We start from the raw sequence: 60,948 nt of genomic DNA on the forward strand, positions 1-60,948 counted from the left end.
CAGGAGTAACTAAAAGTGAGAAACATTAGTGCAAACTATGTATATACTACAGATCCAACAATCTTGCAGTACAAAGCTTTGCAAGTACCTGGCCATGAGAATGAAGAAATAGTTTGTCTTTTTCCTGCCAGAACCTCGGATCTGTAGGACATGTAAGTGTGCTACCGAAGAGAGAATGCAAACCAGATCCTGATACAGGTAAGCACCTATGCTACGAGCTAGATTGATCAAATCGTCGCATGAAGCTTTTTTTGTCTAGTATCGCACCATCTTCTAACCTGCAACATAAATACAGATGTGCTAATTCACCCAAACGTAGGAAAGCATGGTTACAGAAAAGATTATCATTTGAGCTGAAAACCTGCATTTCTCCCATAACATGATACATTGATAGCTGTACCTCACAATCTAGAAAGTTATTTTCTCAACTGATGTACGCTCTGAATTGCATCCTCATTGTCACTTGAATTCAATACTTTGTGCACTTGACGTAAAGGAAAGAGTCCTTACAAATGTACTCATTGCTGGATGCAAGTGAGATTGTGTAGAGCTGCTTACGGAAACTGGCAAATCTCTTTGCTTTGGCCGGAAGATCATGAGAATCACATCCTTCATTGCATGAAAATGGCAACCAGATGGGTTGGTACACAATCAGATCTTGGAAAAGCCACAAGATACTTGCCATCATCAGTAAACTTGCGAAACAAATAATCTGGCCAATCTATGCCTGCCAGTGCCAAGCTGTCAACGATGGAAAAGGGAAGTACAACAAAATACCACTTAGATCTTCTTAAGTTGCAAAAGAAAAGTTGTAGACATTCGCTTCCATCACAACAAAGTTTCAACATGAAGAGTATGCAATAACACCAAACACACATTGTGATCCACGAACATATACATTAACAAGTGTGAATCAAATAGAATGATATGAACCTACATTCCTGAACTTTAACTTCAGACAGTTACATTCCCAATCTTAGGTGATAATATTTTCTATCTAAGAGTATCGCCACAACATCCAATATGCAGATTTTGTGTATGTTTCGCCTATCCTAAATTTAATGAGCTTCAACAAAAGCACAATCCACAGTTTGCTAATTAAATCCTGTCCTCGGAGAAACATGAAATGTTCTGAATCTTTTTCACCATCATAGCCAAATCTCAGTCTTCAATCTTTCATTGATCACTGACAAGGTAAGTTCATGGCCAGAGGGTTTCATGAGAAACCACACAAAAAAGTGTGTTTTCTAACTCCTTCGATACACATCACACTGAAATATGTTCACGAAAAAAGAGTTGGATCTCTGTCATGTTTACCTTCATTCAGTCCAGATCAAGAAAACCCTTTTTTTGCAAAATAATTACTGATTGATGCCAACCTAGCACAATAAGGTAGACTTGATGAATATAAATGTTATTGAGATATCAATACATAACTTGAGTTAAATAGGTGTACCTGCTACATGATTCGGAGGGACAAAGGGTGCCTTTGTAGGTCAATCATGACCATAATCATTTTGTCCAGCAATCCGGTATACAGAAGATGGTGTGAATCCATGAAGAACTGCCTTCAACACATGAACGGACAATGGAAGTATGGAGCATCACCAGTAGTCACCACAGGAGCATGTTCCCTCCTTAAAATGATGAAAGCGGTTGATGTCCCTCACAATGATTTCTTGTTTTGCTATTTTGGATATCACCTTAAATATGGCATGGCAATCCAAGCAGGAACGCAAATTCTTCATTATCCGAATCGGATGTCCAGGAGGTGTCATCACAAGCCCATATGCTAAAGCCAATCTCTCACTATGTACCCACAGCATGCGAGCCTTTTGTTCCTCATCTACATAATGCAACACTACATTAGTATCAGGAACATAACCTTCCCTAGTGGCTTTCAGGTTTAGCCATTCTAGCATAGCATGTATCACTCGCATATCAGGATGGTCTTCTGACCCCACTGAAAAGGCATGAACTTCACCCTTGATCTCAACCCAACTAAGACCAGTCTCCTTCCTTACACCTATATTCCTCATTGATTTCCTCAAAAGAGCAACTTCATCCAAACTTCCAGCAGCAGAATACATATTTGATAGCAAGACATAAGTCGTCTCGTCATGTGGTTCAATCTCAAGTACCTTCTCTGCAGAAAATCTCCCCAGATGCACATTTTTATGAACTATACAGGAGCTAAGCAATGCACGCCAAACCATAGCAGATGGTGCTGAAGGGATATCCGTAATAAAGTTTAGAGCATCATGCAGACGGCCAGCACGTCCTAGAAGCCTAACAATGCAAGTGTAATGCTCCGTGGACGGTTTGATGCCATGATCAAGCTTCATAGAATCAAACAGGGAGAGTCCTTGACTCACTAAACCCGTGCTGCCGTAGACAGACAGGAGAGCAACAAACGTGATATCATTAGCTCTAATACTGCTCTGATTCATCCTGTCAAAAAGTTCTCGGGCATCTGCAGCATGTCCATGTACAGCATATCCTGAGATTATGGCATTCCATGAAATTAAATCGGGTTCTTTCAGAGTTTCAAATATCCTCCGAGCATCCCTGATGTATCCACACTTTGCATATGAGTCAATAAGTGAATTGCTTACAACGGTGTCACTGTTGAATGTAGATTTCTCGATCAAACAGTGAACCTGACCAACATGATTGATGGATGCTGTGCTCGCACAAGCCCGGAGCATGCTTGAGTATGTAACTTGAGTCGAAGGAACCCAATCAGCACGCATCTCACGAAATACACACAAAGCATCTTCTCCAAAACCAGACTGGCTGTAACCAACAATGATTGTGTTCCAGCTCACCTCGTTGGCATCTCGCAATAACGAGAAGATCTTGAGTGAGCTCTCCATATCGCTGCACTTGGCATAGAGATCCATCAGTGCATTTCCAACGAATAACTCGGACTCGTGACCAATCTTTATAGCATTGTTATGAATTTGCTGGCCTAGATCCAAGAGGGGCATATTAGCACAAGCTTGCAGAACACTAGATAGACTATATTCGTTGGGCACCACAGAAGACCTCATCATTCTGATGAACAGCTCGAAGGCCTGCTCGTTCTGATTGCTCTGCGCGTACAGGGATATCATAAAACTCCAAAGTATCACATCATCATAGGGAACCATCTCGAAAGCTAAGCGGGCATCCTCAATGTTCCCACATTTGGCATACATATCATGCAACGCACCGGAAACATGAGGATCGGCATCATAAAGTGTTTTTACTGAACAGGCGTGGATACCCTTGCCTAACACAACCGACGACAAGCAAACGGCAGCCTTGAGCACACTGGTGAGCGCAAAAGGGTTCAGCTTAGGAACCGCCATCCTCATCTCCCGGAAAATCTGAAGCGTGTTCTTTGGGCAGTTATTCTCGGTATAGCAAGAGACCATAGCAGTCCAAGCAACAGCATCCTTACCGACGATCCCATCAAACAGGCGCCTTGCATCCCCGACAACCCCGCACATGGAGTAGGCATCGATCAGCGCCGACCCGACAAAGGCGTTCCGGTCGTGGCCCAGCTTGCACGCGCAGGCGTGCACGCCCCAGGCGAGCCCCAGGGCGTCCATGGCGACAACCAGCTTGAGCACCGTGGTGAGCACGAACTGGTTCACCTCGTGCCCCTCCAGCCGGAGCCTCCGGAACAGCGCCACCGCCGCGTCGAACTCCCCACGCAGCGCGTAGCCCTGGACCAGCGTGACGAAAGACACCATGTTCCGCTCCGGCAATGCGTCGAACACCCTGTGCGCGCTGGCGAATGGCCCGACCTTGGCGTACATGTTGAGCAGGACGTTGGCGCAGAAGAGGTCGAGCCGCGCCAGGCCGCCGCTCCGCACGACGTGCCCGTGCACTGCGCGGCCGCCGCGGGCGTCGCCGCGCGCGATGCAGGCTTGAAGGAGCTTGGCGCACGCGTGCGAGTCGACCCCGGGCCCGGGCCCCGGGAGGGTGAGCGAGGTGAGCTCGTCCTCGAGCCACTGCAGCGCCGCGTTGGCCGCGAGGTCGCGCCGGGGCGGGAGTGTGCCGTGGGAGAAGGCCGGCAGTAGGCGGCGGCTCAGTCGTCGGATCATCGGGCGGCAGCAGCAACGCGCGGAGCTGTTTTTTGTCGGCTAAGCGGGTGTGCTTCCATCAGACTGTCACTGTATCGGGCTTTGATGTTACTCCATTTGGGCTTGATGTTACAGTCATTAACATAATGGAGTACTTAACATAAAAGTGTTATCCTCATAAAAAAAACTTAACATAAAGTGAAAGAGAATCAGATGAAGTTTGCCCAAATGGAGTACACTAATGAAATTGAAATGACCCACCCGACATGTGCATCGAAGCCAAGTAAAGTGTAGAGTAGCAATGTTGGAACTTATAAATGCCAACAAGGAAATACTAAGATTTTTTTTTTTTTTTTAGAATACCAAGATTGATGTTGAAACTTCCAGTTATGCTGACGCCAAGGGATTCAAAAGAAGTGTTCTAAAGAGGAATGTCCGTAATCTTGAGGACACTTATAGCCATGTAACATTTTGTAATACATTAATATAAAAAGAATACATATAGCTTCTGCAACAACGTAATACACTAATGGCAATATAGATGCACACAACCAAAAAAAGGAAAAATAAAACTAACAAACAAAAGTCCCGCTACAACATCCTAACCATAGCAACAACAATACATCTATCATCAAGACAACACTTCTCAAAAAACGACGCCTTCAAGAAGGGAACAGTGCAGCGTCGTTGTCGCCCGATCAAACATCTTAGGTTTTCACCCTAAAGATAGTCCCCGCTCTCAAAACAATGCGTTCAACAAAGGTTATTGCCAGACACAACCAATTAAGGTCAGACATTGGGTTTTCACCCTAAAAGGTAAGATTCTGAACTTCACATGTGTTGTCGCCCTCACTTTCATACCACTGCTAGCCCGGAACACCAAGCAAGTCCCTCAACATTGCGGAGACTTGAACCTCCCTTAGCTAGTCCTCCAATCCGGTCTTCAGGATATTGTCTTCTGACTTCACCATGGACCAAAATGTCACTTGATGTTAACACAGAACAGAGCTTCGCGCTGCTCCCTCCAGAACCAAACGGCCAAAATAAAAATATGGGTGCACACGACCGAATACCAACCGATCGAGCAAACTCTAAGCAATAGAAGCACTGTTACATTCGCCGGCGGGGCCTTCCGAAACTCAACACTTCGGCCAGATCAAGAAGGGCAGGCCTCGAGAAGGTCACCATCTTCGCACAAGATAAACCCTAGGACCGCCACCTTTATTCTACGAAACGGACGAGCGGACCCCCTCGCCGTCATTCGCTAGCCAGCGCCAACGAATGAGGAATCGGTGGACGTATCCGAGACCCACGCGACCCAGATCTCAGATCGGGCCTATCACGCCACGCGGTCTTCGACGCCGGTACCACAACATCCACGCCTCGCAAGGCCGCTGCCCCGTCCTCGCGCCGTCATCTGAAAACCGATGATGGGTCTAGGCGGGAAATAGACCCGCAACCATTACCACTACCCATCGCCGTAGCAGGCCATGGAGGAAGCAGTCACCGCCGTAGATCCAGGGACCTCCGCCCCGAACATAGTACGCACCTACCCCGCATCCTCCGCCCCAGCCGCCACCACGGAACTGCCCCCCCCCCCGAGCACCTTTGGCGCCGATGGCAGCGGCGGAGGGAGAGGTGCAAGAAGGGGCGGCGGATGGCGGCGCTAGGGTTTCGCCCTGGCATCGCACCGGGGGATGACGCGAGGACCTAGTCGAGTACTCCACTCAGATAAAGATACCTCAACTGTTGCAAAGCAGCCAAAGAGGGACCCATCTCATCTCTCAGCAAGCTCATGCTGTTGATGTTGAACTTCTGCGTATTGCGGAGGTCGAGCTTGACAACATGGCATGTTTTGCTGCTGCACCGGACACGCTCCCACTGACAGCAGTCTTCACCGTAACATTTTATACACACAAAACTTGCTTGATCACCCTCAACGTCACCGACAACCTCAATGAGGAGCGTTGGTGATGTGAGGACACTTGCAGACATCTAACACTATATATTGATCATACGCATTTACTCCCAACTATCGTACATTCAAGAAACCTCCTAGATATGTATGTTATACAAGTACATTCCAAAGCTCCATGCCAAGATATTTAAGGATACCATAATGAAAGTGAACACATAAAATACATTGTAACGCATCTAAATAATATAATTTAGTTCGTTAAATTTATAATGCCTCTTTATTATGTTTCCTAAATATTTGAAAAATTCACTTCAAGAGATGATTTTATTATCCATTTCTCGGAAGAGAAAATCCCAAAAGGAACTAACATGGCTTGTGTTTCAAAGTAATATTTCAATTTTGTGTGTCATAATTCGAACGTATATCACTAAAACTTGAAATATAGAGGCACCAGTTATGTGGATAGCTAAATATAATAGAGGATATACTACTTACGATCTTTTTGATGGTGAAATAAGTTATAAATAAGTAGAAGTATTTAGTATAAATAAGAGAGTGGTTATATATGATTGTTTTTAACTCACCCTCAACTTGCCTCCTAACTAGATTAACATAAATGTTATACATATCTTGCTAAATCTACATGTATATTACATCCATTTAATGTTTAGAAATTAAAGCATAATGGTAAGGTTGAGTTTCGATTGCATCCAATGGCAGCCATACCAAGTAATTGGCTCGCCCATTGACATGGGGATGACTTATTGGGTCCACGCCTTTGTTGCTTTAATCAAGTTGCTTAGCCACAAATAAAACATGCACCAGTACGTGCATGTGCTGCTAGTAGTATGCATAGTAGTATGAACTGATTGAAGTCTAGAAGCTGCCGGCCATGAAGGAAATCACAGCATGCAACACGCTGCAAGGAGATAAACGTGCATGGTAGGTGAGCTTGACATTTTAGTTTGCATAGTCAAATATTCACACATAGAAGGCTTGTAAGTGAGCTGGTATGTGCAGCTCACTAGTAGTATAAATAGGGCACCTTTGTACTAGTTTTAAGCACACCAAGTAGTAAGAAACAAGTGAAAAAAAGCAGCAGCACTTGAGCTGCACCAAAATACTACTCGTGTCACTCCATTCCATTGGAGTTTGAGTGCGTGTGTTCCAAGTGATCAACATGTGAGTAGCACAGCTCTTAGTAGTAGGAGCTAACAGCCTTTGGTGTCCCTAACATGGATCCAACAAGGAGCCTGCAAAGCCCATGAAGAAACAAAATCTAGTGCCTTGTTTGGGCTGGTGCTTCAGCTTATACTGCTTCTGGGTCTTCAAAAGCAGTAGTTCAGCAAAACACCTAACTAATGCGGATGGGCTTCCACAAGCGCTTGTCTATTTTGTACCCAAAAACAACAAGCCGCTAGAAGCACCTCAAGAGGTACTTCTCACAATTTCCCGCAGCTTTCCAATTTGAAACCGAAAGGGTATAAAACTTCACCACTGTTGTTTACAATATTTACAGAGTATTGCTACCAACAAGTAGTTGTGTACCAGTTCTTCTCTCTCTCTCCTCTTACCCAGTTTTCTAATTTTCCCCAGATTACACGGGATGAGAGAGCCAAACGGATAAGGTTTCCGTCCACCTGCGTGCGGCCGCTGCTGACCTCCCTGGACATGTCACCATCGGAAACTCGGCCTCCTTGCTTTCTCACCTACAAACTTGGCCACGTGCAGGCCGGCGCTCGCGCCACCCGCGACCATGCGCCGGCCAGAGTTCTCGGCAGCCCACGGCTTTGCCGGACGGAGCTCGCGTCAACGCCCGCTGCCTGCCTGATTCTCCTGCCCCTAGTCTCCTCTTCCCCGGCCATCTTCCACCCGTGAAGCAGCTGTTGTCCAATCCATTACGACCCATTCTTTGTGTTCTTTTCTAGTTCATCTAATGGTTATTGCTGTTACAGCATGTCTAACAGGCCCCGTATAACCCGTCCACCCCGTAAAATTCCGGCGGGATACGGGGCCGGAGCGATTTTGGGCGTCTAGCAGGCCCCGTATTCGGGCCGGCCCGTTTCGGCGGAATACGGGCCCCAGAAAATCGGCCCCGTCGCCCCGTACTTATAGTGGGCGTAGGTGCCAGTGAGGGGTTAACCCCTCACTCGCAACCCTAGCTCCGCCGTGCGCTGCCGCCTCCTCCTCCTGCTCCGGCGAGCAATTAGTCGCTCCCCCGCGCCGCATTCCACCCCAAAGCCTGCATGGACTCCCGCCGCCGCAGTAGCGCCTCGCCGGCGAGCGGATCGAAGCGATCCCGCTCGCCAGACACCGTGGAGGAAGCGTGGCGGCTGCAATGCAAAAGATCCACCGCCGGCAGCCGTCGCGCGGCCTGCAAGTACGACGGCGCCGCGTACGTCCCTGAGAAGCTCATCGACTTCGCGCGGGGCGGCCGCTGGTACTACGAGGACCCGCCGCTCAAGCCGATGAGCGGCCCGAAGTTCTCGGCGTGGCTCGCCGAGTGGGAGCGCCAGCGCCGGGTGAGCGAGGCGTGGAGGGCCACCATCGGGAGCACCAGCGGCGGAGGTGCCCCGCTCGCCGGGGAGGAGGAGGAGGAAGACGAGGACGCCGCCTTCGAGAAGGCGATCCAAGACTCCCTCAAGGACGCCGCCGAGAAGGACAAGGCGGAGGAGGAAGAAAGGGCGGCGGCCATCGCCGCCGTGCAGGAGGCGGAGGCGCGGGAGGCGCAGGCGCAGGCACAGGCGGCGACCATCGTCTACCTCTCCGACTAGAAGTCGCGATCCATGATCGCGCATTTTGTATGTAGGTACGTCGATTCCTATGTATGATCGACGAACTATGATGAATGAAAGTTTCCCGGGGTTTTAAATTTACAAATATACGGGGTCAAATACGGGTTCTGCTAGACGGAGCGGTGTCTGATCGACCATTTTTTTTATACGGAGCGAAATTCTAGCGTTATACGGGGCAGAAAAGTAAGGGGCCTGTTAGACATGTTCTTAGATCCTACTAGTACTAAAATATGTTGTAGTTGAGTATTAGTGTCCACGTAAAGTGTAGAGCAAAGAGGTTCTCGGCCTTTTTAAGTTGAATCAAGTTGTTACTAATGATCCATCTGTAAAAGTCGTTACAGATTATCTCCTAATGTAGTGGGTGTCACGGTGCACATCACTTAAAAAAAGATTTCATTAATTAACATTTTATGGTAATATTAACTTCATAACAAAAAGACAGTGGTAAACATATTATTTCAGTTAATCTATGGTATAATTAGATAAAATATATTAAATCGGGAGTCATGCATCAACCTCAGAAGATGGGGGTATTTCAGACTTTGGGCACTAGCTATAGCTCTACCAGCCGTTGTAAAAGCAGGTTGCCAAACAACACTTTTGTATTTCATCACTGACCAGTTTCAGCCGCTTCTCAAATCCTACTAGCGCCAGCTGCTTATCATTCAGCTGCAACCTAAACAAACAGGACTCTAGAAGCATCTTAGGCCCTGGCGTGAGGAACAAGTCGAAGCCGATTAAGTAGCCGACATTGGTATAGTCTCATTTGTAACCGACCCGGTTTGGACTCTGCGATCCGGCCTCTTATATAAAGGTCGGGAGGAGCCACAGGGAGGGCACGCTTTACATTGATACAGAACATATCGGTGTAACCCTACATATCAAGCAACCCACCAGAAACATGAGGATCGGCATCATAAGAGCATCTCCACTCGTCCCCCCGACGAGGCCCCCGAGCGACGTTTTTCCCATCCGGACGGCGAAATTCGGCCCAGTCGCGCCCCCGGTTCCTCGTTTTCGTCCGGATTTGGCCCTTCATCCATCCGGCGAGCCCACGCCATCCCCGGCCCCCCGGGGACCTATCGGGGACTCCGGACGAGTGAAAAGCGGGGAAGGACCCGATCTGTCGGTGACTCGACGCACGAACCCCACCGCCATGTCGCTCAAAATCCCCCACCCCTCGTATCTCTCTCGCCGCCGGCACCACCCCGCCGGCTTGTTGCCCAGATTCCGCCGCCCCTCCTTCCCCACCTGCCTATATTCCGCCGTCTTTGGACGACGGCCTATCTGGCTGCTCTTCCGCCGGCCTGTTTTCCGACTTTGGCCTGCTCCTCGTCGCTCGCGGCTCGGGTTGCCTCGACCATGCCCGTCAGGTGTTCGTCCATTTGCCTCGCCGGCCATGGACTCGGACGAAGAGGAGGAGCAGATGTTCGTCGAGCTTATGCAAGAAGAGATGGCAGCAGCCGCCCAAGACGACGAGCACATGATGATCCTCGGTTGCTTGGCAAGCATGTATGCCGGACTGGCAACTGGTCGACGTGGTGGGTCGGCACCAGGTCGCCGGAAGTGCAAGCCGAGACAGCGAATGGAGGGCTACTGCATGTTGTACGTTGACTACTTCGCCGACAATCCATTGCACGGTGAGAGTGTTTTCTGGCGTCGTTTCAGGATGAGCAGAAAGCTATTTCTGCAAATTGTGTATGCCATCCGAGACTTTGATCCCTACTTCAGATGCAAGACGGATTGCACTGGTTTGGTTGGATTTTCGTCACTGCAGAAGTGCACAGTGGCTATGAGGATGCTGGCGTATGGAGCTCCCGGTGATGGTGCAGATGACTATCTTCGGATGGCGGAGTCCACCGCCCTTGATTGTTTCTACCGGTTCTGCAGGGCCGTCATAGCAGTGTTCGGGGACTATTACTTGAGATCACCCACTGTCGAAGACACTCAGAGGATCCTTGCAACAAATGAAGCAAGGGGTTTTCCAGGGATGCTTGGAAGCATTGACTGCATGCATTGGCAATGGAAGAACTGTCCGTTTGCGTGGCAGGGAATGTACAAGGGTCACAAAAAAGGTTGCACTGTGATACTTGAAGCAGTGGCTACCCATGATCTCTGGATTTGGCACTCTTTCTTTGGTATGCCTGGATCCAACAATGACATCAACGTCCTAAATCAAGCCCCCGGTCTTTTCCAAGCTTGTTGAGGGTCATGCTCCCCCGGTGGACTATGTGATCAATGGTCGGCACTACAACAAAGGATACTACCTTGCAGACGGTATCTATCCAAAGTGGGCAAACATTTGTGAAGACTATCTCGAACCCTAGCACCCCCAAACTTTGCGAGTTTGTCAAGAAACAAGAAGCTTGCCGAAAAGACGTCGAGCGTGCATTTGGTGTCCTCCAGCAGAGATTTGCTGTCGTCTGGTTCCCCGCTATGACTTGGTCCAAAGATCAGATGTGGGAGGTGATGAACTGCTGTGTGTGCCTACACAATATGATTATTGAAAATGAGCGAAAGCATCCAGTTCCTCTAGCTGAGCAAGAAGCACCATATGAGAGAGAGGGTCCTCTTGCACAGCCTAATCACCAGGTGCCTCCATCATGGGCCGCCTTCATTGCTATGCGCCAGGAGATTCGAGGCTCTACAATGCATCAGCTGCTGCAAGATGATCTGGTGGAGCACATATGGAGGCTCCGAGGCAACGCCAACGCTGATGCCAACTAGTCTGTCTTAATTTGTTTGAAAAATTGTGAAATTGTGTGCTTCATTTGTTTCAGCACTTGTTAAACATTGTACTGATTATCGCCGAATTTGTTTCAGCAATTTTCGTACTCTTGGTCGCCGAACTTGTTAAAATTTTATGTTAAATTTGTTTGAAATATGTCAAATGGTCGAGGTTGGGGGTTTCCTGCCGGGGGGACGGCTGGAACTTCGGCGCTCCCCAGCCCAAATCTTCCTCTAATCCGGACGAAAATTTCGCCGGATTTGGGCGTGGGAAGCGCCAACGAGTGGGGATGCTCTAAAGTGTTTTCACTGAACAGGCGTGGATACCCTTGCCTAAAGCAACCGACGACAAGCAAACCGCAGCCTTAGAGCACACTGGTCAGCGCAAAAGGATTCAGCTTAGCAACCAGCGCCACCGCCGGAGCACCGTGGTGAGCACGAACTGGTTCACCTCGTGCCCCTCCAGCCGGAGCCTCCGGAATAGCGCCACCGCCTCCTCGAACTCCCCACGCAGCGCGTAGCCCTGGACCAGCGTGACGAAAGATACCATGTTCCGCTCCGGCAATGCGTCGAACACCGTGTGCGCGCTGGCGAAGGGCCCGACCTTGGCGTACATGTTGAGCAGGACGTTGGCGCAGAAGAGGTCAAGCCGCGCCAGGCCGCCGCTCCGCACGACGTGCCCGTGCACGGCGCGGCCGCCGCGGGCGTCGCCGCACGCGATGCAGGCCTGAAGGAGCCTGCCGCACGCGTGCGAGTCGACCCCGGGGCCGAGGCCGGGGAGGGCGAGCGAGGTGAGCTCGTCCTCGAGCCACTGCAGCGCCGCGTTGGCGGCGAGGTCGCGGCGGGGCGGGAGTGTGTGGTGGGAGAAGGCCGGCAGTAGGCGGCGGCTCAGTCGTCGGATCATCAGGCGGCAGCAACAGCGCGCGGAGTTGATTTTTGTCGGTTAAGCGGGATGCTTCGATCAGACCGTGACTGTATGGGCTTTGATGTTAGAGCCTCTAGCAGAGCATGAACTTCGCGGAACCGAAAACTACGAATTCGATCTCCCGAACTCGAGAAGAAAGTTCGATTTAGTTACGGCGTAGAACAGAACCCGTACAAAACGAAAACGCGGAAATCGAACGTCGCGGGAAAATGAAATTTCTGATTCAACTCGATTTGATCCGATCAAACTCAGTTCATTCATAATTTACAAAAATCTTAGCAAAATACAAGGTTCCTCGACCTACATTCGCTAATAACGGGCCTAATTTAGACTAGATTAGTCCCCGGATGGACTATACTGTCACCAGGGAGCTAAGGCGTCGCCGGCGGAGGGTTTTCGGTCGCCGGCCATTCCCAGGCGACGATGACCGCCGCCACCTCGAAGGCCGCCGCCTTGGAGGTGCTCCCGCAAGCTAGAGGCGGCCCGGTGGCAGTGTCATCGTCGTCGCCGCGCGGGGGCTGCGCCGGCAGCGGGGGCGCCTCCGCTTCTCCTTCCGCAGCGTCCTCCGCGCGTGCTTGCAGGTACGCCATCATCTCCGGCCACTTTCGGCCGGCCCGCTTCCACACGCCGTCGGAGCGCCTCCGCCTGGCCCGCTCCAGCGACGCCCTTACACCCGAAAGACGTCGAGTTGACCTTCCACCGCCCGATCGGCCACCTCCCCTACCCACGCATCTTGCACGCGCCATTCCGTACGAAGGGGTGCTGGCCGAAGCGGCGGAGCGGCGTCGGAGACGCCGGAATCTGTCGTCGGAGCGGAGGCAGGCGGCGGCGGCGGGAGAGGAGCGGCGGAGGGGAGTAGGGTTTACGAACCGAACTCCCCTCCGTGAACCCTTTTAATAGGGGCCGTGCGGGGAGTTTCTCGGGCCCCTGAACTTCGTTTTCGGGCCAGCCCACGTATTCAGTCTCTTATCTGCGCGCGTTTCAGCCCGAACCCGTAAATCCGCCGGAAAAGTTCAGTTCCGGCGGGATTTACGGGCTTGGTTAGAGATGCTCTTACACCATTTGGGCTTGATGTTACTTAACATAAGGGTAATACTGATAATCCTTCGAGGATATTTTCCTCCAAGCCTCCGACTCCAGCACGTGACACGTGTCCCCCAGGACCACCCCACGAACAGAGCAAACGATGGAAAAAAGTACCCACACCCCTGAAAACTGTCAGCGCTACTCGATGCTCTGCTTCGAAGCCATGGTGCAAGCCCTCGCTGGCAGTATGAAGCAGCACCGATCACTGCTACTTCGGCATGTAGCTCGCGCATCCCCAAGCTTAGTTCCTGCTCGTCCCGAGTAGGTAAACGATAACAAAGATAATTTCTGGAGTGACATGCCATCATAATCTTGATCATACTATTGTAAGCACATGTAATGAATGCAGCGATCAAAGCAATGGTAAATGACATGAGTAAACAAATGAATCATATAGCAAAGACTTTTCATGAATAGTACTTTCAAGACAAGCATCAATAAGTCTTGCATAAGAGTTAACTCATAAAGCAATAATTCAATGTAAAGGTATTGAAGTAACACAAAGGAAGATTAAGTTTCAGCGGTTGCTTTCAACTTGTAACATGTATATCTCATGGATAATTGCCAATGCAAAGTAATATAACAAGTGCAATATGCAAGTATGTAGGAATCAATGCACAGTTCACACAAGTGTTTACTTCTTGAGATGGAGAGAAATAGGTGAACTGACTCAACATAAAAGTAAAAGAATGGCCCTTCGCAGAGGGAAGCATCGATTGCTATATTTGTGCTAGAGCTTTGATTTTGAAAACATCAAGAGAGTATAAAAGTAAAGTTTTGAAAGGTGTTTGCTGTTGTCAACGAATGGTAGTGGGCACTCTAACCCCCTTGCCAGACAAACCTTCAAAGAGCGGCTCCAATTTTATTTTTATTTTTGTGTGGCACTCCTTCCAACCTTTCTTTCACAAACCATGGCTAACCGAATCCTCGGGTGCCTGCCAACAATCTCATACCATGAAGGAGTGCCTTTTTTGTTTTAGTTTTATTATGATGACACTCCTCCCCACCTTTGCTTTCTCAAGCCATGGCTAACCGAATCCATCGGGTGCCGTCCAATCAATCACATACCATGGAGGAGTGTCTATTTTTGTTAATTAATTTGGGACTGAGAATCCCATTGCCAGCTCTTTTTGCAAAATTATTGGATAAGAGGATGAAGCCACTAGTCCATTGGTGAAAGTTGCCCAACAAGATTGAAAGATAAACACCACATACTTCCTCATGAGCTATAAAACATTGACACAAATCAGAAGTGATAAATTTTGAATTGTTTAAAGGTAGCACTCAAGCAATTTACTTTGGAATGGCGGAGAAATACCATGTAGTAGGTAGGTATGGTGGACACAAATGGCATAGTGGTTGGCTCAAGGATTTTGGATGCATGAGAAGTATTCCCTCTCGATACAAGGTTTAGGCTAGCAAGGTTTATTTGAAACAAATACAAGTATGAAGCGGTGCAGCAAAACTTACATAAAAGACATATTGTAAACATTATAAGACTATACATTGTCTTCCTTGTTGTTCAAACACTTCACTAGAAAATATCTAGACCTTAGAGAGACCAATCATGCAAACCAAATTTTAGCAAGCTCTATGTATTTCTTCACTAATAGGTGCAAAGCATATGATGCAAGAGCTTAAACATGAGCACAACCATTGCCAGGTATCAAATTATTCAAGACACCATACCAATTACCACATGTAGCATTTCCCGTTTCCAACCATATAACAATTAACGAAGCAGTTTCAACCTTCGCCATGAAAATTAAAAGCTAAGAACACATGTGTTCATACGAACCAGCGGAGCGTGTCTCTCTCCCACACAAGCATTTATTCAAACAAAAACAAAAACAAAAGCACACAGACGCTCCAAGTAAAGTACATAAGATGTGACCGAATAAAAATATAGTTTCAAGAGAAGGAACCTAATAATTTGTCGATGAAGAAGGGGATGCCTTGGGCATCCCCAAGCTTAGACGCTTGAGTCTTCTTGAAATATGCAGGGATGAACCACCGGGGCATCCCCAAGCTTAGAGCTTTCACTCTTCTTGATCATATTGTATCATCCTCCTCTCTTGACCCTTGAAAACTTCCTCCACACCAAACTCAAAACAACTCATTAGAGGGTTAGTGCATAATCAAAAATTCACATGTTCAGATGTGACACAATCATTCTCAACACTTCTGGACATTGCACAAAGCTACTGAAAGTCAATGGAATCGAAAAATCCATCAAGCATAGCAAAACAGGCAATGCGAAATAAAAGGCAGAATCTGTCAAAACAGAACAGTTCGTAAATACGAATTTTATTGAGGCACCAGACTTGCTCAAATGAAAATGCTTAAATTGAATGAAAGTTGCGTACATATCTGAGGATCACTCACGTAAATTGGCATAATTTCTGAGTTACCTACAGAGGATTAGGCCCAGATTCATGACAGCAAAGAAATCTGTTTCTGCGCAGTAATCCAAATCTAGTATGAACCTTACTATCAAAGACTTTACTTGGAACAACAATGCAACAAAACTAAGATAAGGAGAGGTTGCTACAGTAGTAACAACTTCCAAAACACAAATATAAAACAAAATTACTGTAGTAAAATAAACACATGGGTTATCTCCCAAGAAGTTCTTTCTTTATAGCCATTAAGATGGGCTCAGCAGTTTTAATGATGCACTCGCAAGAAATAGTATTTGAAGCAAAAAAGAGAGCATCAAGAGGCAAATTCAAAACACATTTAAGTCTAATCCACTTCCTATGCAAAGGAATCTTGTACACAAATGAATTCATGACGAACAAAGTGACAAGCATAAGAGGATAAAACATGAGTAACTTCAAGATTCTCAACATAAAGAGGGGAAACTTAATATTATTAAGATGCATATAACCATGTTTCCCTCTCTCATAATAACTTTCAGTAGCATCATTGATGAAATCCACAATATACCCATCACTTAAAACATTCTTATCATGGTTCATATGCATAGAAGTATCATTAATTTTGGCATAAGAAGAGTTCTTCTCATTAATAGTAATTGAAGCAAGATTATTATCAAGAATTTGAACATGGTAAACAAGTTTCATATTAAGGGAATTGTTTTTGGTAATCCAATCATGACTATGACAAGTTTCATAAGGATAGTTACAACATATATCATAGCATTCTTTATAATAATCATCAAAGGTCGGAGGCACAGTGTCATCATAAGAAATAGAATAGTTATCTTTCACAGTCGGTTTATCTGTGACCATACCATCATTGTTATTAGAAGGAGATGTATCAAACACATAATGATCAGTAGCAAAAGGATTTTCAAACACCTCTTCCCCAAGCTTAGAGCTTTCTATATCATTATGGGAGGAAGCATGGATAGCACTGATACTATGGCAATTATTATCATCATCATTTTCAGAATTAGTTTCCCAGAGATTTGCAATATCAAAAGTAGTGTGCTCATTCAAATCATGATCACTAATGTATGTAAAGGGCATAGGAATATCATTGTATTCAGATTAATTATCATAATAATTATTAGGAGCAACATACTTACGGTTACCTAGCGTTATCTCATTCACGCGGGGATATGCCGTTACCTCTTTCTCTTTATTCTCCTTCTTCTTCTTCTTCTTCTTCTTCTTCGTTCCCTTCTTCTTCTTCTTCTTCTCTTCCTTCTCCTCGTTCCCTTCTTTAGGAGGAAGAGGCTTGAAGGGTGGCTTGTCCGCATAACCTGATTTACTTTCAGAAACAATAGAAGAAACTTGGGAGGATTCCTCCTTTTCATTAATTAGTTCAAAACACACAGCGGTCCTATCATATTTTTGCAAGGTGTCATCTTCTAAAATATTTTGTATGTAAGTATTTGTATGGCTATTATCAACGCAATAAGAAAAACACCCATGCAGGACGTCATCAATATCAAGATCACTCATATGTAACAAAGAGATTTTTCTTGAGAGCTCTTCACACCACAAAAATAAAGTAAGTTCATCATGCTGATTAGGAGTAATTTCATCATCACAATACCAATTTGTAGCACTCATGGGGTTCAAATTATCATTTAAGGAGCATTGAAAATTAAAATGACCCACTCCATGGCAAAGTTCACAAATAAAAGGATAGAGGGCACACACTTTTTTACCAAGATCATCTAGAGCCCTAAACCACTTTCTAGTTTTTTCATTAATATGATGGATACAATATTCATCTTTGATTTGATTAATTCCACAAGGTCTATGCATTCCACAAAAATTAACATGCTTATAGGAAATAGCATTCTTAGGAGTTTGAGCATGCTTATTGCAATCATTAACAACAATTTCATTCTTCATGCAAGCCTCTTTAAAAGGTTCATGATACTTATCAAAATTCTTCTTAGGCAATTCAAAATGAGAAGCAAAGGCTTTATAAAGGTTTGCAGCAACTTGAGAGTCAAGACCATAAGTAGCACTCATATCTCGAAATTTATCAGTATCCATAAAAGCTTCAATGCATTCATAATCATAATTTATACCTGACTCTTCACCTTTGTTGTTCTCCCATCCTTCAGCGTTCTCCTCAATCCGATCAAGAAGATCCCACTTAGCTTCAACCTCCTTGCTTGTGAAAGATCCCTCCGAACAGGCATCCAGATAGTCCTTGTGTTGTCCTGAAAGCCTCGCATAAAAATTGTTAACAATAACATTACGGGGGAGCTCATGAATGGGACATTTGAGCATTAGTGACTTCAGTCTCCCCCACGCTTGAGAAATACTCTCTCCATCACGAGGATAAAAGTTATAAATATAATTCCTATCAATATGCACTTCATAAAGAGGATAAAATTTAGAGTAAAAGAGAGATACAATTTCCTCCCAACCAAGAGAATGACTATTCTCTAACAATTTATACCAATGCGCCGCTTTACCAGACAGCGAAACAGAGAATAACTTCTTCCTCACTTCATCCATAGAGATACCTGCACACTTGAATAACCCGCATAATTCATGCAAAAATAGTAAATGATCAAGGGGATGGACAATTCCATCCCCTTCATAGCGGTTATCTATAACACGTTCAATAATTTTCATGGGTATCTTGAAAGCAGTACTTGTAGTAGGGTGATTTAAAATATCACAAGCATCATTAGAGTTATCGCATATGGGAGATAAAGCATTATCAGAACAAATTTTCTCCCCTAGAGATGGGAAGCTAAAAAGATCACAGAAACTAGCTTCCCCAAGCTTAGACTTATCCATAGCATTAGCAGTGATTGCGTTCATACCAATAACATCGCTACTAGCATGCAAATGAGGTTCCATAGGTTCTTTAATTTTCGCATCACACAATTCATGTCTTAACTTAGGAAATAAATTAAAAAGCTCATAGTTGTTTTCCATTATGCCTTACTAGTGTAAAACAAGAAACACAAAGATGCAATTGCAGGATCTAAAGGAAATAGCTTCGAGTACTTACAACGGCGTCGGAAAATAGCTTGGTAGCCGAGATCCGGAGTGTGAGTACCTTTTACCTTTCCTCCCCGGCAACGGCGCCAGAAAAGTGCTTGATGTCTACGGGTGCTTCTATTCTTGTAGACAGTGTTGGGCCTCCAAGAGCAGAGGTTTGTAGAACAGCAGCAAGTTTCCCTTAAGTGGATCACGCAAGGTTTATCGAACTCAGGGAGGAAGAGGTCAAAGATATCCCTCTCATGCAACCCTGCAACCACAAAGCAAGAAGTCTCTTGTGTCCCCAACACACCTAATACACTTGTCAGATGTATAGGTGCACTAGTTCGGCGAAGAGATAGTGAAATACAGGTGGTATGAATATATATGAGCAGTAGTAACGGTACCAGAAAATAGCTTGATGCTACAACTGGCGTGTGGTTGATGGTGGTAATATTGCAGGCAGTACAGATGCAGTAAAACAGTAAACAAGCAGCGATTTCAGTATTTGGGAACAAGGCATAGGGATTATACTTTCACTAGTGGACACTCTCAACATTGATCACATAACAAAATAGATAAATGCTATACTCTACACTCTGTTGTTGGATGATGAACACCACTAATTGTGTAGGATTACACGAACCCTCAATGCCGGAGTTAACAAACTCCACAATATTCGATATTCATGTTTAAATAACCTTAGAGTGCATGATAGACCAACACAACTAAACCAAGTACTAACATAGCATGCACACTGTCACCATCACACTATGAAGGAGGAATAGATCACATCAATACTATCATAGCAATAATTAACTTCATAATCTACAAGAGATTACAATCATAACCTACGCCAAGTACTACACGATGCACACACCGTCACCATTACACCGTGCAGGAGGAATAGAGTACTTTAATAACATCACTAGAGTAGCACATAGATGATATTCAACTAGATCACATAAAGAGAGAGATGAACCACATAGCTACAGCGGAGCCCTCAGCCCCGGGGGTGAATTACTCCCTCCTCATCATGGAGACAGCGATGGCGGTGAAGATGGCGGTGGAGATGACTCCGGGGGCGATTCCCCGTCCCGGCGGCGTGCCGGAACAGAGACTTCTGTCCCCCGAATTGGAGTATCGCGATGGCGGCGGCTCTGGATGGTTTTCTCTGGTTTCGTCGAACGGGGTCGAGGATTTAGGTTAGGGACGACTAAATAGGCGAAGAGGCGGAGTCGGAGGGGCCACAGGGGGCCCACACACTAGGGGGGCGCGCCCCCCCTTTGGCCGCGCCGCCCTGTGGGGTGGGGCCCCCCTGGCTCCCCTCTGGCCCTTCTTCGGTGCTTTGGAAGCTTCCGGGAATTCTAAGATCTTCGGTGTTGATTTCGTCCGATTCCGAGAATATTTCCTTACTAGGATTTCTGAAACCAAAAACAGCAGAAAACAGCAACTGGCCCTTCGGCATCTCGTCAATAGGTTAGTGCCGGAAAACGCATAAAAACGATATAAAGTGTGCATAAACCATGTAGATATCATCAATAATGTGGCATGGAACATAAGAAATTATCGATACGTCGGAGACGTATCACTCGCCGCCGGCGCTCTTCCCGCAGCAGCACCCCATCCCCCTACACGCACCGCTGCCTGCGCCGTCGCCGGAGAAGACGCTCATCGCAGCACCGTTACTCCCCTTGCAGCACAGGCGGCGACGCCCAACGATGGACTTGCAACACGGAGGCGGCGACGCCCAGCGGTGGACTTGCAGCACGCAGGCGGCGCCGATGTCAGCGAACCTGAAGCACTGCGACGATGGGCTTCCAGCACTGGGACGGTGCTCCAGGACGGGCTTGTAGCATGAAGGCGATGCTGACAATGACGTCGTTGCTCCTCCGTCATCGACGAACCCCGATGCGATGTCTCTGGTGCAGCAGCACCGCCGTCCACCCTTGCAGCAACATCGGCGGCCTTATGTAGTAGCACCGCACACCTCACATAGCTGCGCCGCACATTTGCAGCATCCCCGGCGCATCGCCACCAACTGACGATGGAAGATCTTGGGCCGCCCGTGGGAGCACCACCGACGGGAGCATCGTCGGCTGCCCATGGGAGCATCACCCGTCGCCGGTGGGAGCAGCGATGAACGGCCGTGGGAGCATCACCCGGCGCTCGTGGGAGCATCTCCGTCATGCCGTGGAAGCAGCACCGGCCGCCCGTGGAAGCATCTTCGCCGGGCCATGGAAGCAGCACCGGCCGGCCGTGGAAGCACCGTCCGTCGCCCATGGGAGCATCTCTGTCAGGCTGTGGGAGCAGCGCGCGCCACCCGTGGGAGCATCTCCACCGGACCTTGGGAGCATCAACGACCACCCGTCGGAAGCAGGTCCGGCAGCCCGTGGTAGAAGCATCGACGGCCAAGCATGGGAGCAGGCCCGGCCGCCCATGGGAGCAACGCCGGCCACCCATGGGAGCTACGCCTCCCACCAATTGAGCACCACTGCCAGCGCCCTTGCAGAATCCGGCGACGCGCGTTGCCACTCTGTATCCCTGCGCACTCCCAAACCTGATGGAGTTCGCCACCCTCTTGATGGAGTTCGCCACCCTCTTGATGCACGTGATACTAGTTTATGATACTACCCCACAAAGCATAGTATCATAAGATAGTATCATCGTATTTAATATTTTGTAGAATCTCAATGTAAATTTGTGTACATGATGTGTTTGCCATTAAGTTTTCTAGTTTTACGTGCTATGATATGGTATCATATTATGATACCGCTCTCATCTCTCACCTCATTAATTGGTGCGCCACATCATATTTTTGTCAACATGGCATGCATGATACTACTTATGATACTACCATTGTGGCTAGTCTTACTCTGTCACATCAGTTAGAGAAAATATTAGATATAAGTCATACAACACATTATCTCTTACTGCCATCTCTAGCAATTAATATTAGTAATTAAATTTTGGTAGGAAATTTGTTGCTAAGGGAAGACACATGTGATACAATGGAGAAAATAGTCTTCCCTTATTTCGTAAGAGATGATCCCTTAGCTAAGAGAAGACAGCCTTCTCTCTCCTTATTCTCTCTCTTCCAACTAAGCAAAAATATGATGTGGCATCTCTAAAAGAAGGCTGACATCACCCACCCCATTGTACGTGCCCTAATAAAATTGAAGTGACCCACCCAAGATGTGCATCGAAGCCAAGTAAGTGTAGCAATGTTGGAACTTATAAATACCAACAAGGAAATACTAAGTTTTTTTTTTTTTGAGAATACCAAGATTGATGTTGAAACTTCGAGTTATGCCGAAGCAAAGGGATTCCAAAATTCAGGGATCGAATTTAGAACTTCCGAGATCCTCCTACAAGTACTAGTTAAGTTTTCCAAAGAGAATCTAAAAGAAGTGTTCTAAAGAGGAATGTCGGTAATCTTGAGGACACTTGTAGCCATGTAACATTTTATACACACAAAACTTGCTTGATCACCCTCCACGTCACCAGCAGCCTCAATGAGGAGTGTTGGCGATGTGAGGACACTTGCAGACATCTAGCACTATAGATTGATCAAATATATTTACATCCAACTATTTTACATTCGAGAAATCTCCTCGATATGTCTTTTATACAAGTACATTCCATAGCTATATGCCAAGATATTTAAGGATACCAAAATGGACATGAACACATAAAATACATTGTAACACATCTAAATAATATATTTTAGTTGGTGAAAATTTTGTAATGCTTCTTTATTATGTTTCTTATATCTTTGGAAGATTCACTTTAACACATGATTATCTTATCCATTTATCATAAAATAAAATCACAAAAGGAACTAACATGACTTGTGTTGCAAAAGTAATATTTCAATTTTGTGTCTCGTAATCAGAAAGTAGAACGCTGAAACTTGAAATTTAGTGGCACCAATTACATGGATGATTGTGCTAATATGGTATAATGATATTTTTGTTGATGAAATAAGTTATAAATAAGTAAAAGTATTTAGTATAAATAAGAGAGTGGTTATATGGTTGTTTTTAACTCACCCTCAACTTGCCTCCTAATTTCACTAACATTAATGTGATGCATATTTTACCTAATTTACATGTATAGTACATCAATTTAAAGTTTAGAAATTAAACCATAAGGCCAAGAGCATGTTTAGATTGCACCGAGTAGCAACTAGCCATACCAAGTAATTGGCTCACCCGTGAGTTTGGTGGTCGTTTCGATTGATTCCATAATATTGGTTGGCGAGGGTGCCCGCCCAACGCATGCGTATTGCTGGCCAAAGCGTGGTCATCAGTGGCGGAGACAGGCGCGAGCAGGGGCTACACCCCCCCCCCCCCCCCCCCCCTCAAGAAATCGATGCAGAGTCCAGTAGTAATATGGCGTACTCTGTATGTATTAATGGCCCAATAGACGTAATTATTTTGTATTTAGCCCAAATCCAAAGCATTACTGTTGTGCTCTGTATGTTCCTAAGCCCAAAACGAGCCCATCTTTTAAGCCATTGTAGTAAACTTGCTCCTTTGTCGTTGGTCTCTATAGACCTAGCGGTTCAGATCGAAGGCAATTGTTCGTCCGTGGCTAGATCCCAGGCGAGATGCCGCCACCGTGATGCCATGCTAGCCAGGCTATTGCATCTAGTTGATCCTGCCGCCATGCCAACGCCCGACGCGCCGTGCGTCCGTGCCATCGACCCATCTTCTCAAGCACTCAAATTAAAGGTACCATGCAGCTAGTTTTTGTTTAGGAGATGCGTGATCTATAGTCTAATTGATCGGTTGACCTTGCATTGCATATAAGGCAAATGATTAATTTAGTAATTAGATATGTCTTTCGTTTGATGCAGATGACTTATTAGTTATTACATCATTTTTCTATATTGGAAAGAAATTGCTACAAAGATCACCTCCAATAAGATCATTAAATTGTTCATAAGGTATGTTTTAGATATAAACTTGATCAAATAAAACTAAATATTTTGTTTTATATTGCCCAACACATATTGCTACTATGATTTAATACCAATGCGATGGTTAGACTTGATATATTGTAAAAAAAATTTGTCTCCGTGCAAGTGTTTCTAAGACCGATAAAACTACAAATGACGAGTTTTTGGAAAATTTTCCCCTTATATACCTTCACTATCATCTTCGCCCCCCTCATGCTCGAATCCTGGCTCCGCCCCTGGTGGTCGTGTTGGTGATGCAGAAATGTTGTGCCACAAAAATTGACGTGATCACATGTAATTTTCTACTCATTGTCTATGGCATGTAGTGCACGTGTCGCCATACTCGTTCCGGTGGTCGAGTAGTTGGATTTTTTTAATTAAGCGATGGCCCCTGGCTCCTTGTGATTAGTGCATGCAGCCCTTGATTCAGTACAATGCATTGGGTACCATCCAAACAACAACGAGGTACCAAAATTATGGTCATTCCCTTGAGTTGGTCGCGCCAAAAATTTGGTGGGGCAATTTGGGGCTTAAACCTAACATAACCTAATATACTATGTAATTTAATGATATTTTTTTTGCTTGAAGTTAATTCGAATCTTACATGAGTTGAGCATCTAACTAGCACAAATGCATCACTTAACATACTAGTCTGATAGCTTATGGTTTCTAGTAAGATAGTATGACCAATTTCGCGACCGAATAAATTATAAAAAAAAATCAAAAAACCAAAGAAATTGGCGAAACTGGAAGGTTTTGATGACATGTAGTGGTTTTGCACCGGTGATAGTCTTGTTAGCAAACATTGTTCTAAGACAAAGGCTAGGATCTAAACAAGTTATTGAAGACTTTGGGAAACAAGTTATAGCTAGGGGAATTATGGAAATTAAATTAGAAAGATAATTAGGAAAAACAAATAACAACATGTGAGTACATTTTGTTGAAATGTTTGATTGTAATTATTTTTTGAAAACCCCTATATTTATACTTCTGGAATGTTTCATTTTAAATAGTCCTAGGTTCTACACGCTTTTCTGGAGTATTTGCGAACTTTTAGCTCTTATGTTTTTCCTTAAAAATCTTAAATTTTTACTTGTTTCTAAACGAAATCTTTGAAAATTTAATTTCAATATGAAAGTGTTTATAATATCTCCAAATTTACACATTTTCCTGCTATTGTCAGAGTTATTCTATCTTCTTTACAAAATTCTTGACTTTCTTTTACTATTTTTACAAATTTGAATTTAAATATGTATGTATACCAAACTGTCACCGACATGCTACCACATCATCACTAAAACCGCTTTATGCGAAGTGAGAGGCCAGACCAATCCGAGTCCTGCTATAGTTAAGGGACAAAAAAACAGACAATTGTTTTCCTTTCTCAAAGCGATTGAGCTAGGGCCCCAATAAATACCTAATATAAAGCTTAGGAGTTAGTGTCATGACATGTTGGGACCCAATAAATTTTGTAGAAATTGGAAATTCTGGAACGTGAAATATAAGTTGTCTGAATGCATGCATCACAAGAACATAATCCAAATTTCCATAAGGACTAGGTGTGTGCGGTAGATACAAACTCCATGTAGTTGGTCTCACTCGATACCTCCATTCGGAATTCCATGCAAAATGAGTCCATAGTAATTTTGTCCATAGTACTAATCAAAATGGCCATCGGCACAAATTAATTAGATTTTGCGAGAGTCAGATGCATGTTGATTCGTCGGATCACAAAAAACACAAAAATATAAATATTCGGAGTTGGATGCCATGGCATTTTGCCAGTTTGTGCTGAAACTACAAATACATCAACACAAAATACAAGCTATTTGATTACATATGTAGAAAATAGTAGGCAATGTACGAAAATTGAAATATTCTGAAAGAGATATATGTTGTTTTTGATAAAGAAAAGATATATAAATAAGAAAAATTCATTTAGTTGATCTCAATGTAAACTTTCATTGGGAGTTATGCGCAAAATAGTCTATAGTAATTTTCTTATATGATTTCATTCCTAGAAATCAAATAAGACCCAAATTAGTGTGTGATGTTTCTTTGAATCAAGGAGCTAGTAAAACAAATCCAGCAATGAATACTTGAGGGACTTGGATGTTTCCTCTACCACACATAATTACATTCATGATCGATCCAGCGCCAGACCAAAAGCATCTCCCTATTAACCCTCCTGAAGATTCAGGCATTCTACAACGAGTATACTAACCAACAAACTGCTACTACAATAAATTCCATTGAATCGATGTAGAGTCATAAAAAACCAAGCATCCCATCGACGAGAAAACAAGCATTTCTGAAGTCTGAACGTGCATCTATCTGTCATCGACAGCGAGCGCCATGGAGAGTGAGCCGTCCTTCATCAGGCTGTTGCTCAGTGTCTTGAACCGCTGTTGCTGTGACGATGGTTCTGGGTGATAATATCTGCTCCTCCTCTGTTTATAGTGGCTCCGCCTGGGTCTAGGATCCATCTTTTAATGGCTGCTGCGGGATTACATCCGAAATCATCTCTAGCTGCCGTTGGGTGTGTGACATATATCTCCTTAACTGTGAATAGAAATTCTTCCATTGATCCTTCCCCAAAGTACGCCCCTATTTTGAAAGGCTCTCCGTTGATAGCTTCCTCCTCTGTCTTCATAAGGGCAGTATCTACTCTTGATGGGACAATAACTAAATGGTGCCTAAAGCGAAAATCCGGGATCAGAGCGTAGTCAGAGCATCTCCACTCGTCTCCCCACAGAGCCCCCCACGGCCACTTTTTTTCATCCGGACGGCGAAAAACGGACCAGTCAGGCCCCCGGTTCCTCGTTTTGGTCCGGATTTGAGCCTATTTTCGTCCGGACTCCCCATGCCATCCTCGGTTTCCCGGGGGTCTCCCGGGGACTCCGGATGAAGCTAAACCAACCGCCCACACCCACGTGTCTCCTCTTTCGTCCGGATTCCCCGAGCCATCCTCTTTTTCCCCGAGAAACGCCGCTTGGGGAGCACACGACTGGAAATATACTTCCCCCCAGGCCAAATTTTCGTCCAATCCGGACGAAAATTTCGCCGGATTTGGGCGTGAAAAGCGCCAACGAGTGGGGATGCTCTCAGCGATTGCGGGGATTGGTGTTGATACCTTTTTTGTAGCAATTTCCGCTGGAATCTCGTACTGCAGCTTTTCCTCCTTCTCCGACATCTGGGTGATCATGTCATGGATCGCCACTTCACTCCCGATGTGATCATCCGTGATCCGGGGGGCATCCTTCTTGATTCCGAAACTCCCGTTAAGGAATTCCTCAGATTTCATCTGGAAGTAGGCTAGGCTTTTTCTTGGATTTGGGGATTTTCTAACAATATCTCTCAATTTCTCTTTCGTGATCCATGGGAAGAAATCCGATTTCGTGGGTCGGTGTATTTGGTTTGCGGGATGAATCTTCTCTCTCTCAATCTCAATCTCACTAATTTTCTTGGGATTCAGGGGAATCCGAGGATTTTCGGGCGGATCGTCGCCATGTTCGCCACGGAGGTGAACCATCATGTCAAGCAGTTTGGATTTGGTTTTAAGTGAAGCTTACCATGGATGAGGATGCCATGACATTTTGGTAGTTTGTGTTTCTTCTATGATTCCATTCCTAGAAATCAAATAAGACCCAAATTAGTGCATGAAGGTTCTTTGAATCAAGGAGGAACCTCGGTCTAGTAAAACAAATCCAGCAATGAACACTTGAGGGACTTGGATTTTTCCTCTACCACACATAATTACAGGCATGATCGGTCCAAACGCCAGACCAAAAGTATCTCCCTATAAACCCTCCTGAATAAGTGAAGATTCAGGCATTCTACAACGAGTATACGAACAAACTGCTACTAGAATAAATTCCATTCAATCGATGTAGAGTCATAAAAAACCAAGCATCCCATCGACGAGAAAACAAGCATTTCTGAAGTCTGAACGTGCATCTATCTGTCATCGTCAGCGAGCGCCATGGAGAGTGAGCCGTCCTTCATCAGGCTGTTGCTCAGTGTCTTGAACCGCTGCCTGGAGTACTGCCGCGACGCCTTCCTCCAGTCCGTCCCGGACTTCATCATCGCCACGAACTCCTCGAAGCTGACCCGGCCGTCCTTGTCCGTGTCGACCTCCTTCATGACATGGTCGAGCACGGCGTCGTCGGCTCTGCCGGAGTCGTCGGCGAGCGCGTCGGCCAGCTCCCCGCGCTCGATGTATCCGCTGCTATCCCGATCAAAGAACAGGAACGCCGTGCGGAGGTGCTGGTCGTTGGAGAGCCGCTGGAGGTGGATGGTGATGGCGACGAACTCGGCGTAGTCGAGGTAGCCGTCGCCGTCCACGTCGGCGGCCTCCATGAGCAGCTCCATCTCGGGCTCCGCCAGCTTGGAGCCGACCTTGGCGAGCCCGGCCTTGAGCTCCGGCAGCGTGACCCTGCCCTTGCGCTCCGTGTCCATGAGCGCGAACATCTCTTTGATGACCTCCACCTCCTCCGCTGACAGGTGCTCCGCAATGACCCGCATGGCCTTCTTCTTGAACCGGTTCATCACCGCGAACTGCTTCAGCCGCGCCCGCACCACGTCCCCCAGCAGCACGTTCGGCGCCGTCTTCGCGCCCTGCAGCCACGGGTGCTCTACACGGCCAAAGATCAATGTCAGCGGCGACGCGCGAGACGACACCAGACAGACGCCATGATCCATGCTTGACGACGCAAGAACACATACCGAGGACTTGGCGGGTGGGGTGATCTCTAGCTATCATTGATAGCGAATTGGGTGGGTGGCGACGACGTCGACGGTTTAGTGTGCAAGATAGGAGATTTTGGAAAGGGGAGGGTAAAGATACTCATTTCTAGGCGCGTTGGCCAAATTTCAGGCGCCACTAATCCAAGTCTTTGCGGGACCCAACGAAATCCTTGTGGCAACACTGAAAACTATGATGGAACCACCGTATAAATGCTTTGCGGCGCATTTTATCACTGCAAATAGCACCATGTCAACGATTATCAATGCACATTGTAAATTGGCCGCCAGAAATGCTCATCCCTCGGCCAAAAAAAATCCGAGGTGACTACGGCTTGTGTCGTACAAAAAATCCATCAAGTACATGGGGCTTTTTTGTAGTATTTTTCAGTTGGATGGTCCAAGTACCCACCATCATTGACAGCAGCAAACCCCTCCCCATGAGAATGTCAATTATCAGAGAACACACGTAGACATCTAGCACTCTACCTATTTATAATTAGTTACACCTAAGATATAAAATCATACACTTTTGGAAACCTTTATCAATACGTTTGTTATACAAGTACATTCTCGAGCTCTTCAATAAGATATTTGAGGATACTAAAATTGAAGCAGGGCCATAAAATGCAATATAATACATCTAATTACAGATATAATCTGCGCGGAAATGTGATTTTCTTTAATACTTCTATTATATCTAAGGAAGCTTCAGAATGAAGGATATTCTTAGCCATGTTTGGAAAAGAACTTTAGAAAATAATAACATTGATGTAAAGTGCAGTTTCAATTTAGGCCACAATTATTGAAATAGAATATTGAATCTTGAAGTTTAGTTGCACCACCCATGTGACTAGTTGTGCTGAGTATTATAGTAAATATACTACTTATGATCTTTTGTTGATGGAATTTTGATATAAATAAGTGAAATTGTTTATTATAAATAAGTGAGAATCATTCTATTGTCATGTTGAACTCGCCATACACATAGGTCTAGGCATTCGGTTCCCAAGAACTGAGAATAGAACAGTAGCCATGAGGTTATTTGGCCTCGTTGTGTTAAACTCTAAGTAATTAACCATTTCATAGGTGTTCCAAAAAAATTCTCATCTGAAGAGATTGGTGTCAAGAAAAGGATCATCACAACCAGTTTCTTACAAATTAAGAATTACTCCTCCTTAGATCTTCTACCAAGAAAATGAAAATAGAACAATAAAAATATAAAATGATGAAGATAAAAAAATAAACAACAACAGCTAGGCAGTAAGTAGTGGCACCAAACAGGAGACACTTAGAACATACATGAGCTAGCAAGCACATGCAGAGTATCTTACCGGGATTGTAATCCGCATTTTGATTTTTGACACAACGTTACAAGAGACCATGGTAAATTTTGTAGCCCTAACAAATATCTCGATTGCCACAAATTAAATAGATTTTGCAAGAGTCGGTTGCCTCTTGATTCGTCAGATCACATAAACGCGTAAATAGAAATAATAGAGTTGGTCGGATGCCATGACTTTTTGAAACCAACAGTTTGTGTTCAAATTGAAAAATGCATCAACACAAAATACAAGTTCGTAATTTATGAAATAATAGAAATTTTCTCAAAGGAATAGGTGTGGGCCATAGTTTCGACTGATATTTTTCGATAAAGAAAATATATTAACACCGTGAAGATATCAATTGCATCCAGCATCTGCAACAACGCAGTGCCCTAATGGCAATAAGGATGCATACAACCAAAAAAGAAAGAAGAATTACATAAAAAAATCTCGTTACAGTGATCTATTGATTATAGCAGCGGGCCAAACACCATCAAGATAGCACTAGAAATCCATCTTCTCTAAAAGTGACGCATTTAAGAGGGAAACGGTGCACAAGCGTCGACATCACCCTAATCATACATCATAGGTTTTCACCCATGAGAAATGTACGCGCTCACAAAACAATGCCTTCAACAAGATTATTGCCGGGCACAAACAACTAAAGCCAAACATATCTTAGGTTTTCATCCTGCAAGTATAGACTCTAAATTTCTCACGAGTTGTCGGCCCCACTTGTGGATGCCGCAACTCCATGTCATGAATCACCAAGCCAAAACCTCATCGTCATCAGGACTCGAACCACCATTACTAGTCCACAGATCTCGGCTTCCATGCCATTCTCCACGACTGATTTCACCATGAAACTAAAGACATACTACAGAGCTTTGCCTCGCTCCCTCTGAAACCTAATGGTCAGGAAAAAACATAGTTGCGTGTGAATGAATACCATCTGATCTGGCAATCTCAAGGCATGGTGTCCATTGGGGTTCGTTGGTGGAGTCTTCCGAAACTCAGACACTCGGCCAGATCAAGGGAGACATACAACAAGAAGATCTTCACCATGATGTGAGAGGGATCCTAGGAACGCATCCTTTATTCAAGCCGTGCAAGCAGCCCCACGCCACCCACCGGTAACTTGCAAGATCTGCCACACCAAGCCCTACCATCGGCACAAAGGTGACGGCAGAGCAGGGTTGATAACCCACCGGATCCGGCCCTACCACGCAGCGAAGAAGATCGAGGAGGCGGCACGGGAGACATCCATATCGAGATCTAGGGTTTCCACCACCACCCAGCCAGGCCATGCACCTCCACCGCCAGTCATGGAGCCGTCGGGAGAGGACCTCCGCCACCTCCCTGACCAGGGACGCTACCTTGATTGTTGCACAACGACACGCCTGCCATCACCACCTAGCAGCCATGACGGCCATCCCCGAAAATCCCCCACCTCATACCACCTTTGGCGGCTGGCCCCGCTACCACCACGGCGAGGGCCGGCGGCATAAAGGGAAGCATCGGCGGGAGCTTTGGCGGCGGGGTGTCGCCCCCGGTGTAGCCTTAGGGTGCGACAAGCTGGGTTTTTTTCTCCTCCTTTTTTTGCGACAGATATATAAACAATCTCAACGAAAACTTTCATTTGGAACTACACGCAAAATAGTCTATAGTAATTGTGTTCTATGATTTCATTCCTACAGATCAAATAAGACCAAAATCAGAATCTCCAATATTAGTGTATGAAGTTTCTCTGAATCAAGGAGGAACCTCGGTCTAGTAAAACAAATCCAGCAATGAACACTTGAGGGACTTGGATTTTTCCTCTACCACACATAATTACAGGCATGATCGGTCCAAACGCCAGACCAAAAGTATGTCCCTATAAACCCTCCTGAAGAAGTGAAGATTCCGACATTCTACAACGAGTATACGAACAAACTGCTACTACAATAAATTCCATTGAATCGATGTAGAGTCATAAAAAACCAAGCATCCCATCGACGAGAAAACAAGCATTTCTGAAGTCTGAACGTGCATCTATTTGTCATCGTCAGCGAGCGCCATGGAGAGCGAGCCGTCCTTCATCAGGCTGTTGCTCAGTGTCTTGAACCGCTGCCTGGAGTACTGCCGCGACGCCTTCCTCCAGTCCGTCCCAGATTTCATCATCGCCACGAACTCCTCGAAGCTGACCCGGCCGTCCTTGTCCGTGTCGACCTCCTTCATGACATGGTCGATCACAGCGTCGTCGGCTCTGCCGGAGTCGTCGGCGAGCGCGTCGGCCAGCTCGCCGCGCTCGATGTACCCGCTGCTATCCCGATCAAAGAACAGGAACGCGGTGCGGAGGTGCTGGTCATTGGAGAGCCGCTGCAGGTGGATGGTGATGGCGACGAACTCGGCGTAGTCGAGGTAGCCGTCGCCGTCCACGTCGGCGGCCTCCATGAGCAGCTCCATCTCGGGCTCGGCGAGCTTGGATCCCACCTTGGCGAGCCCGGCCTTGAGCTCTGGCAGCGTGACCCTGCCCTTGCGCTCCGTGTCCATGAGCGCGAACATCTCCTTGATCACCTCCACCTCCTCCGCCGACAGGTGCTCCGCGATGACCCGCATGGCCTTCTTCTTGAACCGGTTCATCACCGCGAACTGCTTCAGCCGCGCCCGTACCACGTCGCCCAGCGGCACGTTCGGCGCCGTCTTCGCGCCCTGCAGCCACGGGTGCTCTGCACGGCCAACCCAAAGATAAATGTCAGCGGCGACGAGCCGACACCCGACGACAGACGCCATGATCCATGCTCCAAAAATTCAGTCTCTTGCTTGACGACGCAAGAACACATACCGAGGACTTGGCGGGCGGTGAGGCGCTTACGGGGGTCCATCTCGAGCATCTGGCGGACGAGGCTCTTGGCGCTGTCGGAGATCCGAGGCCATGGCTCCCGCTCGAAGTCCAGCACCCCTTTCAGGATGGAACGCGCCACGCCCTGCTCCGTCTCTGCAGTTCAGATTGAGCAAGATGATGATGTCTTCTGTTGGTGCGTGGCAAGGGAAAGGGGATTGATCGATGGAGCTCGGATCAAGCAAGTACCGGCCCAGAATGGCGGGACGCCGCAGAGGAGGATGTAGAGGATGACGCCGGCGCTCCAGATGTCCGCCTCCGGGCCGTAGTTGCGGCGGAGCACCTCCGGGGCCATGTAGTACGGGCTGCCCACGATCTCCGAGAACCGCTCACCTGCAGCACATTTTTCTGTCAGTGAAATCGAAGTATGAATATCGTCAATAGCCTTGCAGCCTGTAGGGGTGGATAGCACAGTTTCCGCGCCGAATTCGTTTGAAATCCGTTTTACAGAATTCACATCTGATTTGAGTTAATTACGATGAATAAAGATATCTGATTCCGAACTTGACACCAGATATGGTATAGAATGCATTATGCCAAATAGCACCGGAATATTCGTATTCAAAAGTTATTTAGGATAATCCGATGGTATTTATCCAATTAATCCATTTTTATCCAACACGTCAAAACTAATCGAGCATATTTAGTAGCTAATGAGTTGCCGAGTTTATGTGTTAAACAATAGTTCACTTACATAGTCACTCTTTTCAATATGGAGTCCAAACTTGTTACTCCATCCGATCATAATAAGTGTTGTTAATTAATATAGTGCAAAGTTTGTACTACTCCACCCCTACAGATTGTTGTAGTACTAAATTAGTGACCCTTCATATGGACCGGATGGGGTAGTGTCGTTGCCTAATCGACGGTACCCCGGAGGAGGGATCCTCACGAGGGGGAGAAGAAGTAGGGGCCATAGGGCGGAGTGCTCTCGGGACGGTGGTACGCGAGTTACCCAGCTTCGGAACACCTGCACGATGACAGGGCCTACTGCTGCTTGTCTGGAATTATCTGGGCGCTTTCGCGTTGTTACAATGAGTTGTGCTTGTGCTGAACGTGCACGTGAACGTGAACGTGAACGTGAACGTGCCTCTAGGGCTCCCAGGATCCGGCTTATAAAGGCGCACGGATCTAGGGTTTACATGGAGAGTCCTAGCCGGATTACAGGTCGCCTAACTACGGTACAAGGTCTTGCCGTGTACGTCAAGGATCTGCCTTCCTCCCTACGTCGTACTGGATCCGGGTTCCACATGGGCCTCCATGGATCCGGGTTACTCCTGGGCCTCCATGGATCCGGGTTACTCCTGGGCCTCCATGGATCCGGGTTACTCCTGGGCCTCCATGGATCCGGGTTACTCCTGGCCTCCATGGATCCGGGTTACTCCTGGGCCTCCATGGATCCGGGTTACTCCTGGCCTCCATGGATCCGGGTTCCACATGGACCTTCACGGATCCGACTTCCTCCGATGGTCGGTTGGGATCCGGCTTCCCTATCCTGGGCTGGACTTCATCCTTTAGGATCAACAGCAACTGGGCCGCCCGACGGGCCACACGCCACATCACCATCTATGGGCCACCCGGGCTTGCCGGATCTAGGCACTGTCGATGGTACACCCATGAAGTATACCCACAACAGTAGCCCCCAGAGTTCTCCGAGTTTCACCTGCTGTTTCCGCCTCACTAATCCATCATGGTCTCCGGCAATATTGGTAACGCGGAGAAACTTGAAGAGCTCTAACTTCATATTTTCTTCTTTCCCAACTTTCAGTCGGAAAAAACCCTCATCCTGCGGGACTTCACCCATCGACAGTACATAACATGTCTCCGGGTTACTCCCCTGCTTGCGGACAAGAATTTGCTTATCTTCACGCCGTTACCCGGAACCTTAAAAGATTCAAACGGTTCCGCCTATCTTGGCGCCATTTTCGCGTGATTCGAGCGGTAAGTTGAGGTGCGGATCCCACTACCAAAAATTAGTTGCGGATCCGGCTACCAAAAATTGAGGTGCGGATTCGGCTACCAAAAATTAGGTGCGGATCCGGCTACCAAAAATTAGGTGCGGATCCGGCTACCAAAAATTAGGTGCGGATCCGACTAGTTAGCCAGATTTTCGCCATCTTTGAAAATTTTCTTGACATAACCATATGTATGTAGCCCCCGAGCGTTGAGTCGGCTTGCTCCAAGGAGACACGATGCTCAGAAACTTAGCCCCCAAGCGTCAAGGTGGAAATTTTCCGGCTTGTTACTCAGAGAACTTCATCGATGTAGCCCCCGAGCGCCAAGGTGAATTTTCTTGAAAATCCGGCTTGGTGCTCTTAGAGTAGCTTTATCTTTATATGTGACTTAGGAATAGCGTAAATCCCAAGCATCTAGGCGGAAATTTCCAGCACTGATACCCGAAAGGAAACACACTTTTCACCTAAGATCAAACCGCAGCCCCCGAGGGTTGGTTCCGGCTAAGCATAGCGGAATCAAGACTCAAGTTGCTTTTCCAGCTGTGCACGCCATGGATCCGCCTAACCTCGGGAGATTGTTGTACGTCCAAGTGTCATGTACCTGATACATAAACATAAAAACATATTTGTATTAAATTGTTTCTTTGACCATGTTCAACAAACAAATGTAAGGCGGAATAAAAACGGCCTTTGAACAAATGTTTTAAAGCTGAAACTATGCAGCAATTGAACAACATAAAACTGTCAAGGCGGAAAAAACTCGACTATCTTGAACAGTTAATGTAATTTATATATTTTAAGCAAGTGCTGGTTTATCCGTTCTTCTGGTTTATATGCTTGACTTTTCGCGAGACGGCAAACTTTAAACACAGAACATCTGCTGAGGCGATAGCGCTTAATAGCGAAACAATCAAGAACCTCAGAAACAGAGGCCGGTTTTAAGTACCGAAATGTCACTACTAAGGAATCCACATATAAACAACAGAAAACGTGTAGGCCAGAAAACTCAAGCTAACGCCCGAAGGCGGAAATTTTGCAGCGTACTGGAGCCTTAAGCGGCAAAAACAGTACAAAGTTTTTCACGAGCGCGAGGCAAATCGTGGGAAAGATATGACCAACAGTGAAAGCGGTAAAAGACTCAGGATATGAGTGAACCAATCTTAATCTCATGATCATAAAATATTAAAATATTAAATATAAATAGGACTTAGCTGTTTGTAGCGGAGCCAACGTCGGTCGTGGCGGTTTTTCTTCGGCGTTCCGTCGAGCCGGTGCGAGATTGATTGTCGCAGTAGTCCTGTAGGTGCGGATCCACCTACCAAAATTTAGGTGTGGATCCGACTTCCAAAAATTTAGGTGCGGATCCATCTACCAAAATTTTGGCATGGATCCGGCTACAAAATATAGGTGCGAATCCGACTACCCAAAATTAGGTGCGGATCCGGTTGCCAAAAACATAGGTGCGGATCCGACTACCAAAAACATAGGTGCGGATCCGGCAACCAAAAACATAGGTGCGGATCCGACTACCAAAAACGTAGGCGCGGATCCGGCAACCAAATTTCCGGGTCTAAGGCGGATTCTTCCGTGGAAAGCTCCAGCGACTCGGATCGGATCTTTGCAGCTGCGTCCTGCTCGGCGGCGGTCGTAGCTACATTACTTACCAGTGCGTTTCCGTCGAAATCAACGGTTTCGCCGATGAAGATGTGTATGCCGCCAACTGGGACGATGGAGAGCTTGACGGGGTTTGTCTTGGCCGGAACCCAGCACTCGTCCGGAGGGACGATCGGAAGGTTTCCGGCGTAAAGGACGCGCCCCACAGCGATGGTGTCGTCGTAGCTTCCCATGGCGGAACCCTCCCGGTTCCGGCCTCCAGACGCCACAGGCCCCACGGTGGGCGCCAACTGTCGTTGCCTAATCGACGGTACCCCGGAGGAGGGATCCTCACGAGGGGGAGAAGAAGTAGGGGCCATAGGGCGGAGTGCTCTCGGGACGGTGGTACGCGAGTTACCCAGCTTCGGAACACCTGCACGATGACAGGGCCTACTGCTGCTTGTCTGGAATTATCTGGGCGCTTTCGCGTTGTTACAATGAGTTGTGCTTGTGCTGAACGTGCACGTGAACGTGAACGTGAACGTGAACGTGCCTCTAGGGCTCCCAGGATCCGGCTTATAAAGGCGCACGGATCTAGGGTTTACATGGAGAGTCCTAGCCGGATTACAGGTCGCCTAACTACGGTACAAGGTCTTGCCGTGTACGTCAAGGATCTGCCTTCCTCCCTACGTCGTACTGGATCCGGGTTCCACATGGGCCTCCATGGATCCGGGTTACTCCTGGGCCTCCATGGATCCGGGTTACTCCTGGGCCTCCATGGATCCGGGTTACTCCTGGGCCTCCATGGATCCGGGTTACTCCTGGCCTCCATGGATCCGGGTTACTCCTGGGCCTCCATGGATCCGGGTTACTCCTGGCCTCCATGGATCCGGGTTCCACATGGACCTTCACGGATCCGACTTCCTCCGATGGTCGGTTGGGATCCGGCTTCCCTATCCTGGGCTGGACTTCATCCTTTAGGATCAACAGCAACTGGGCCGCCCGACGGGCCACACGCCACATCACCATCTATGGGCCACCCGGGCTTGCCGGATCTAGGCATTGTCGATGGTACACCCATGAAGTATACCCACAACAGGTAGTATACTCGGCTATCGAAGCATGACCTTGTATTTGCATTACTTCATCCATATATAACCTACTTTGTTCATTCTATAGTGTTACAATATTTAATTTATATGTGTTTTGTTAAACTTGTTTGCCAATCTACTTATGCATGTACATTTCAATTAATTTTGTTTCCGCTCTGAGTATATTCCGTTTTTGTTTTGGATCCATGGTTTTGTATATCTGTATTCAAATTCGTTACCGGTCATCATCTGATCCGCTCTAAATTTGTCGAGAAAATAGGGTATAGGATATGGTAAAACCAAAATCAAATCAAACCCGATCCGATTACATCCTAGCGGCTGTGATAGCGATAAAAAAAGAAAACTTGTAGCAGAAACATAAAGAGTGAATTTTACTTTTTAACTCTTAGTTATGCATTATGACACCACTTATCCTAGCAAGTGAAAATTCTTCTGCTCTCTTCTTCCCAAATTCATTGACCCAGCTCAGCTGCGTCAATTAAATTATGCCGGGAGCTACACAAATTAATTTAGACAGGAGGGAGATGATCTTTTAGACACTTTGGGGTTTCATCACAAGAAGTGGAACAAATTAAAATAGAATGATAAACATGATGGTCAATGATACCCTACGAGGTCCACATCGGCCTAACATGCTTGTCTTATCTAACAACCCATGCTAAATGCTAAAATCTGGCTAATATAGTTTTCAAGCATTCCCTAGATAGAGTATTTGACAAGGCAAAATGGGTTGGTCTTTACAATAGCATGCCGATGAAATGGAGCAGAAAGATTCTGACTTTTCTACAAAAAAACCAAATAGAAGGGAAAATATGGAAACGGGGACGGAATTTTGCAGAACATAAATGAAAACATAAATCTTCTAGCGAAAACATAATGAAAACGAACGACAACGAAATACCATTTTCTGGCGGAATAGAAGCGAAAACATAAATGCCTAATCCATTAAACCCAATCTTAGATTGTTGTAGCATGCCTAATCCGTTAAAACCAATCTGAGATAACTCAAAATGGCAAAAGCACCCCATCGTGAAACTAGTGGGTGGCCACTACATAATCCCTTCATTCGTTTGACTAGGCTTCGACGGTTCGATCCACCCCTTATTACCTGGCTAATCTTTGATAATTTACAATCTTATTATAATATTGTGATATATCATCTTATTTGACTTCATGTTGGAAACTAACACAACTTTGTTAGTTTGCGACGACGTGGGCTTAGCCCAGTGGTTGGGGTCGCAGTGGCATACACTAACGACCGGAGTTCGATTCCTGTCAGGGATGAATTTCGGAATTGTCACGCCAAGTCTCGCTTATACTATATCAAAAAGTGTCTAGTTCCTCCTAGACACGGTTTCACAACTTTGTTAGTTTGCTTGAGTTTATTTTGCATGATCCAAGGGTTTTTTTTTTTTGGTTCCAACAAACATTTGCCATGTCCATGTCGTATTTGCTTCTGATAGTATCTGTTTTCGTATTTATTTTCGGTACTTCGGTATTCGTTTCCGCTTCCACAAAAATATAAAAGCAAATATGGCAACACTAAGTTCCGTCCGCATCCCGTATCTGCTTCGTTTTCATCCTACTTACATGGGCTGGTCTAGATTGAAAATGTGGACACAATTATTCGAAAAATGATATTTATTTTCAGAACTGTTCAGCTCTAATTCCTTTTTGACTTTGGACGCGGTTACGAGTGGAAGAGGTCGACCCCCTCGACTAGGCAATGCAGTTGGCCACGTAGAGCGAAGGGAAACTAATCACTCAAGATCCGGGTCAAGCGACGTTTACGACAGTATCCGCGTGCCCAGCGACTACCAGAGGCGTGTCGGTGAGCATGTCCATTCGCCGCTGGAAATATCAAATATGTGGACTTTTTCTCAGTTAGCAGCATTTTGTGTACAGATTTCACTGTCGTGGTCGTAAGACGACAGTGTACCGATCGAGATGCATGCACGAGCTCTTGCTCGGCCGGACCTCTTCTCTTCGGTTACTTCATCATATTGTAGCGCCATTATTATGGCTATACGTGATGTATATATGTTTCAGAATGGCAGCAATTTCTCATTATTACAAACAATGGAAAAACTAAGAACATCTCCAGCCACGTCCCCCAAAGCGTTTCCCAAAGGGATTTGGCCACACCGGACCATAAAACGTTCCCAACCTCGTTCCCCAAAGCCCTTTTTTGTCTGGCGCGGCCCGATACGGTGTCCGGCGCCCCGAGCCCGTCCCCGCCCCATAGGGGACCCTCCGGGCACGCCGGACACAACGAAAAGCGAGGTGAAGCAACGCGGGCCCGACCCGTCAGCGACTCACGGGCGGACGCTCAACCGCCGCCTGCCTAGGGACGATGCAGTTGCCGGGAAGTGGAACCGTCGCATTGGCAACCGCGTTGATCGATGCGCGAACCTCCGGAATGGAGCGCGAACTCTGTGGAAGAGCAACCGCCGGTCTCTTGGATATCAGTGCCACCGTTCATCCGCGCTCAATAAGACCCGTACGTAGGAAGAGGCTGAGGAGGCGGCGGCGGCCCGGGCGAAGGCGGAGGCGAAAGCGAAGCGGAAGGCACAGCCGGCGAGCTCCATCGACGACGAGGAGGACATAAGTTCCTCCGATGCGTCAGATGACACCGTCTGTTCGGAAGAGGTGACGAGCAGGAAGCGCCACCGTGAGGACGACGAGGCGGGGCCATCAATGAAGAAGTAGTTTAAATTTTTATGTGTAAATTTGTTTATATTTTTCGAAGTTTTTATATATAATTTGTGTATGTTGCACCGCTTTGAATATTAGTAGCGTTATTTAACCTACACATTTCTTCTATATACTAAATAAAAAAGAAGTATTTAAAAGTTTAGGGGCGGCGTTTGGGGGACGCGGTTGGGGAGCGACGTCCCCCAAACGCGGCAGATGAAACACGTTCCCCAAATGCTCGATCCGGATGTGATCCGGATGTGTTTGGGGGGCGGTTTGGAGGACGCGACCGAAGATCGCTCTAAATCGCTAAAGAGAAACAACTTTGTCATAATTTTTGCAATAGCCTATTCACCCACCCCTCCCCTCTAGTTGATAGTGGATGGTCTTTCAGGGAGCTTTTTCAGTTGGATGGTCCAGGTACCCATTATCATTCACAATAGCAAATCCCTCCCCATGATGATTGACAATTAGGCGAGAACACATGTAGACATGCATGTAACACTCTACATGGAGTATTTATATTTAATTACACCTAAGATATATATAATCATACACTCTAGAAACCTTTACCAATACATTTGTTATACAAGTATATTCTAGAGCTCTTTAATCAGATATTTTAGGATACTAAAATTGACGCAAAACCATAAAATACAATATAATGCATCTAATTACAGATATTAATCTACACAGAAATGTGAATTTATTTAATACACTTATTATATCTAAGGGAGTTTTAGTTCAATGAAAAATATTCTTAGCTATGTTTGGAATACTCCGTCCGTTACTAATGTAAGACCTTATTTTAGTCTTTTTTTTCCTAAATGCATATATCTAGATGCATTTTAAAGTGTAGGTTCACTCATTTTGGTCTATATCTAGTCCACTTTGAAATATCTAAAAGGTCTTACATTAGTGAACAAAGGGAATAACATTGATGTAAAGTGGAGTTTATATTTAGGGCACCGGAAGTGAAATAGAAAATTGAATCTTGAAATTTGGTGGCACCACTTATGTGACTACTTGTGCTAAATATTCTAGAAAATATACTAATTATGATCTTTTGTTGATGGAATTTGTTGTAATTAAGTAAAAGTGTTTTGTATAAATAGGTGATAAATCGTTGTATTGTTACCTTGAACTCATCATGCACTCAGGTCTAGGCATTTGATTCCCAAGAACCCAGAACAAACTCCGAACTAATTCTACTTCTAAATGTTACGAGGCAACTCGGCCAGACATGCCACCAAAAGGGGCAAAGACATCTTGGTCGTTCGTTTCAACCCAAGCAGTAAACACATCTGACGCTGGCCATCCGATGCGGTGCATTTTTTTACCATCAGCATATCGTTCTTAGTCTATGACACGTGGGGGTCAGTTTACGTGTGGGACCGGCAGAAAGAGACGCTGACGGGCGCTAGCTCGCGTCGCATGTTTCCCTCTCCTGTGTCCCTGGCTTTCGTAGCCCTTTTCACAGTTTCGTAGGCCGATGGTGGAGAGCGCCTCGTATAACCCAAATGTCAGGTCATTTGGTCTCTACTTGTAAATAGTAATCTTAACTAGGAATATTATCATCTTGAGGAAGGGGTTTACTTCCGATTTCATTAAAGAAACCAAAATGTAGGGGTGCCTTTGAATTTGTGTGGTCAACAACTTACAACTTCAAACGTTATTTTTACGTATAATATATTTATAAAATTTGTGTAACTAAATATATAATAAGGATATTGGAAAGAAAAATGCAAAGATATTATTTGTACATTCTAAATTCATATAATTTGGTATATATTAGTGAAAAAATTCGTGCAACAAAGACCATGCGAAAAAAACGTGTATTATATTTAGGGCAGATGGAGTATGATTAATAAAAGGAAAAAAACATCTGTAACAAGGAAATAAGCATTAATTTAGTTGGATATTCTTAGTGATTTTATTTTGATATCCTTTGCCTTTCCAGCACAGAATTGAAATTGAGTTTGTACAAGGCCAAAATGCATGCATGATAGACTCGTAGAAATTTACGTTCCTGCAATTATATCTTAGGATGTACAATAAAGGACTAGCATGCAAAATAAATACGGACTAGCATGATAAAATCCTAGTTGTCTCTCTTTTCTTACACTTGCAAGCAGTTGTCTGTCAACGATGTTTGAGGAATTAAAAACTGATCAAGGGAGGAAGAATTCTGCAAGCATTCCTCAAAAAAAAAAAAAAAAAAGAATTCTGCAAGCAAGCAAAGAGACAGACCTGGTCGGAAGAAGACGGAGAGGCCGAAGTCGATGGCCTTGAGCTGCGCGTCCTCGCTCTTTCCCGCGTACAAGAAGTTCTCCGGCTTGAGGTCCCGGTGCATGACCCCGTGCGCGTGGCATGCTCGCACGACCTCCGCCACCGTCCTGGCCGCCGCCGCCGCGGCCCGCTCCGTGTACCTCCCGCGGGCCACGATCCTGTCGAACAGCTCCCCGCCGTCGCAGAGCTCCATGACGATGTGCACGGCGTCGTCGTCCTCGTACGCCGCGCGCATCCGCACGAGCGCCGGGTGGTCCGGCAGCGACGCCATGATGGCCACCTCCCGGCGCACGTCGGCGACGTCGATGGCGGTGCGGAGGCGCGCCTTGGGGATGGACTTGCAGGCCAGCCGCTCCCGCGTGGCGCCGCGGTCGGTGGCGAGGCGCGTGACCCCGAACTCGCCGCGCCCCAGCTCCCGGCCCATGTGGTACTTGTCGGTGACGCGGAGGCGCGGGTGGTGCGGCACCACGCCGTCGAGCACGCGCACCGGTTTAGGCGAGTGGCTCGCGGCGGCCGCGCCGCCGCGCGGGGCGTAGGGGTTGGGCTTCTCCTTGGGCCGGCGCCGGGGCTTGGGGTTCGCCCTGGCGGGGCTCGGCTCCTGGCTGCGGCTCTGGCTCGGCGGCGTCGCCGGCTTCTTGTTGTTCCTGGCCTGCGCTCCGTCCTCTAGCGTCTGCGGCGAGGTGGTGCAGCAGAACAGGCCCGCGTTGCCCATGGAATCGACCTCGATCGCCCTCTAGAAGCTTCTCGATGCTTCTCCCTCCCGGCTGGCCTGATCGTGCTCCTCCTCTAGCTACCTAGCTAGTGCATGGAGGTCGCCGACATGCAGCTGCAGTCTACCTGATCAAGAAAGACCAAGCCTGTCCTCTCTCTCTCTCTGGTCTCTATCTAGGTGGTGGTAGGTAGGTAGGTAGCTGATCGAGGAGAAGAAGATACTGTCTTCGCGGGCATGAGGATGGGAATAGTATAGAAGAGGTCCACGCACTCCGGCGGGGCGCGAGACAGCGAGAGGAAGACGAGAGGGGGAAGGAATCGATCGGTAATTATATGTAATAATCCAGGAGAGCTGTTCAATTCTGCTGCTCGATCGATCGATATTAAAAAGAGCGTCGCTTTGCTTGGTGCTTACGTTCTTCTTCTGACGGACGGATATATGAACCGCGAAGGGCTGACAGCTTTCCGAGGATGTGCAGCGCAGTATTTTCTCCTTGTTTCTATATGATGAGCTGAAGCTGCCTGTCTCGCGGCTGTGGGAACACCATCACAGCTTGCTGCATCATTAACCCCAAAAGGAACAGGCTTGTTGCATCAGGCCATCGATCAGCTGGGGTTGTCCCCCTCGATGTAGCTCGGGCCGTTCAACTGTAAGATCTCAGCTAGCTGCTGTGATGTGTGTGGGAGCTAGCGTACCAAGACAATGACCCGGCATCAAGGCGTGAGAGCGAAGGATGCCGACGGGGAAATAAGGGCGAAAGTAACCACCGCGAGAGTGCTTTCTTTTTTATGAATGAACGCGTATTGGTGTTGCTAAATCCGGAGAAGACGCGGGGACAAGCTGACAAGAATATCTATGCCAATTCAGACAACATGGATGGGAAAGCTACTTCCTTATACGGACAATTTCTTATCAATTCGGTTCTGAACAAGTCTCTACTAATTCATTCACATACACAAAAATTTGTTTTATCCTTTTTACAAATACGCAAAGGGGCGAGGGAGTTATTAGATCTTTGCAGATCTCGATTCTTCTCGCAAAGTGATGGCCACAAAAAGAAGTATAATAGATTATCCAAATGTAACATGATTTGTAGACCAAAGGACCAAGGCGGGTTAGGAAGTTTAGATTTTAGATTTCAAAAATAAATATTAACTTATCGAATTGCTATTTAAAAATTTTAATGTGGAGGGTGTACAGCATGATATACAACGCAACAAATACCTTCGCTCTAAAACTTTATCTCAAGTCTCACTCAAACCAACAGACTCGCCATTTTAAAAAGGTTATATGAATATCGAAAGCGGATTTTTTCTAGAAAGGATAACACTACGTTCTTGTTCAATGACTTGTGCATGACCGTTTATCAATCCACGAAGATGTTTTTAAATGAAAGTTAACTTCCACCAGCAAGTTTACGGTTAAATCTATGTATCTAGATATGATTAATGGTCACACTCGTTTCCTTCGCAAATACATATAAAAAATCAAGGTACCGCTTGAAATCAGAATGTTTATGTGGTTCCTTCACAAAAAGGTGATTTTTGCAAAGGACAAATTGGCAAAACAGAATTGGAATGAGTGCATGAAATGCTACTTTTGTGATCAAAATAAAACAGCATAACATTTCTTCATCTCATGTTGAAAGAACATCTCTCCATAATTATGTTTTGTGTGTTTGATGACAACATGTGTGCTGATCTAATGTGCATTAGTGTACAGATATGATCTACAATACGGTTTGAAGTGAGAAGTAGTGAAAGGGATAAGCGGTGGATGAAAAGGGAGAAGAAAGGAAGAATTCTGGAATTTCCAGGCCAGAAATTCCGAGAATTTTTTGCCCCCAAATTTTTGCTAATGACTTGAGCTTCGGGCTCTCAACCCCCCCCCCCCCCCCCCCCGGATTTTGGCCGGACATTTGTGTCCAGGGGGGCAGAAATCCACCCAAAATCGGGGGGGCGGAAATTCTGGCCCTAACTCATACCCGAATTTTCGGCCCTAAAGTTTGCAACGGATACAATTGGTGGTGGGTATAAATACCTCCCTTCTTCCTCTAGCTCAAGCTGCTCAATTCATCTCAAGTTCATCCACCATTGGAGCCACATAAAGAAAACACAAGATTCACTAGATCTCCTCCTCCAACCATCCAAAGCTCTTGATCTTTAGAGAATCGACGGAGAAGACCCCGATCTACATCTTCACCGAAGCGATTTCCATTTCCCCCTCATTTGCTTGAGGGTCCCTTTGCTAGTGTTCCATTTGTAAACCTTAGTTGCTTGTGGTTGATTTGTTCTTGTTATTGTTGTTGTGTTGTTACAGCTATTGGGAGCCTCCAATTCAGTTGTAGATGTGTACCCCCAAGAACTTTGTAAAGGCCCGGTTTTCGCCTCGAGGAAATGCTTTAGTGGAAGTGGGCTAGGCCTTTGTGGCATTGCTCACATGAGACCGGAGTGAGGCCTTCGTGGCGTTGGTCTGGCCTTTTTGGCGACCACACTCCTCCAAACATAGACATACTTCCCCTCAAAAGGAAGGAACTACGGGAATCATCTATGTGTCTCAGCGTGCTCCACTCTTGGTTACCTCTATCCTTGATTGCTCTATTATATCTTGTCTAGCTATATCTTGCTTAGTTGTATAACTTGTCATATACCATTCACATAGCTGCATATCTAGAGAATTTACCTTTGTGTCAAGCCTAAATTGAAAAGGAACTAAAATTGGGTAGAACCTAATCACTCCCCCCCCCCCCCCCCCCTTTAGGTGCGGCATACGATCCTTTCACATGTCCTTTTGCAACAAAAAAAAAAACTGGTGCATTGTACATATGGCATCTAATATACCAACCCACAAATATCACAAATCTCCTTGGAAATTGGTTGTATAGGGTGGATAAGAAAGAAAAGGCTCACATTAGAGTGGGTGTATGTGCTTTTCTATGGGCTATTTGCATGTCCGGAAGGATTTTAACTTTAACAAAACACTTTCCCAGCAATTGTGCAGCTTATCCTTTTGGCTATCTATGTGGTTTCATTTTTAGCCGCTGGAGGAATGCCAGAAATGAATATTAGGTACAACCGTTTGGCAACTGTAGCATGGAATATGTCAACCAATTCAGTTGGTGGTTTGATAGAAGTTTAACATGTTGATGCCAAGGTGTGACGTATTACTTTAGTTTTTTAGATTGCTTAACCATGTATCCACGCTCTCCGATCCATGATCTGCAATAAGGGCTAGCTTTGTTGGTCCTTGATACTTTTGTAAGACTTTGATTAATATCTAATAAAACTGATGGTTGGAGCTTTCCCTTTTCAAAAAAATGATCAGATAACGTGGGAAGAATTCCAACAGCATGGATGCCTTCTAGAGCCCAGTGTTGATCGGCGGAAGCAACTAGGCAAGGCAATTGATGGATAAGCTCCCATCAGAAAATAAAGATCAGGATGTCATCCAGAGCGGTGTTAATCGCCTGAAGCAATTAGGCAATGCAATTGATCGATGGATAAGCTCGCTAAGGGGTTAAAAAATGGTGGATAAGCAGCTGGGCAGCATCTTGACGGACAACGACATCGGGGCACCGGACTTAATAATGTGAGGATGTGGAGGGACAGGAACTGTGCAAGCTCGAAAGGAGGGCGCTTTTACGCTTTGCCATTTTCCGCTTTGGGGGCTCTTGAGAGAAAACTAATCGAGGTTTGCGAGGACTAAACAACGGGGAAAGCAGCAGTGAAAACAGCCTACCAACACGCGGCGCCATGATTACGTGCGGCATCAAGCGACGTGAAGCAGGGCGGAATGATGGATCCAGCAACCATCCATGATTCTGCTCCAAGGTTCATGAAGCAGCAGGTCTTCTCCTACCTGGAGATGGTTTAGGCTAGCGAATAGTACATTGCAAAAGCAAGACGTCTTCTCCTTGCCTCGTTTACCAAGACAACGTGGTAACATCAATCAGATGTGCTAACACGAAATAGGGTAGAACCGTAGAAGCGTTCGAGTGAGAGCTGGAATTGCTGGAATTCTTAAGCTTTCTGGTGAAGCAACCTGCAATTCAATAGGAATAAGTAGATTACATTACATGTCTGATCAGCTGTCTCTCAGAGAAACTATGGTAGCACGAGTTGTCAGAACACAGGAAACCGGATATACTATGTATTTTATCCTGTTGGTCAGCTGTCTGACTAAATCCTACCAGAATCTACGTGACACTAAACAAAAACAGTTTATTTGTGATGTGGAACTCCTGACCATAAAACATTCTGTTGGGTGACACGACACAGGATAAGACGCGTTCAGGTGAGAGCTAGAATTGTTGGAGCTCTTAATTATAAGCTTTCGGAGGATATTATAGTCACCTGCATTTCAACATGCTGCGCCATGATTACGGGCATCAAGCGAGCTGCAGCAGCGAGAAATGATGGATCCAGCGATCTGCAAAGTTCCATTGCGAAGCAACGGCCTTCTCCTGGCCTCACAATGTCCAGCCTGAAACACTGCCCTCCTTTAGGCCCTGACGTAAACGGATGTTTTCTGAAACACTAGCCTCCTTTAGGGCATCTACAGACTACAGCGGCCCCGCGCGCGGATGAAATATGGGTATGCACCCAGCGGCCCGACGCAAAATGTTCGCGCTGTTCACGAGGACGCAAACGCGGAGTTGCACCACGAAAGCATCTGCGCGGACGTAACGTGTGACCTTGCATTCTTAGGCGGTTCCGCACGTCAGCAACAGCGAAATTGAGCACGTTCATTCGTGTTTCCCTCAAATTCGTTTTTGCGCCAGCGTGGGCGTGGCCCAAGCCCGAGGCCAACCCCAACCACGCGGAAGAGCACTCGCCAGAATGGCACCCGCGACGATCAAGGCGCCTTCCCAAGCACAGAAACCGCCGCAGAAGAGCAACTGACACCCTCTTCAATTTTTGTGGCACCTTCTCGGCTTCTAGCCGCGTCGATATAAAAGTCGTACGCGCCATCCGTGCTGCCAGTCTCCCACCGGCCGCCGCCATCATCTCTAAGGTTTATGAGAAACCTTTCCTTGCCATCCGACTCCGACAGCGGGGGGGGGGGGGGGGGGGTCACCAGGATGGTGACATTGGCGGGAATGGGCTAAAAAAACGAGTAGCTCAAGCTCCCCGCCGAGCGATGCCAATGCTGACGACTAGGAGGCGCACGACGCCACAGCCGATGACCAAGAGGAGGGAGACACCATCTCCGATGGCCATGAGAAGGAGGAAGAGGATGGAGATGATAAGTGGGCACGGCCGGAGGTGAAGAAGCGGCAGAGGAAGCGTCGAAATAAGCGGTGTACACCAACGGCGAAGGGGTGGAGGAGGAGGAAGACTTGAAGGACAACTCATCGGAGGGGAAGTTAGGCTCGTCGGAGGCGACCGACTCGCCTGAAGATGTGACAAGGAGGTAGCGTCGCCGTGACGATGGCGCGGCAGGGCTTCCAAGAAGAAGTACTAGATTATTGTTTCGATGTTTCAGATTGCTCCACCAAAATTTGTGATTATTTCTATGATTTGAACATCTATTTTCGCAGTTTGTATGGCTAATTTTTTTCGCACATTGCACTATATTGGTTGAACCGGAAAAAATTATCCGTGCCGTTGAGGGCACCCCGGACGCAAACGGTCAATCGTGACCTAAAGGACAATTTCGCATACGCGGCCCGATGCAAACGGGCGCGTGTGGTCACTTTTGGCGTACGAAATACGTCGGGCCGCTGGAGATACCCATACCAAGACAATATTGGTAGTAACATTGATCCGATATGTCAACACAGGCTTACCGATTCACCACGATCCCTTCATGTCACCCCTCATGAGCTGGCGTCATTCCGATGGCGATGGATCGGGTGGTGGCCGCACTGATGTGCACATCCCGTGGATGGTGGCCGGTATCTTCGGCCACGGTGGTAGCGTTGTTGCCGGTCTTGGCCTAGGCAGCGGCGGAGAGGTGTTGCTTGTGCTGTGTTGACTGCTGAAGGTTGGTTGCAGATCCTCACCGGTCAGCTCTGTTGGTTCGAGGTAGAGGCTCCTGGAACAAATCCTTGTCCTAGCTTTGGTCAGGACTGGCGACGACGACATCCGCGGATGCCGTTGATTTTCTTGGAAGCATTGTTGAGGGCTCCTCTCGCCATCCCATAGTCTTGCCTTCGGAAGGAAACCTCATATCCTTGGGATCGGGCGATGAAGGCGCTTCTGCATCTTTCTCCTTGTTGAGGGCATCGCTTCGGAGTTAGCTTCGACTTGGGAACTACAGGATGGATGGTTGCAGGCAGTTTGGCAACGATGATGTGTCAAGCAGAGCTTGGGTCGTGGGTTGGGCTTCGATAGTCCGTTATCGGCGTGTCCGATGGGTCTTCTCGTGCTTCACTATGTCATTGTAGAGAGGGAGCTGTGGTGGAGTGTGTTCGGATACATACGGATATTAGTAAAACCATGTCCTATCTATTACCGTATCCGTCAACTATTCAACCATGCTCGTTTTTACCTTTCGTAAGCCTCCAGTTGGTAAGTCGGTTGGAAATAATTCGTTCCATTTTCACTCCAACAACCGATGGTGTGGCAGGGTATTGAGTCGGTGCAAGCCTAGCATAGCTCTCTCTAATGCTCAACGGCCAAGTCAAAGCTGTCTTGTCTTTCGTTGGTGTGTGTGGCTAACTATTGGCATTTAGCGAAGTCGATTAAGAGTTATGCCCAATATCATCGTGTTCCATGGCAATATTGGTGCACTCTAGGTGGGCTTTCCGCTAATAAATCGGCCACATTTTTCTTTATCAGTAAAAATGGCAAGTCTTGCCCTTGTTTAAACTTACCGAGACAATACGGTAATATCGATCAGATGTGGATTGAGCTTCAATGACTTTGTCAGCCCACAAAGTCACTGACTTTGTGTCACTTACAAGTGGGGCCACGTGGGGCTCACATAATAAAGGGTTCCACCTGACCCCACTTGTAAGTGACACAAAGTCAGTGACTTTGTGGGCTGACAAAGTGTATGAATAACTACTAGATCACATGTCTGGTCAGCTGTCTCTCAGCTGAACTTGGTAAGGTTCTCAGAACACAACAAAACGGATACAATAGTATGTATTATCTTTGTTCGTCAACTGTCTGACCAAGTCGTACCACAATCTACCCAACACTAAACAAAAACAGTTTATTCGTGATTTGGAACTCCTGGGCATAAAGCAGAATTGCTGGAGTTCTTAAGCTTTTAGATGGTGAAGTAACCTGCAATTCAATACGAAGAACTAGGTCACATGTCTGCTCGGCATAACTCTGTAATTGTTGTCAGAAATCAGGAACCGGGATACATAATCTCTCTTATCTTGTGAGTTATCATCACGCATAAAGAAAACCATTTTACTAGTGTTGTGCAACTCATGGGCATAAAGAAAGAACTCAGAATTATAAGCCACGGTGACACACTGACACCTACCGCCTCACATAGAAGAACCCACCTGGATTGTTGAAGACAAAAGAGAATTGTGCAGCTCTCTGACAGCATTGCACAAAACAAACGGAAAGTCAAAAATAGAATGCCACGATGCGACAAGCACAACTTAACCTAGCAAAGCATCGAACTTGACAGGCTCACAGAGTCAGCCTGTAGACAACGACTTGAAATTTCCAAAGATAAACGACACCAGAACAACAAAACCAACCGAAATATTGTGTTGAGAAACACAAGAAAGAAGATTAAACGAAAGAACAATTTGTAGGAACGAACATGACTTCAAGCTACTTTCCAACATAGATCCCACATTATCGACCAACCATATGCAGTCATTGGAGCAACAAAATAACTCACAGATGGGGCGAAATTGCGACATAATAACAGGCTAAGTTAGTTCTATAATGACAAAATGGCTCCCAGACTCCCTTTCCTCCCGTAACAACCCAAGCAAAATAACTAAAGCTAGGCATTTGCACCTAGCTCAACCCTCTCAGCATACTGCTGGCCACCTCCCTGCTGGCCTCCACCCTGGTTGTTGTAGTACCCGCCGCCAGAGCGGCCACCCCTGCCCCTGTTATTGTAGTTCCTCTGCTGGTAGTATCCATCATCGTTGTTGTAGTACCCGCCGCCGCCACCCCGGCCATTCTGGTACCCACCACCACCACCCTGGTATCCACCACCACCCTGGTACCCACCCCCACCTTGATATCCACCGCCGCCTCCCCGGCCGTTCTGGTGGTATCCAACACCACGGCCTCCGCGCCCACCCCGGCTACCATTAGGATAGCCCCTCCTGCCACGGCCACCACCTCGCTGGTTGTGGTGAGACCGCCGAGGCTGCTGGAACTGTTCCTCTTCTGGCTCAGCATCCCTTTGATCATGTCCTTCCACATCAAATTTCTCCTGCTCTGCCTCAGCTGAGGGATACTCCTCAGGAGGGATCACAGGGGCTTCAGCATCCTGAAATTGTTATATTAGTATGTACCCGACATACATTATATATACAGAAAAATATTCTTCAGGTCATTGGTCAATACCACATCTTGAACATCAGCCGCATTAGCCTGATAATCATTGCCGATTTCTGTAGCATGTGACTCTTCCTTTTCCTCCTGTAAATAAGTAGAACATACCAAACAAGATCAATATGCAAGTCACACTTTCACCCCTCTAAATGCTGGAAATGCTCATGATAAAAAAATGTAACTTCTTCATAGAAGCACTATCTAGGAGTCTGATAAATATAAAATGTGTATTATTTTGCTCAGTCTATTCAAGACTAAGAATGAGTAACCATACCAGGTACACAAATAAGCAACTGATAAAAATAATAATTCTAGCAAAGCGTCTGACATGGGCAGTGTCTGATGTGTCGGAATAGGTGAATGTTAAAGCATGTCTTATCATACGCTGGTATCAGCCTAGTGTTGCTTCATTTTACTGTGCATAATTTAGTGGCACTCTCTTTGCTCCTGTGCAACTAAAACAGACTTCCCTGACAGCAATATCTGATACCTGGCAACTTCACCTACTAGCAAAACAGTGCAACTACTGTTCTGCTAATTAAAAACTGAATCTACAGAATCAAGTAGTTAAAGAGTCCGCTCCAGTCGGTTAAGGATATCAAGTTCGGAATCGGCTTAAAGATAGTCCCTAGAAAATGTAACTACAGTTCTGCTACTTAACTAAAACTGAATCTACAGAATTCAAGTAGTTAAAGGAGTCCATTCCAGTAAATTAAGGATGTCAAGTTCAGAACCGGAGTACAGATAGTCCCTAGAAATGTAACATTTCCTTCAAGAAATGACAATTACATCCTATTTTTCCTTCTCTATGATCGTCTAACAATGACAATATGGGTATGGCCACAAGCAAACAGGGAATTACTCATAAAATCTTCACTGAAGATCAGGGCCAAAAAATAGAACTCATCTTAACACGAGTCAGTGGGTTATTTCATTATAGAACTAAAATTTGTTTCTATCAAAGTTTGTCAATACATCATTAGCAATGCTTAGCCCACCCTCATTGATCTATCATATATATGTGTGTGTGGTGGGGGAGAGGGTGGGTACACCTGAATAGTACTCCATACCAGAGAACTAGCAATATCATTGGGTGTTTTAAGGGTAATGTCCTGCTGTCTAGCACGTGTCGATACTCGACACTAAAAGGTAACATGCAACAGGTGATGCCAGGGAAAAATAAAAAAACAAATCTTAATTTTCGGTTCTAGTCTTCTAGAGCATAAAGAACAGTCCACATTCACAAACGGGTTTGCTATTCCTTCAGAAATTTAGGATACCACATCACTTTCATGCAAAACCAATACCAGCACGAAATAATACTGAAAACATCTTAATTTTATTTTTAAAGCATGCAAAACAGTGAACATGCACACAAAGGTTATGAACTCAATTATGCAATTAGAGAAATTATAAGTTCAAATATAAAATAAGAGTGGGTGTAGCTGTAGCCGTACCCTCCATTCCAAATAAATTAACACAACTTTGTATAGATACGGATGTATCTACACGATGGAGCACGTCTTTCTAGACAAAGCTGCATCTTAATTTGGAACGGAGGTATGACACAATTAAATTACAATATTCTAAATAATGTGCCCTGGAGGATTAACAGTATCATATTTATGCCAAAAATGTAATCCATATTGTCAAGGCTTATGTTCTGTAGCTTTTTGGAAGTACTAGTGATAAGCACAGATGGGTAACTGGAAAGAACAAAAAGGCTAACTGGTAATACTGTAAGAGGCTAGGTGCTTGCAGCGAAAAATGATGAGCATTCCTCAAAGAGAAGCCACTTTTACCTCAGGAGACGGAAAGCACATAATATTCACATTAAGGGAACTAAAACAAAATTCCAAATGAACCAACAGTTATGCAAGAGAATTTGCACCTAACAAAGTTATCTTGCAATTAAATCCTAAGAACACAGTTAGGCATCTAAACAACAAATATTAAACCTTCAGTTTTATATTCTAAAATTAATATTAATATTGATCATAATAAGTCAATAGTCCCTTAGAATAGGCTAAGTAAGAACAGATGAGAAAAATTGCAGGCAGGGGCATGTGCTCCCTCGGCAAGCAGTAAAGCCATCAAAATAATAACTCTATACGCCTAAAAATAAGGATAATACAGAGGCAGAGGTTGATATCATTTATATTCCATTATCATTTCATTGAATAACAAACTTTTTTGTGTCCTTAAGTACAAGAAACATATTTACAGCTGCAAAAAGCAATTCTTTAGAGTATTAAACTTATTCTCTACACAGGGTAGATATTGTCCATGCAATAAACTTGCTTCTTCACTCAAGGTCCAGAAATGCAACTTTTCAGTTAAATTTACAAGCATAAAAATGAGAATATGTTTTGACATCAAAAATTAGTTTTTTCCACCCAACATTAGAAGTAATGGCCCAAGAAGTAGACTTTGAAAAACAGGAAGTAAAGAAAGGAACAGATGTATTATGACACTTCTGTAGTTGCAGGAGGGTAATCATCCAGCACGCATTCAAGTACTCCCTTGGGCCCAAGAAGGATGTCTCAGATTTGTCTTAAAACATCCAAACTTAGACAAATCTGAGACATCTATTTCAGAACGAAGGGAGTAATATTTATCATAGAAGATACATTTGGTACTATGTTTCAAACTGCAAATGGCCCTCAGCTAGACAAACTCAGCTGATCTATTCTTATCCAGACCCCAAATAGTGGTGACACTACACAAAACTATACAAAGATAATAATCACTAGGTTAATAATTTTGGTGTTCAACCCCGATATGAAACAGCATATAAATATTATTATCTAACCTCACAAATCCACACCTCAAATGGAGTGACCATACAGTTTACCCCCCAAATGAAGTTATTCTACACGATTGATCACTAATATTGAATCGGCTCAAACAGCAGCAGCAACAATAATACCACACCAAATCAATCATGAGACGGATCATCACAAGTAATTTACAGAACAATGAGCATTTCACCGTGCTAAGCACAAACTAAATTAGTACAAAGAATGAGATTTCGAATTCACCTTGTGGCCTTCAGCAGCAGCTAGGTTCTCTTCTACTGCCGGCGCCTCTGGTGAGGCAGACAAGCTCTCCTGTGGCTGCACACCTCCAATAGCAGCCGCCGTGTAGTACTCTGATGCCATGATCTTCTCCAGCTTAGCTCTCACCGCAGCATCTACAGACGATAGACACACCAAATCAATCGCCAATCACCTAAAATCAGATCAAATTAGGGACCTTTATTTTAACACTCACATGTAGCAGGGGTGTCGGGGCCGATCGGCTCCTCGGCACGGGCGAGCCAGAGGCGGGCATGATTGGCGCAGGCCTGGAGCGCGTCACGGTGGGAGACGCCCACGGCAGACGCAGGGCGCGCCGCGGCGAGGGCCGCGAGGGCGGACACCGTGTTGAGGTCGTTCTCCACGAGCAGGTCGACGGTGTCGTCCCCGACGTAGTCGTAGGAGATGCAGCTGCTGCGCTCGTGCTCGCGGGCGACCATGGTGGCGAGGAACTCGCTCTGCGGCTTGACGTCGAAGAGGGAGCCGAAGTAGACGAGCGCGAGGAGGTCCTGGACGGACGAATCGGCGGCGGGGGCCGGGGCCGGGGCGGCGGGGGCGGGGACGGTGGAGAGCTCCTCGGTGAGGGCGGCGGAGAGCGGGGCGCGGAGGCGGTCGAGCTCGTCGATGAGCGCGGCGACGATGGGCTTGGAGCGCAGCACCTCCTTCTGCTCCTGGTTGAGGGCCTTGCCGGCGGCGGCGGACTCCTCCATCTGCGCGATGCGGTTCTGCTTCTTGCGCAGCGCGCGGAGGCGCTTGGAGACGACAGAGAGGACCGGCCCGTCGTTGGCCTCGGAGGCGGCAGCCGCCGCCGCCGCGGCCGCGGAGCCGGAGGCGGAGGCGGTGGGGGAGGCGGCCATGGCGTGAGGCTAGGGTTTTAGTTAGGGGCGATTTGGGGATTTGGGCTTGGGAGTCGGGGCGGCGAGATGGGAGCGGCGTGGGAGACTGCAATTTATGGGGCCAGGGAGGGTAGGGCAATCACATCATCGTGCGGACGGAATGGCCTCGCACGAATCGCGAGGCACTGCTGGTCCTCTGTTACCGCCTTACCTGTGCCAGCTCTGCATTTCTTCGCCCTGACTGCAAAGTATAGTGCCGAAACCTTTTTGGACTATATGTATATGTATTAAGGGTTTGATAATCTTAACATTAATGAAGATTTTCCTTACAAACCAAGGGCTAGGAGCAGAACCATTAAAAAATTGCCACAGTTTATTTGAAAAAAAAAATAGAAGAGAGCTGATTTTTTTATTTACGACGAACGGGCTAAAAATTGCTGCAATGCACTCGAGCACGATTAGTTGACCCATTGTGCAATCGGTTAGCTTGGCTGCTCACACGAAACAAATAGATGCCGCCGCGAACAAAGAGAGTACTAATTTGAAAAAATACAAGATAACTAATTTTTATTTACGAGGAACGGGCTAAAGACCGCCCATTGTGCAACCGGTTGGCTTGGCTACTTGCACGAAATAAACAGATGCCATCGAGAACAAAGATCACTATCAAGGTTGTCATCGTCGTCACTCCTCCACGAGCCAACGACTGCGATTTCACCTTCGACGACCACCAACGAGGTCCTTGACGCAACTGACACCGGAACCCATGTAGACCCAGGCCAAACAGTCTACCAAAGCGAGTCGAGGACGAGGCGACATCGATTTGACAATGAGCTTCACATGAGAAAGTTGTAGACCGTGCCCGAATCCACGGGATAGCTGGAGATCCATGCACAGTACATATGATCAGGTGGTATTGGTGTCGATGTGTTGTCCTCTGACCCATAGCCCTCTGACTTCAATGCATCGGGATGCCACACAAGAACCAGATGCATGTTGGACAGTTGGTAGCGAAGAACGCGTCGTGACTCAGATCCATTCACAACTATCATTGTTGCCACACTTATCGCAACACCACCAAATGTAGATCCACCACCCTACCATCAACAACACCCCTAAATTAGTTCCTCTGGCTACCATACACACCAAACATGGTGCCCTAGGGGGAGTAACGCCTAGACACCATCATCAGTTGACCGAATCTGTTAAAGGCTTCCTAGGAGTTGCCACCAAGTGATAGAAAAGGTACTGCACCACTGGCATCTCAAACAAGGTGATGGTTTCCACAAACGTCATCGGCTCTAAGCGAATCAAAATAGGGTTTGAATCGGTTATGCATCACAATCTCTATTTCGAGCCCTCGCAAATGAGGCTGACTAACCCCAAGCTATCACATGTTGTGGGTGCATAAGCAAAAGTTTCAGGAATCCATATATACCACAAGAGGTGCACAACAACACCACGTGGGGACGCTAGCGATTGGTGAACCAGCTCCGGATAGTTCCCTAGAGAAAACCACAACTAGTGTGTTCCCCACCACCCAATGTCTTCAGATATACCCGAGAGGAGCCGAAACCAACCTTGAAACCCACCATCGCCATCTGTGGTGACCCAGCATATCACTGCATGGTGTAGTATGCAAGTCGTTGACATAACACCAATGAAACACCGTTCAACTAGTATTACATCTCTCAAAGTGGTACAACAGAAACATATGTGGGTCCAAGGCATGTCTATAGAATTACACACATACTCTTTACATAAGATCCACATAGCCTCCTACTTTACAATGACGTAAAACTGCAAATAAACTCGAGAAGAACAACTCGTAGTCTAACTTATTACTAACTCTATCTATAGAGGATTTGACTGGCTGTAGAGGCTATGACTGGATTCTGGCTAATTAGGAGCTAGGATTAGGGAGCTAGTTCCCTTCTACCGCTAATCTAGGTTTTCTCCATGGTGGATGTGGTGTTTGACTCCTCTGGCGGGATCCTGTCTCTTGAACTAGTTGTTGACTCCTCGGTCTTCAATTTGCATTGTAGATCTTCCTTTAATGCCTTCAAATCTAAGCATGGGATTCAAAGAAGGGTGAGTACGAGCGTGCTCAGCAAGTTCATTATAGGAAAGAGGTGTTTAATGCACTAGCTACAGCCATGGACCAGAAAGTCATAGGCAATGCAAGTTTTTGTAAACATTTCTTCAAAATGTTGCTTTTATTCTGAAGAACTATGTCCGTCAGCCTTCACCGGGTGTCTAGAACTTCATGGAGTTCCTTTCCAGCGGCGTTCGCAGTTCCAAACCTGGAACAGGGAGTGACAAGTGATACGTCCCAAACGTACCTATAATTTCTTATGTTCCATGCTACTTTTATGATGATACTCACATGTTTTATACACATTATATGTCATATTTATGCATTTTCCGGCACTAACCTATTGACGAGATGCCGAAGAGCCAGTTGCTGTTTTCTGTTGTTTTTTGTTTCAGAAATCCTAGTAAGGAAATATTCTCGGAATTGGACGAAATCAACGCCCAGGGGCCTATTTTTCCACGAAGCTTCCAGAAGTCCGAAGAGGAAACGAAGTGGGGCCACGAGGTGGCCACACGCTAGGGCGGCGCGGCCCAAGCCCTGGCCGCGCCGGCCTGTTGTGTGGGCCCCTCGTGACGCCCCCTGACCTACCCTTCCGCCTACATATAGTCTTCGTCGCGAAACCCCCCGATGCGAGAGCCACGATACGGAAAACCAACCAGAGACGCCGCCGCCGCCAATCCCATCTCGGGGGATTCAGGAGATCGCCTCCGGCACCCTGCCGGAGAGGGGAATCATCTCCCGGAGGTCTCTTCATCGCCATGATCGCCTCCGGATCGATGTGTGAGTAGTCCACCCCTGGACTATGGGTCCATAGCAGTAGCTAGATGGTTGTCTTCTCCTCATTGTGCTATCATGTTAGATCTTGTGAGCTGCCTATCATGATCAAGATCATCTATTTGTAATGCTACATGTTGTGTTTGTTGGGATCCGATGAATATTGAATACTATGTCAAGTTGATTATCAATCTATCATATATGTTATTTATGTTCTTGCATGCTCTCCGTTGCTAGTAGAGGCTCTGGCCAAGTTGATACTTGTGACTCCAAGAGGGAGTATTTATGCTCGATAGTGGGTTCATGCCTCCATTAAATCTGGGACGATGAGAAAGTTATAAGGTTGTGGATGTCTTTGTGCCACTAGGGATAAAACATCGATGCTTTGTCTAAGGATATTTGTGTTGATTACATTACGCACCATACTTAATGCAATTGTCTGTTGCTTGCAACATAAAACCCGAAGGGGTTCGGATTATAACCAGAAAGTGGACTTTTTAGGCATAGATGCATGCTGGATAGCGGTCTATGTACTTTGTCGTAATGCCCTGATTAAATCTCATAGTACTCATCATGATATATGTATGTGCATTGTTATGCCTTCTTTATTTGTCAATTGCCCAACTGTAATTTGTTCACCCAACATCTGTTTATCTTATGGGAGAGACACCACTAGTGAACTGTGGACCCCGGTCCTATTCTTTACATCTGAAATACAATCTACTGCAATTGTTCTTTACTGTTCTTCGCAAACAATCATCATCATCCACACTATACATCTAATCCTTTGTTTACAGCAAGCCGGTGAGATTGACAACCTCACTGTTACGTTGGAGCAAAGTACTGTGATTGTGTTGTGCAGGTTCCACGTTGGCGCCGGAATCCCTGGTGTTGCGCCGCACTACACTCCGCCACCAACAACCTTCAACGTGCTTCTTGGCTCCTACTGGTTCGATAAACCTTGGTTTCTTTCTGAGGGAAAACTTACTGCTGTGCACATCACACCTTCCTCTTGGGGTTCCCAACGGACGTGTGTCTCACGCGCATCAAGACTGTTTTCTGGCGCCGTTGCCGGGGAGATCAAGACACGCTACAAGGGGAGTCTCCACTTCCAATCTCTTTACTTTGTTTTTGTCTTGCTTTACTTTATTTACTGCTTTGTTTGTTCTCTATATCAAAAATACAAAAAAATTAGTTACTAGGTTTACTTTATCTACTGTCTTGTTTGCGTTCTCAATATCAAAAACACAAAAAAATTAGTTACTTGCTTTACTTTACTTTATTACTGTTAAAATGAATACTCATGAGAACACTAAGTGGTGTGATTTCACTAGTTAGGCTTAATGGAAAACAACAAAAATATTAGAGATCTTTATAGTATTTATCTTGAGTTAGGACATGAGGTGTTTGAAGAGAAAATTAAAAAACATATGGAACTTTATATGCATGCTAATGGGAATGTTATTAGTATGAATGCTTTGAACACCATTGTTGCTAATGCTATGGAAAATTCTAAGCTTGGGGAAGCTGGTTTTGATGAGCATGATATTTTTAGTCCCCCAAGTTTTGAGGAGAAAAATTTCTTTGATGATACTTTACCTCCTATTTATGATGATTATAATGATAGTGGTATTTTGGTGCCACCTACTATGGAGGATAAAGGTTATTATGATTATACCATGCCTACAATTTATGATGATTAGAATGATGGTTATGGTAGTTTTACTCCCACTATTACTAATAAAATTGATTATGCTTATGTGGAGAGTAATGATACTTTTATGCATGTGAATAAGAATGCTTTATGTGATACTTATATTGTTGAGTTTGTTCATGATGCCACTGAAAGTTATTATGAGAGAGGTAAACATGGTTATATGCATCTTAATAATATTAAGTTTCCCCTCTTTATGTTGAGAATTTTGAAGTTGCACTTGTATTGCCTTCTTATGCTTGTCACTTTGTTCTTCATGAATTTATTTGTGTACAAGATTCCTTTTCAAAAGAAGTGGGTTAGGCTTAAATGTGTTTTGAATTTGCTTCTTGATGCTCTTTTTTGCTTCAACTCTTATTTCTTGCGCGAGCATCATTAAAATTGCTGAGCCCATCTTAATGGCTATAAAGAAAGAACTTCTTGGGAGATAACCCATGTCTTTATTTTACTTCTGCACTTTGTTTTATATTTGAGTCTTGGAAGTTGTTACTACTGTAGCAACCCCTCCTTATCTTTATTTTATTGCATTGTTGTGCCAATTAAAGTCTTTGATAGTAAAGTCAATACTAGATTTGGATTACTGCGCAGAAACAGATTTCTTGTTGTCACGAATTTGGGCATGGTTCTCTATAGGTAACTCAGAAAAATCTGCCAATTTACGTGCGTGATCCTCAGATATGTACGCAACTTTCATTCAATTTGGGCATTTTCATTTGAGCAAGTCTAGTGCCCCTGGAAAATTCGTCTTT

General features: G+C 46.0%; 5 protein-coding genes across 7 annotated transcripts in view; 1 reads left to right on the forward strand and 4 right to left on the reverse strand.

Annotated features, from left to right (window-relative positions):
- LOC127293398 (putative pentatricopeptide repeat-containing protein At5g13230, mitochondrial) overlaps window positions 1-4,174 on the reverse strand; it is a 4,873-nt gene extending 699 nt beyond the window's left edge. Inside the window, exons 1-4 of one of the 3 annotated variants that reach the window (XM_051323010.2) lie at window positions 1,457-4,174; window positions 1,318-1,379; window positions 362-727; window positions 89-278 (exon numbers count right to left, since the gene is read on the reverse strand). In XM_051323010.2, the coding sequence (XP_051178970.1) occupies window positions 1,605-4,094 (2,490 nt within the window). In that variant the 5' untranslated portion in view covers window positions 4,095-4,174 and the 3' untranslated portion in view covers window positions 89-278; window positions 362-727; window positions 1,318-1,379; window positions 1,457-1,604. Of the gene's footprint in view, window positions 1-88; window positions 279-361; window positions 742-1,317; window positions 1,380-1,456 lie in introns of all 3 variants that reach the window. The other 2 variants (XM_051323008.2, XM_051323007.2) reach the window with 2 other exon arrangements.
- A 2,095-nt stretch (window positions 4,175-6,269) lies between these two features.
- LOC127293399 (uncharacterized) lies at window positions 6,270-8,933 on the forward strand. Its single transcript, XM_051323012.2, has 2 exons — window positions 6,270-7,426; window positions 7,588-8,933. Exon 2 carries the CDS (start codon window positions 8,238-8,240, stop codon window positions 8,763-8,765), a length of 528 nt encoding a protein of 175 aa, XP_051178972.1. The 5' UTR covers window positions 6,270-7,426; window positions 7,588-8,237; the 3' UTR covers window positions 8,766-8,933.
- Window positions 8,934-27,589: 18,656 nt separating this feature from the next.
- On the reverse strand, window positions 27,590-28,647 carry LOC139830494 (calcium-dependent protein kinase 9-like). The gene is made up of 2 exons (XM_071818706.1): window positions 28,636-28,647; window positions 27,590-28,544 (listed from the first exon to the last, which is right to left on the reverse strand). The coding sequence occupies exon 2, from the start codon at window positions 28,456-28,458 to the stop codon at window positions 27,868-27,870; it is 591 nt and encodes a 196-aa protein (XP_071674807.1). The 5' UTR covers window positions 28,459-28,544; window positions 28,636-28,647; the 3' UTR covers window positions 27,590-27,867.
- Window positions 28,648-31,734: 3,087 nt separating this feature from the next.
- LOC127293400 (calcium-dependent protein kinase 9) lies at window positions 31,735-43,792 on the reverse strand. Its single transcript, XM_051323013.2, has 4 exons — window positions 42,467-43,792; window positions 33,052-33,195; window positions 32,806-32,958; window positions 31,735-32,689 (listed from the first exon to the last, which is right to left on the reverse strand). The coding sequence occupies exons 1-4, from the start codon at window positions 43,215-43,217 to the stop codon at window positions 32,013-32,015; spliced, it is 1,725 nt and encodes a 574-aa protein (XP_051178973.1). The 5' UTR covers window positions 43,218-43,792; the 3' UTR covers window positions 31,735-32,012.
- A 7,144-nt stretch (window positions 43,793-50,936) lies between these two features.
- On the reverse strand, window positions 50,937-55,715 carry LOC127293401 (uncharacterized). The gene is made up of 4 exons (XM_051323017.1): window positions 54,977-55,715; window positions 54,745-54,896; window positions 51,716-51,790; window positions 50,937-51,638 (listed from the first exon to the last, which is right to left on the reverse strand). The coding sequence occupies exons 1-4, from the start codon at window positions 55,635-55,637 to the stop codon at window positions 51,141-51,143; spliced, it is 1,386 nt and encodes a 461-aa protein (XP_051178977.1). The 5' UTR covers window positions 55,638-55,715; the 3' UTR covers window positions 50,937-51,140.
- Window positions 55,716-60,948: the final 5,233 nt, after the last annotated feature.

Source organism: Lolium perenne, chromosome 4 (assembly GCF_019359855.2).
Source record: "Lolium perenne isolate Kyuss_39 chromosome 4, Kyuss_2.0, whole genome shotgun sequence".
Classification (NCBI taxonomy): domain Eukaryota; kingdom Viridiplantae; phylum Streptophyta; class Magnoliopsida; order Poales; family Poaceae; genus Lolium; species Lolium perenne.

What these genes read in the sequence shown, in the direction of transcription:
- LOC127293400 (XM_051323013.2), bottom strand. Translation starts at nt 43,217, where the DNA reads ATGGGCAACGCGGGCCTGTTCTGCTGCACCACCTCGCCGCAGACGCTA. An exon ending in CTCCGTCTTCTTCCGACCAG is followed by an intron (nt 33,196 to 42,466) that starts GTCTGTCTCTTT and finishes AATGTGCTGCAG; the next exon opens with GTGAGCGGTTCTCGGAGATC. An exon ending in CACCGCCCGCCAAGTCCTCG is followed by an intron (nt 32,690 to 32,805) that starts GTATGTGTTCTT and finishes TTGGCCGTGCAG; the next exon opens with AGCACCCGTGGCTGCAGGGC.
- LOC127293399 (XM_051323012.2), top strand. Translation starts at nt 8,238, where the DNA reads ATGGACTCCCGCCGCCGCAGTAGCGCCTCGCCGGCGAGCGGATCGAAG.
- LOC139830494 (XM_071818706.1), bottom strand. Translation starts at nt 28,458, where the DNA reads ATGAACCGGTTCAAGAAGAAGGCCATGCGGGTCATTGCGGAGCACCTG.
- LOC127293401 (XM_051323017.1), bottom strand. Translation starts at nt 55,637, where the DNA reads ATGGCCGCCTCCCCCACCGCCTCCGCCTCCGGCTCCGCGGCCGCGGCG. An exon ending in CTGCTGCTGAAGGCCACAAG is followed by an intron (nt 51,791 to 54,744) that starts GTGAATTCGAAA and finishes ACTTATTTACAG; the next exon opens with GAGGAAAAGGAAGAGTCACA. An exon ending in CGGCTGATGTTCAAGATGTG is followed by an intron (nt 51,639 to 51,715) that starts GTATTGACCAAT and finishes TAACAATTTCAG; the next exon opens with GATGCTGAAGCCCCTGTGAT.